Source organism: Nannobrachium achirus (genome assembly GCF_963921795.1).
Source record: "Nannobrachium achirus genome assembly, chromosome: 7".
Lineage (NCBI taxonomy): Eukaryota > Metazoa > Chordata > Actinopteri > Myctophiformes > Myctophidae > Nannobrachium > Nannobrachium achirus.
The window spans coordinates 53,393,764-53,454,711 of record NC_137816.1 but is presented as its reverse complement, the minus strand read 5'-3'; the positions used below and the strand labels follow the sequence as shown (position 1 = coordinate 53,454,711).

The window sequence follows — 60,948 nt, the reverse complement described above, 5'->3', positions numbered from 1 at the left end:
GGTATGGCAAGCTATGGCAGCTGCCAAGCCTGCCATACCTTTGGCTACAGGGGGACATAATAGAATGTACTTTTCATCGTGCCTGTTTGCTAAGGTATGGCAACATGACTGGTGTCTTGCACGTGCGCCCTCGCGCGCGTGCAAGACACCAGTCATGGTGTCCCCCGCCCACCAGGCCCCGCCCACCAGGCCGTGACGCAATGACGTCGTGTGTGTGAGCTGCGAGCTGGCGCTGTGCTGTAGTGTAGTGGGATCATTAGAATAGAATAGAAGTGGTAGTGGATGGTTAGTGGTGGTGAGTGAGTGAGGATGGCTTCACTCACACAGCAGCACCGTTATGGCTTGAAGAACAACCAAAACAACCAAAACAACAACAACAAGACGCTGTTCCACGTCAAACTCACCGACAGCGCCCTGCGCTCCCTGGAAGCCTACCAGAACCTCAAGGTATTTAGAGATCTTTATTCTGCTTAATTATGTTGGCTTAAAAAAAAGAGTAAGAAACAAAACAAATAACTTTTATTATAGCTGTATTATAGCATGTCTTATGTTTTAATACTTAATGTAACTTATAACGCGGCGGTGTTGTTGTTATTATACTTTGCAACAAGTTTTGCCACAGCAGGCACTTCAGCGTCCGTTGAGTCTGATTTATACCGATCTGCAAGCTCAGTGCCTGATGCGTGTATATGTCTGATCTGCAAGCCCACAGACAGCAGTGGCTTGAATGAGCTAGCATTTTTCTGCAAGCGAAGTAAACTGTTGTGTATATTTAGGGTAGGCCGCCTATATACATTTACACCGAGTCACCGACCGTTTATAACGGGGGCATTTATTTAGCAGATGCTCTGTCCAGACTCCAGAGAAACCTACAAGTGTGAGATCAGAATAAGCAGAGGAGCCTAAACATGAACTGTATAGGCAATTAAAACACAAGGTAAATAATCACATCAGTATAGTGCAGATTGGCTCTGTTTGCTGCCTGTTTGGACATAGCCTATCAAGTAAATAAGCTAAAGAAAATAGTGAAAATAGTCTACAATTAAGCTCACATTTATGCGTTTTGAGCTTGTAGATCAGCAGCTATATTTATCTCACTTTGATATAGGGCCTTTGGTGCAATTGTAGAGTGAAAGTCATGGAAAAGAGAAAAGCCTCCAACAAATGTCCACCACTGGGATCATATGAATTAGTTATAAACATTAGAACATGTGAGGGTCTGCTTGGTTGTGATTTAACCCCCATGCAGTTTAAAGTCTATCCCAGCGACCATTGGACCTGCTGCACTATAGACATGTTGTTGGAGTTGGGCAGAAACCTTGTATCTCCATATTTCAACTTTCTGTTTTTCTTTTTTCTCTCCATATAATGAATATCAAAAGGCAATAAAAAGATTGTGGTATAAAAGTGACCCTCCAACTTGTGAGCATTGGCTGTGCATTGTGGAGGAAATATATGTGATACTGCACACAAACTCAGGATACAAGAAGAACTGTTCCTTGAGAAATGGTAGAAATAGACTTTATATAAAACCCAACAAAATGACACCACAAACATCTAACATGGACTAAAATGTGATAATGTTGTAATAATGTTGACCCTGTATATATATTTTTTGTACATGAATGTCCTTAGGCTACTTGGTCATACTACAATGTAGCCTATCTATCTACAGGCGTTGTGTTAATATATTTGTTTTTCGAGATATGATGTTTCCACATGAGAGCAACAGTTTATTCTGCAGCACGAAGTACTGTTGATAAGTTGACTTATTTTAGATCTGACCCCCCCCCCCCCCTCCCCCCAGGATACCTGGGGGGAGGGGGGATCCACAATTTTCTGAAAACATTGACAGACATTGACCAAATGAACCTTGGGGGTCGCTGGTACGATTTCTTCTGAGATTGGGTTCTCTTCTGTGGCCAAATAGCTGGGCAACATATCAATTTGGTGGGTCCGTAACATGCAAATATTTGAGAGTCAGTTACTGAGATAAAAAAAACATACATATAGAATCTTCTGAAATGTGTCTCTCTTCTTGTCTCTGCAGGGATCCTTACCAGGTCAACCCTCTGTTTGTTTCAAAGGAAACCAAGGGGTAAGTTAAGGGAGAGGGAGTCTTTATAATTATTCACACAAGTGTTACAACACTGTTGCTACTGGGCTGTTTTTGGAGCGGTGAAAGCGCTCCCAATAGACAGGTATGTCCGTGGCTGGCTGGCTGGCTATGTGGCTGGCTGGGTATGTCTGTAGCCTGGCAATACCTTGAGTGGCCACACATGTTAAAGGAGGGGCGCTGTTGTGCAGGCACAAACACACACACACACACACACACACACACACAGATTCACCGCTCCACTTCGAACCGAGGTTTGATTTTGGAGCGGTGAAAGCGCTCCCAATAGACAGGTATGTCCGTGGCTGGCTGGCTGGCTATGTGGCTGGCTGGGTATGTCTGTAGCCTGGCAATACCTTGATTGGCCACACATGTTAAAGGAGGGGCGCTGTTGTGCAGGCACAAACACACACACACACACACACACACACACACACACACACACACACACACACACACACAGATTCACCGCTCCACTTCGAACCGAGGTTTGATTTTTGACAGATACATGCATGGCAGTGCACAACGCATATTAATCCTTACTGTCTGTCTGTCTGTCTGTCTGTCTGTCTGTCTGTCTGTCTGTCTGTATGTATCTATCTCTTGTGTCAGTGTAATGATAAAAACGTACATCTGCAGTTAAAACAGTTTAAAAAGCTTAATGCAAATGTTTTTGTTAAGCCAGCTATTTGTGGTGTTGACATATTAATTAATCCTCTCAATTCAATCAATTCAATTCAATGGGCTTTATTGGCATGATAAAACATTTTAACATTGCCAAAGGAAAAGTGAATCAAGACAATCAATCCAAAAAACAAAGAATCCTCTCTCACACTCCCTCTTACAGTCATTGAAGGAGGTACGGTCATAATGCAGGGGTTCCCAAATGTTTCAGCTCCAGACCCAAAAGAGACATTTGTCAAAATACGAAAGTTAGGACGAAAATAGCCTACATTATGAACCAATGAAGCCCTATTTAAAAAAATAGTGAAAATAGCCGAACTACAAGCTCATAGCGCGTCATGATGCAGGACGTTGTGAGCTTGTAGATCAGCTATTCACTATTTAAGACATTTTTTTGAAACATTTAAATCATCTTTATGGGTCCCTGTGTTTGGGAATCATTGCACTGTGCATCTGGTCAACCAGTTATATTTCTGTTGATAACCCAGTGGGGCTGTGTTGTAATGTTGGCTATCTTCCTGGTTAGCGTGTGCGTGCGTGCATGCGTGTGTGTGTGCACGTGCGCGCATGTGTGCAGGTTAGTGGGTCATCCTGCAGAGTGCAGACTGTGGAGAGGCTTTGTTAGATGAGTGAGCAGCGCTGCCTGGGAAAATGAGACTGGAGGGGGCAGGGTGGAGAGAGAGAGAGAGAGAGAGAGAGAGAGAGAGAGAGAGAGAGAGAGAGAGAGAGAGAGAGAGAGAGACTGACAGACACAGTGGCTGGCGTTATCAGTGAACTGTCTATAGCGTCTTTTACCACACGCACGCACACACGCGTGGTGGGGTTTGTGATGTGGAAGCTATATGTAACCTAATCTGTACAGACACAACCCAGATCATCTGTAGGCCTGAACATTAAAATCCAATTGGAACGAGTTCACTTTTCAAGTACGTTCATGTCGGCTGAGATGTGGGTGTAAGCATGTCTGCAGTCTGTCTCATATCTGGACAATTAACGGAGTAGTTGATAGCTTTATGAGTGGACTGGTGTCATTTACTGGTAGGCAGTGTTTCCCAAACACTGGGTTGGGAGTTGGGACCCGTTTTGTGTTGCAGAACCATTTTCATGGGTTGTGAATCTCCCTTTTTTTCCTACTGTATGTTTAAAACAAACATGTATTTCAAACTATTTTCTCAAAACAATTCTAATCAGAAATACAAATTAAAATGTAAAATAAATCATTCAAAAGATTTTCTGAATAAATAAATAGAAATTCCATAAATACAAATATCTTAAGAAATTGTGAAAATAGCTGATCTGCAAGCTTGTGTCGCGTGTATCTATATTTTCACTTTCACTGGTTGCACTTACTCACGCAGTGCAGCCACACGTGCAATTTCCCAGAATTGCACCTTTCTACTAGTTATTAAAATAGCTAAAAATAGCACAACTGCTATATTTTTTTTACTATTTTTGAAGATTTTAGTTATATAAACACACAACAATACAGTTTAGTTAGCCCTCGTTAGCCTCATTTTTATTTTATTTCAGTTAACTAAAATGTTTTTAGTTTTGTTCTTCTTTTTCTTCAAATTTCACAATTGTGTTAGTTTTATTTAACTATCACATAACCCTGTTCCAGCTCACATGGGGAGACGTCACACTGCTGGTGTGACGTCTCCCCATGTGAGCTGGCTTCAGTCCAAGCTGTCACGTTGCAGCAGGAGTCATGCTTTAGGACGTGTGTGTGTTTACTTGTATTAACCATTAAGAGCTGGAACGCATTTTTACTTTAATCAATGTTTTATGCTTTAACTATTGAAAAATAGCAGATCTACAAGCTCACAGTGCGGCACCGAGTTCCGCGAGCTTGTAGAAGGATTCTATAGATGTCTTCTAAATCCTTCTTCTAAATCAGTGGTTTTCAAACCTTTTCACGTCAAGGACCGCCAAAATTACATCTCAAAATATGTTGTTCCAGCCTTCCAGGGACCCTCAGAAGCAGAGATTTGAGTTGCAAAAGTTTGCTTTGAAAATTGTATATATTCAAAGATTGGGAAAAATGTCACGATTTTCCAAAAATAGCAGATCTACAAGCTTGCAGGACGGCACTCTGTGCCACGCTGTGAGCAATTCAGGTTAGGATACGTCATTCATAAGTTAGGTTTAGATGTTACTATAGGGGCCTGTCTAGTCTGTAAATTACAGTGGAAAGGGCCAACAAAAAGACTGCATTTTGTTTTACTAGTTTTGAAGAGCTTTGCCTTTGAAAGCATAAAGTAGGGCTTAAGTTGTAGATGGACTGTACTGTATATTAAACATCCTGTCTTTCTAACAAACCTCGTGGACAAAAGAGGCCTTCGGACCTCAGTTCTTGACCAAATGAATGTCTTGAGCTAATTACAGGATACTGTAATCCTGTGATTACACTATCCTAACTACAGGATACTGTAATCCTCTGATTATAGTATCCTAACTGCAGTCTGCGCTCAGCAGCAGCTTTCACTGTCTGGCCTCTCTGCCTGACTCATATATCATATCATATACTGTCTGCCTCACTCATATATCATATCATACATACAGTACATCACATACTGTATGTCTGACCTGCTGGTTCCATATTACCATCCTGTGTGTGTGTGTGTGTGTGTGTGTGTGTGTGTGTGTGTGTGTGTGTGTGTGTGTGTGTGTGTGTGTGTGTGTGTGTGTGGGGTTGTTGTTGACACTTTGGTGTGTGTGTGTGACTGTGTGTATTTAGCCCATCTCCCTACAGTGCAGTGAACTGTGTCTGTGTCTCTGGCCTACCCCAGTCATTATGACTCCTTTCCACTTCAATAACTGTGTGTGTGTGTGTGTGTGTGTGTGTGTGTGTGTGTGTGTGTGTGTGTGTGTGTGTGTGTGTGTGTGTGTGTGTGTGTGTGTGTGTGTGTGTGTGTGTGTGTGTGTGTGTGTGTGTGGTGGAAGATCACAATTTGGACTATTAACTAAAGGTCCTTCATGTATTCAACATACAGTATATTGCCATAAAAATATACTTAAAGGAGCTATAGTCAACTTTTTCTTGAAAAACGGTTCGAAAATATTTTATAAAATAAATTAAGCTTCTTATGTGTTTATTTTCAAAAATGACCACAAAAAGCGTAAAATAGTGATAAAATAATCATTTTGGCCGTTGTCGGGCTGACTTTGTTTACATCCCTCTTCTATTCTTTTGTATGGATTCCATATAAAAGAATAGAAGAGGCCAAGAGGGATGTAAACAAAGTCAGCCTGACAACGGCCAAAATGAAAAAGTTGACTATAGCTCCTTTAAAATTCTAAACATAAAACATTATGTAGAATGTGCCATTTCTCCGCGGTGCACTGCATTGTGAGCTTGTAGATGCTATTTTTGAATAGCTGAAGTGTAACAGCACTTGAGTGGAGTGAAAGGTAAAATATTTGCCCATGAGATGTGAATGGAAATGGAAATACTCGAGTAAATTAGAAGTATCTCGAAATTTTACTTCAGTATTGAGTATGTACTTTCCACCACTGCTTGTCCCCCTCCGTCCATCACACAAATTGATGAACATGTTTTGGTAGGGTTTGTGTCCATTTTGCGGGGAAACATCGCTCTTTCGACGAGTCATTCTTTCGACTATGAGCGTCGGCAGGTTAATTTGCATGAATTTAAACTGCTGTTTGTTATATGAGTCCATGCACACTGAGCACCATTATACGAGCAACATAATTATTTTTCGAAACCAGGTCAATGTTTCAGTGATTTTCCATCAACCTGTATGAATGAGGCATGAGCCAAAATAAAAGTTCAATGTGAAATATTTGCGTCAATGTTTTGACACACTTTAGCCACATTTAACCTGGCATCCCTGTTTTGGACATTTCATTTCAAAACAGTTCAAAAGCTCTTTGACATCTTGTGTGTGTGACCAGGCAGTGTATGTGGGGGTCCTGCTGTGTCACTGTTTTGTTTACTGTAAACATACAGTGATAATCCAGCCACGTTAATCACAACGGCATTCCATATTGTCAGGACAAAGGGAAACTGTTGAGGGATTACGCTCCTCTGCGCTTCAGTGGGCAGAGCTTATCATTGCTGTCAAGCAAAAACCTTGTATCTTCATTTTGTTGGTGCCACTCTCATGGGGCTCCTTCAGTGGAGCTCGCTGAGGGAGTGAGTTGTTTGATAAAAATGTCCTATAGGTCCAATTAGAATTTGAGGACTGTCGTGTTTTTAGGCCAGTTTTAACAGTCGATGGCGAATTGAGGCTTTTAATGGATGTTGGTAAGGTGTTCCACATTAGAAGTTTTTTTTTTTTTTTTTTTTTTCATGCTTGTGCCAAAAGGGGAACCAGCATTGGTGTAAAGTATCTAAGTTCATTTACTTAAGCATTCATGGGCAGATGTGACGTATGGGGGCTGGTGTAAATACTAGCAAAGAAATTGCCGACTTATTGTGTCTAAAAAGACAAATTTAGCCACTTGTATGCATGCCCCCACCCACTGAAATCAAAATACTAAAATCGCTAAAACCATAGAAAGCAGTAAATGAAAACATTTTAACGTTCATCTTTTCTTTTTCTCTAATTACAATCTAAAATATGAATCCTTTAAGTTTTTCCAATACTTTTACTTTTACTCCACTACATCTCGGATCCAAATATTGTACTTTTACTCCACTACATTTATTTGAAAACTTTAGTAACTAGTTAATTTGTTATTATTACAAAACATACATTAACCACATCAACCCTATATACATTTCGTCCATTTGATCTACAAGCTCACAATTCATGGCGATGCGATGCATTGTGAGCTTGTAGATCTGCTATTTTCAAAAGATTTTTACACATAATTTTGAAACCTTGAAATGGGACACTCTGCATAATGAGTACTTTTACAAGTACATTTTGAATTCCAGGCTTTTACTTGTAACAGAGTATTTCTACATTGCGTTATTGATACTTGTACTGAATATTTGAGTACTTTTTTCCACCACTGGGAACCAGGTCAGAGGAGCTCCCACCTTCAGACCCACTGCAAGTTGCTGTACTCTATCTTCCACCTTGAGCCATCCAACCACCATGGGCAGGTGGTTAGGAAGTGTAGCTCGGTTCCCCAGAAGGAGCGAGTGCATTCTCCGGCAACGGGATCTGCCTCTGCCAGAGAATGCGCTCGCTGTCCCTCCACATTTTGTGTGCAGTGGGTGCACAGTCTGTCTTCTGTTAGGAAGCAAAGGTCTGCCGGCTTTTCTCTATTGCGAGATTGCTCCGTACATAGTCGAGGCTTTCCTTGGTTTTGGATCAGTCACAGTGGTCAGGTATTCCGCTGCTGAGCATTCTCTATTTAGGGCTTCCCTCTCTCTCTTCCTATCTCTGTGAAAGTGCAAATGAGAAGGAATGGAAGGTGATTACAGGCTGGTGTTTGATTACATACGCTGTCTCCCACTCAAGACAGCAGCATTAATCACAGGCTGGCTGGCTGGCTGGCTGGCAGCGCATGTGGAACTGTGCACACAGAGAGCTGACCGCTGAGCGTCCATAAACACTGACTGATTGACTGTGAGATCGCACAGACAAGAGAGACATGCTCACACACACACACACACACACACACACACACACACACACACACACACACGTTAAAAATCTTTCGTTTTTTTCCTCATGCTCAATTTACCACCTTCTTTAAACACCTATCGCTCTCTCTTATTGTCTCTGCCAGTCCGAAGACTATGTTTTCACCCCTGTGCGTCCGTGTGTCTGTGAGCAGCTAATATCCGGCACCGTTGGACCGGACCGATCGGTGTGAAACTTTGTAGTCAGACTCGCTTGAGGACAGAGCAGAACCTCTGCCTCAAATGTTTCACATTGGCACATTACTCCCAATCTTTTGTTTTATCACACATTATCTCTACAGTCATGTGATCAAGACGTATCTGTCTGATTTAGTATTCCGTTTAGTATTCCCTCCTGATTGTCTAAGGTTGGCTTCCAAAGTTTGCGGGAGTGATGTATAATATGTCCCGATTTATCAGCTCCCATTCCTGTTGCTGATGACTGCCTTCCAAAGTTTGCGAGCCCGGGAAATATAGGAAACCTGGCCTGGCGGAGACCTGGGCTCTCTGCACACTTTTCTAGTTACCAGCCCCTCCACACACAAATGCCCCACCCCCCACCAACCCCTCCCCCCTCTCTCTGCATGTCACTTGGTCACAGACAGACAGACAGACACATTGTGTGTTCCATTGTGGTGGCTGGTGGTTGGGAACGCTCCGTTGTGGATCAGCTTTTAATGTCATGTTGAGGCCTGGTGGCTCTGGGAACCAGCACAGCTCTGGCTGCTTTAAGAGTCTGCCATGATGATACGATGACAACTACTGCTTACTGCTTGTGTGTGTGTGTGTGTGTGTGTGTGTGTGTGTGTGTGTGTGTGTGTGTGTGTGTGTGTGTGTGTGTGTGTGTGTGTGTGTGTGTGTGTGTGTGTGTGTGTGTGTGTGTGTGTGTGTGCGGCATGTGCATGTGCGTGCGCCAGAGGGTAGCCAGCGATGGGCAGAGGAAGAGGTTGCCTGCCCAGTTTGAGCCCTTGCCCGCTGCTGAGAAAGAAATACAAAAAATATAAAAAGGACCCCCTGACGTCTCTGCTTAACGATAGATGGACTGGCAGCAAATCACATTTCCCCCCAAAATCCCTGCTGCCTAAGTGATTAATGGGCCATTGCATAAGAATAGATGACTGGGCAGCAATTCACGCCCTCAACAACACAAAGCAGTTTCCTCCCCAATCCCCCATGTCCTTATTTCTTATTATTAAATCACTCTGCCAATGACAAATGCGTTGAAATTGTGATGCTCTTGGACTGTTTGTCCGGTACTACAGTTTTTGCCCTTTGGGGATTAGCCTGTTATTGTTCTTTGTACTAGCTGAGACTCTGACGTGTGTTGCAGTCAGGCTGTCGGGAAAGCATGCGTGTCTGCGTTTTATCTTTCCCATCCGCATTACTCCGACGTTGCGTTCGTCCAACTCTCCCCATTACTAACCCTATCTCTAACCCTAACCCGGTCCCTAACCCTACCCGCACGCGTAGCTGTACTCGGACTGACGCAGGCATTGACACTAAGGCTTGCCCATCTGCCCCCGGCAGGTAAATAAAACGTCTGGGCAGGTGAAGTTGGCTTTCAGGTTGCCCGACCGGACAAGTGATCATTTGAGAGGGGACGCAACTGTCTATAAACACAAAACGAGATATCTGTCTAAACACTTGAACGTGTCTGGTCTGTGGAATGTAACAAGTGTGAAACCATAGACATAATAATCATAGGTTTTTCGTATTTGGATTTGGAGGTATTGAGGAATTACTTTTTTTGTTATCGCACAACCCCAGAAAGTAAAGAAATAAGTGTTAAATTGAGCGGAAATTAAACTCTTACCTATCATTTTATAATGGACAATTTACTTTTCGGGGCAAGTGAGCATAACCTCCGGGCAAGTAGAACATGACCTGTACTTGCCCGACAGGCAAGTGCCTCAGAGACCTTAGTGTCAACCCCTGTGACGTGTGCCCCCCGTCGGGAAATACAATTCAGGATGAATCAAAATGAACAACATTTGACTTGAGCTTGAATTTGGTCGGTAATCAACATTATCTTCAGCCGTCTTTTGTGCACCTGCACTTTAATTCGGTGGTGTGTACATACATGTATGTGAAGGAAATGTGCACACGTTGCGTTTTCCCAAGGCTGCCATAGGCCGTTGTTGCGCCCCGGGGGTGGGGGCTGCATGCCCTGCCAAAATGTTAATCCTAGCTCTGCCCCTGGCGTGCATGTCTGAGATGTTTAAGACCCCACACACTGGCCCAACGTCAGCATCTGTGGCCGTGGCGCTCGCCAGCCAAGACGTTCACTGTGTAATGTGAGCATGTGGCTTTATTTGGTTGTTAAAATCCAACTGATGCAACATTCTACATTTCACTTTTGTTTTCACCGTCGCAAGCCTGAGGGAAATGGGCATGCCGACATGTTCACGCGTGTGTTGTTTTAAAAAAAAACGTCAAGCTCTGTTTTTAGCACCATACCTACCAGCCGATTGTGCGGTGTGTAGATAAAGCTGCATTCAGCAAACTTTTCACACCTTAGTTTCACCTGACTGATGTGATATCCAGACTTCAGTGAACATTAACAGTCAAGACAAAACAACATTTGTCTGACAGCTAGACTTTGGAAAGTCCTCTCCCCAGTAGGCAGTAGTACTGAGATGGGATTCATGGCTCTTTGAAGTGAGCTGGATCTCTGGGATCCGTTCCTTTCAAAGAGCCGTTCAAAAGACTGGCTCATTTTAGTTACTAGTTACTTTGTAGATTTTGATTAAAATTACAAATCACTTCAACCTTATACATTTCGGCCATATATACATTTCGGCCATTTGAAAATAGCAGATCTACAAGCTCACATGTGAGCTTGTAGATCTGCTATTTTCAAATGACTTTTCTACATCTTATTCATTGGAAAACTTGTGAAATGGGACATTCTGCATAATGAGTACTTTCTACTATTGGTACTTTAAGTACACTTTGATACCAATACTTTTACTCAAGTACATTTTAATTCCGAACTTCTACTTGTGGTAGAATATTTCCACGTTGCAGTATTGATACTTTTAATTAAGTAAAGAATTTGAGTACTTTTTTTTACACCACTGTTCATTAGAAAGGAACGGCTCCCTGGCCTACTGCGAACCGGATCCCATCGTTCATTTCCAAGAGCCGTTCAAAAGACTTGATTCGTTCGCGAACGACCCATCTCCAGTACTGATGGCATGCACACGCATTAATCCAATTCCCATGCAGAGTGACTCGGGGGGGTTCAGAGTGACTAAGCCCCCCTGTTGTTCGCAGGGCAGCGGTGGGGACGACCACAGCCATGACAGACAGAGCAGGATGTCATGGCACTGCTCCTTTCCACGTTCTGGGAGGAGACAGGAGGGAGGGGGCTACGGGCTAGAACAAAAGACAGCCTGTTTGCAGAAGGCCATTTAGTCAGTCTGCTGAGGATGTGGAAACAATATGATGCACGACTTGTTACACCAGTGTTTGACAAACAATGGCTCGCGGACCCATTTGTGGGCAGTGAGTAAAAATATATATAATCTGGAGAACGTTTGTTAATGTTTGAAAATGTTTTGCCTGTACATACCCAAATTAGGAACGGAAATAACAGTTGAAAGTAAAAAGATTGCCGATATATCGGCCTAACTATAGCGTTGATGTTGGGCCTAATTTTCTTTTTCTCTACTTCATCCTACAAGAGTGGCACGCAAACGTAGTAAAAATAGCAGATATACAAGCTCACAACACATTGCAATGTGACGCTTGTGAGCTTATAGATATTTTTACAGTTTTCTTTTTATCATAATAAACAATAACCCTTTTGGTCATATGGGGTTTCCACCCAACAGTGTCAGTGACAATAAGGTTTAGCCTCTGACCATAACACCACCCACAATCACGGCACTCTCTCCATTTTGGTTCGATAAAGGTCAGGAAAGTGACCCCTGTGTTCCCTGTAACGTCTCATAAACATGCAGAGGTATTTATGACATTTTTGAGGGCTCGTTTATGAGTAGTCACCAGTTCCATGCTGTACAACAAGGAAGGGCTTTTTTAAACAAACCAAAAAACTAACAACAACAAAATAATTATTATCAATCAATCATTTTGATAAGATTCCAGAGATGCGGTGGAGGCTCAGGACAGGACAGGAGGTGGAGCGGCCGCGGAAAGGGAGGGTTCCCGGTTCGATCCCAGGCTCCCCCTGCGTTAACGTTGAAGCAATCTGGAAACCCATTCGGTTAAAGGAAAAATAACTTTATTTTCTTTGTTTTTGACCTCTGGGGTACAACATCCTATTTTATGTTATCATTAACTCAGATTTGGATCCTTTTCAGTCACTCCTTCCGGGTTATTTTTCAATTTGATTCATAGCCTCTCTTCTTTGGATTGTAATTGGCTGCTTGCGAGTGCCAGTTTTTGGCATCGTTACACAGGATATGGCACAAGACATGGCCTTAATGAGGAAATTAGATCTTAAGGTGTGTGTGTGTGTGTGTGTGTGTGTGTGTGTGTGTGTGTGTGTGTGTGTGTGTGTGTGTGTGTGTGTGTGTGTGTGTGTGTGTGTGTGTGTGTGTGTGTGTGTGTGTGTGTGTGTGTGAATTTGTTTCTTCCTGTCTCCCACAATACAGTATTAATATCTACTCTCAAACTCAACTGTCACATGCAGTCACACTACATTAGTCACATTTACACCTACTGTACACATTGAAGTACTTGTGGTCTCTTTGGTCATCAGGGGGACACGGTGGAGGTGACATTATTGATGACGTTACTGATCACTCGTTTCAGACATCGTTATTTTGTTCTAGCTTTTAATTTATTTTGCGGCTTAATGGTTGGTCATTGGTGTGTGAATGGGGGAATGTGATGCACATTGTAAGGCACTTTGGATAAAGTGTATCACCATCTATGTCCCCTAAATCTTTGTATCTGTCCATCCGTGGCTGTCCGCGGTTCATATCGCAATAAATGTTGCCAACTACCTTTAATCTAAATAATAAAGGACACCCGGTGATCAGCCATGCCTTGATGCCCAAAAATCACAATCAATGTGAAGTGAGCGGTGCCTTTTATAGATAGAGTCAATGCTCATAAGTGTAATATTGGGCATGACTGACGTAATCAATATTATGTCAGAGATCCACAGGGAAGCTGTGCCGTTATCAGACACTGTCTTGTTTTGTTTTATTTTATATTGAGGCACTCAAACCCTAATTGGAATCACATGTTGAGAGGCCTCCAAACACTATGTACATGACACGCACGCACGCACGCACGCGCACACACACCCACACACACACACACACACACACACACACACACACACACACACACACACACACACACACACACACACACACACAGAACGGCTTATTCAAACATAAAGTTTAGCAAATATCCTTACATAAGTTGGCGGGGTTGAAAGTTGAAATGTGTTGGTAGTTATTCACCATGTATCTAACCTGATTAAACTAACAAGATTATAAAAAATGTATGTGTTGTAGACTAGAGTGCCTGAGGGAGCCAACGTTTGCACGATGGTGGGTGCGTGTGGTGTAGAGTTCACAGTAAAATATAGCATTAATTTAACAAATGGAACCAAATCCGGTAATGCTGAGGATTGTGTTGAGTTTGGTCTCGCTGCAGTGGTGTACAGGAATTAAGTACATTTACTCTAGTGCTGTGCACAAAACGTACTTATGTACTGTACATGTTTTGCGTTTGAGGATGACCTTTTTTCCTCCCTTCCACTTCACTATAGTGTCAAGAGAAATAACATACTTTTGAATCCACTACATTCCTAGGAAGGACCTCCTGGATCCAAACCTAAAAAGATACATTATGATTTAACCACTTAAGATCTATCTATTGTATTTAAAAATAGTGAAAATAGCCTGGATGAAATGGATTTCTGCTCCCTGATGTAATTGTAACTTCACAACTTTATTGTCCAACAGAGGTCGGAGAATCAATAGTCTTGCGTAGCCAAACAACTATTCCACAATCTCTGAATGCTATATAGAGTCTGGAACTACAGCTCCTGAACGGCGAGTAATGGAAGCTGGCATTTCCCTTCATGAAAATATATTTTAAATCATTATTTCTCCTAAGCAGCAAGCTAAATATGCTTAGATGATTTTATTTTATTTTAGGATAAATGTGCGTGATGTTAAAAACGCAACGGAAGTGGGGAGGAGGCTTCACTTCTGCTTTATCCGGATACTCATCATCAGACCTCCGTCGCCCTAGACTGTATGACGGGAGCAACTGCAAATCGTCAACAGTCTGGCCACGCAAGACAAGAGAATCAATTAGTAGTAACCGATTCATCTTAGAATCGCTACATTTTCCATGCACACCTCTACTTTCTATCATATTGTGATGTGATGTTGGGAGGCCATAGCTTAAAAACCCCAGGACAAAAATCCACTTGTCCTAGACAATTTGCCCTCCTGGCCCCCAAACTGTGGAATAAACTCCCTGTTGCACTTAGAACTACAGACTCACTCTCTAGCTTCCGCCGTGGACTGAAGACTCACCTCTTCAGACTCCACCTAACCCTCCCCTTCCCTCAGTGACCACCAATGACCATACATAGCATTTTTAGGTTTTAGAATCTTTTTTTACTAATTAGGTGCGTGGTCTACCTAATGTTATTGTTTTTCTAGATTGAGATTCCTATGCCTTGTTATATTGTTGTTGATGTACTGACATATTATCTTGCTTATTAAATTGATGTATTACCTGCTTATTGTAAGTCGCTTTGGATTAAAAGATTCTGCTAAATGCCTAAAATTGTAATTGTAATTATAAAATTGTGTTGAGAGGCCGTCTGATAAACAGAAGGTCACCGCTTCACCTCCCAACCCCAGTCTATGTTGTCCAAGTGTCCCACTTAACCCCTAACTGCTCCCCCGAGGACTCATCATAACCAGCTATAGGTGAAAACCCAATTCCCCTTAATAATAAGGACTAACAAGGCAATGGAACCAAAATCAATGAGTGTTCTCCGAGAGTGTACAAAATGGAACCATATTATGGACCTATAATTTCCTACAATCTCTGAGTTAAATGAAAACACAGAGGACTTGTGAGAGAAGCCCATGCTTCCCCCTATGACATCTGCTGGTGACGAGGACGGAGCCACCAGGACCATGCTAACCCCCAGTGACATTGATTACAATGTGAATGGAGAGCCAGAGAGAGAGAGAGAGATTGACGGGTGGAGGGCGCCGACGGCTCCCGTCTGGGAGCGGATGTGTAGTCAGAGTGTGGGCGTATAAGAGGGGTCGAGGTCTCAGTCTGCAGCCACCTCCAACTCTGTCTCTTTTAGCTCTACTCCTGACCTCTCTGAGGGGGAGGAGGGGTCACTGAGCATTATTGAGGTCGTAGGGTCATTCCCAAGTGTAGGGGAAGACGCTCTGGTCAAACAGCAACTCTACAAGCTCACCTGCAAGATATAAGTGAGCTTGTAGATCGACTATTTTTGGCTAAGAAAACAAGTCTTACAAGTCTCACAGCTACAGTTGCATCTCAGCCAGGTCCGTTTCACTAAGACTAGATGGCTCAAGTGGTTAAATAAATGTGTTTCAAACTATTTTTTATATATCTTTTAATCGTCCATCTCTTTTTCCAAATTTCCACTCCAAAAATCATCAAAGACCAGAAGTGAACCACAGATTCCCTGAATATTTCACTTGAAAGGCGGGCAATAAATATTTAATTATTCATGGTCAGTTGGATTCTTTCTTTGGAAGTGCCAAGTCCTTTGTTGAGAGCGCTGGCCCGTCTTGCGTTCAGGGTTGCAGTGTTGTTGTTACTCTCAGGAGAATCACACTCAGGGGCCCTCATTGCTGCCCGGGGCCCGATGGCTGGGAATGAGACATGCTCAGCGGCCTTAGTGCTGCTAGGGGCCCTGATGGCTGGGAATGAGACATGCTCAGCGGCCTTAGTGCTGCTAGAGGCCCCGATGGCTGGGAATGAGAGAGAGAGTGAGAGACAGCCCAGTGGGGGGTCTGGACTGGAGGGGTCTGCCCGCCCGTGGGGGTGGTAGGAAGAGATGTCACTGGCTAAATGCCAGGAAGTCTCCCTTCTGGCTTCACTGCATGACCATGCAGGACACACAGCGAAATCATCAGTGTTTGTTTTAAAAAACACTTAATAAAGGTGGTGAAATTATATTTGTTTTGTTAAAATAAGTGTTAAAGTGGCACTATGTAACATTCTTTGATGAGTTCTGCCCAATCTGTATGGTAGAGTATGTATGTTAATACAAAAATATCTAAATTTACAAAGTAACTTGTAACTATGGTTTTCCAATAATTGTAGTGGAGTAATATGTACAGCATTTGCCTCTGAGACAGAATGGTATGTGGGGTATTGAAAAAATGTGCATACTCGAGTAAAGTAAAAAACAAACAAATAACAATCTTAAGTAAATGTACTTAGTTACTTTCTCACCCCGTGGCACCATCCTGTGAACATGAGGCCCATCAATCATGCATTGTGCTTGGTGAAGAGGAAGGAAGTGAAATATGGTGAAATATCTCCTGAATGCTTTCATGCCCGACTGAATCCTGTCCTTTGTTGTTTTTAAATCGATGCTGGAGGATGATGCCAGCGCTATCAAATATTTACGTTGGCGTCTGTCAGCAGAGAAGAGCGTTCCCCTTGCACAGCTCCTTAAATGTCTGACATTAACCATTTCATTGATGCCGCTGATTTAAACACAGCATTCGACATTATTGTCACTGTACATGTGTAAAGAAGTGTGTAAATAATTGTTTTGTGCAAGTTGGATTGTTTCTGTTTTCAGTAAGAGAAAAAGAAAAGAAGATTTTAAGTTGCTCGATTCTCTATTACTATATTTGATATTCATTTTATCAGACACGCCCCCTTCCTATACAAACCCATTGCAACTTCAAACACCATTTTAATCATGATAGATTCGTTGAAAACACCCGTCCTTGGTTCTGGTGACACATACTGCCCTCCTAAAGTACCATGCATAGTAGTACTTAAGGACCGCAGGAATACACAAGAAACGGAAGGGAGAGTGATTTAATCCGGATAAAAAACGATAAGAACGTACGTACACATGAACTACCCGTGGCGAACTTGTGTCAACCGTGGGGGCAGTAGAGGGAGAAATGTTTCGTCTTTTTTTCTTGTATCCATTTCGTAGGAGGAAGTAAAAAAACAAACAAAAAAATCACAAGTACACGCTGAACAGTGAACAGGCCAGGACGCAGACCCGCATGTCAGCCTAATCAGCGCTCTCTACCAGCTGAGCTCTCTCGAATGCGTCTCTCTCCACTCCCGTGCACGCGATTTTTGCGGTTTTGGGTCGGTTTGGGTGGCTACCGTGGCTCATTAACTGTCGGCGGCGCCCCCCCTTGAGATTGCGCTCTAGGCGGTCGCAACTTCATGTGTCCACGATCCATTCTCCAATCCTTTTTATATTATACCCAGACAGCACAGTGACTAGCGCCGAAGGTTAGTGTCGTTCAATCCGAGTGTATCCTCCAAGGGTGTCTATAAACCTCTCTGTCAACAATGTAGGTGCTATGTATGTAGCATGTAGCATTTGCTCATTGGGAAGATGCATTTGGGTGCCATCTAGTGGATATAGTATGTACATATAGGCTTTATTGAACCCTGTTACACAGAGACCGTACGGTAGTATGAATGTCAACGCAATTACCGTACGTACTGTCTCGCCCCCAAACGTACACAAAATCAACCATACGTAACTATAAATGGCCCTTAATATGTGAGCTGGCCGTGTTTTTTCAATGACTTTTTTTCATGTATTTGATCAAATTAAAATCAAATAATCTAAATACTGAATAAAGCAACTTAAACACTGTCCTGGGTGGTCCCAAAAGCCTGATTAGGCTAGGCGATGAAATGACCAAAAGTTTTTTTGAAAATGAAATATTCCTTTAAAGTCATTACTATAGTTCAGTGGTTTCCAAACTTCTTTCCATGGAGCCCCCCTTCTAATATCTGAGACTCCTCCCCCCCCCACACACACACACACCATACACACGCACGCGCACGCATGCACACACACACACACACACACACACACACACACACACACACACACACACACACACTTGTGTTTTTTGGTAAAGTTAATACGCCCTATGTGCCCCTTTGTTAATAATAGATACCCATTACTCCCCACAAGGGAAATTCAGTATTTTCAGCCCAACCCAGCTGATTCGCTGCCCACAAGGAGCGCGTGAGCAATTAGGGGTTAAGAGGCTTGCACAGGGACACACATCGACATTGCTACCCTGGCCTGGAATCGAACCTGGGACAACCAGGGGCTGTGGTTCCCCAGGCGGGCTCCCTAACCATTCAGCTATGCCACCCCAGAACATACAGGCAGCAGTTATGGTGATTTTACTGGCATGAGTTGTGTAAGTAAAAATTTAAAGAAATTGGACTAAGTCCGGACCTTTGGACCTTTGTGATCTTTGGCGTCCCCCAAGTGGGGCCTGGACCCCAGGTTGGAAAACACTGAGGCCGAGTTGTGGGGATTCCCTGCGTCAGCAGCTCAGGGGCCCTATGGGGCCCTCAACACTAAAATGCACTAATGCATCTCCAGCTGAGAGGTGGCCTCATTCTTCCAGTTAGTGTAAACTGTGAGGGCCATTTTTTTCATGTTTGCGTTTGAACAAGGCCTTTGTAGTTTTATGACAGTGTTACGTTGGCTCTTAAATTGTTTACAGATCAGCTCCCATACACGGTTGCCGTGAGATGGTGTGTGTCATTAGATCAGTTGTGTTAATTTAGATCAGGTGCAATTCTTTCATTTAGACAGGACACGAACGGGAGTGTTTCGCTGTTACGTGTCATCTGTTCAACACCCAACTCTAACCCTTACCCTAAACGTAACCTCTGTGGGGTGAGTGGCTAACCCTCCCGACGCTCCTTTGTCGAAATGACGGTCGTTCGAAAGAGCAAGATTTCCCAGACACGAACATGGCCCCTTCCCTTCCTGGATTGGCGGGGTTGAAAAGCAGTTGACCCTGGCTCTGTCTCTTATGAGACATCCTGTTACTTTTATTCAATAAACAATTTATTCAAACATCAGTTTATAGGGAGTGGAGAGAGAATTAAAAAAAAGAAAAAGAAGTTTTAATAAAACCCTTGGTGCCAGCTGTTCTCCCAGTCCCAGTTTCATGAGTGTTTGCACAACGAGGAGCATGAGATTGCTTTGACAGATTTCGTAGGTGTTTTAAGATGGGTGGCACCAAACAGAAAGGGAAACGTTTTTTTTTACAGTGTTTCATTTCTTTTGTCACAGCGTTTGTTGAAATGTCAACGCTGTGTTGTTTTGCAGCTAAATGATCCTAGAACAAAAATACATTAATCACATAGTCAACCAAAGTTTTATTAGTGTGGTTGCCCTGCAGTACTTTTATTCCATCTCTTCCATCGTCTCCTAAGTAAAACCTTTTTTGCCGTGCTACTCCTCCTCCCACAGTTTTGGTGGCACACGCTTGGGCCATATGTAAAACCAACCTACTGAACCGGCACATGCATGCATGCTATTTTGCTAAGAGAAAAGTTATATAGTTTCATTTATATACATTTATTTGTGAATTAATATTCTACATTGACTTTAATTTCAAATTAAACTTTTCCCAAATATGGAGATGACTGACAACATCATAGATCATCATAGACCACATGAGACTGACACAGTTTGTCCATACATGGCTTTCCAAGATATTGACTTAAAGTTATACCATGTAACTTTCTTTATAAAACAAATCTTAAAATTGTCCTAACTGTTAAATCGCTAAAGTTTTAGAACACCCACTCCGTTATTTTCAGCTTCTAAAGCCTTCTCTTTATATGTTTTCTATGAGCCGTGAGGGGGAGAATTTCGCGGCAAAATTACGTCATCTGCATCATCTGTATACGTTGTGTATACGTTGGCCAATCACATCGCGGATCATGCACACATGATACACTACCGGCCAATCACAGCCAGTGTTGCCAGACGTACGATAATTATCGTATTTGTACGATAATTTGACCCTCTGTACGATGTACGATCAATAATTCCAAAAATGCCCAAATGTACGATAATTTCGGCATATCACCAAAAAGAGCGTGAATTCACTATTTTCCCTGGCTGCTGATCTGGGATCTGGTTTGGCTTCTCAAAATAAGCCAGGAAATCAGTCAATCTGACCCTATATCTGTACTTAGAGGCATTAAAATCACCGGTTGCATCTTTCCAGACCAGTTTCAGGCTTTTATTTGTGTAAGCTCCAGGAAGTTGCCTGCCTCCACGCAGCATATCTGATGCGTTTTTGTCACGCATGAGTCTCAAACAAGGTCGTTTCTTACACTAAAGACGCATTTTTGGGTGAAATGACGTTTTTACGCGAGTGATTTCTCTTTTTTGTCTGTGTACGATAGTTTCATGTCAAATATGATAATTCTGAGCCTCCGGTACGATAATTCAACATTTCCCATCTGGTAACACTGATCACAGCCTATCTGCCGTCCCTTCAGGAAGTATCCTGCCTCAGCTACAGTGTTTACGATGGTGTACGACGAAGACAAAATTAATTTGCGAAATTCACGTCACGGCAACCACACTTGCAATTTCCAATTGCATATTTCTAGTATTATATTATAATTCTTCTTTTCACGTTATTCCAACCAGTTCCTTTCCCCTCCATCAGGCGCCCCGGCTGGCCAGGGGGAGGCAGTATAGAGATCAGTATTACTGCATGTTTTTTGTGAGGGTACATACCCTAGGAGATACAGGGAGAACATGCAAAACTGAGGACTTTCCTGCGCAGAAAATCAAGCCACCTGTGCAGCCACAACGAAGGCAGTCTTACAACATCTCTGTCATTCAGTACTACACTATCAGGGCAGCATGGATAGTGTTTAGTGTGTTGGCTCCTGCAGGGAAGGCCTGCATGCACAGACATGCTGTGGTTTGATAAGAGAATACAGTCGACTAGGCGTGTCTGTGACTCTGTGCTGCTCTGTTGCCACTGCAGACTGCACGCCTGAGAACAAACACCTGAATCTGAATTATACCACTCTGGAAGACTGAGAAGGTCCTGATGAATAACCATTGGCTCAACACATGTTGCATATCGTTGCTGTCACTTTGGTGAAGGTGCTATATTAATGCACTGTCTACCATTTAATACGTTGCTGTCACTTTGGTGAAGGTGCTATATTAATGCACTGTCTACCATTTAATAGGCCCCCTAGTTTCCCCCTGTACACCAAGTAGGCCTATCCTCGCCAAATAAACTCCCTATGTGTTGCAAGTGGCTGTCTCTATAGTACTGTAGGTCATCACTGTGTTATCTTTTTTCTGTGTGTTAATAAGCATGTGCAGCAGTTCTGTGTGTGTGTGTGTGTGTGTGTGTGTGTGTGTGCGTGTGTGCGTGTGTGCGTGTGCGTGCATGCGCACATGCGCGTGTGTTTGTTGTGTGTGCGCGTGTGGCCCTGGAGGTTGTGCCATGCTCCAGTGTGTCTGCCAGGGGATGTGAGGCACGCCTCACTGGAGCAGCCTCTTCAAAACACTGTTTACCCAGGATGATTTATTTAAAGATGTACTCCTCTCCTCTGTGTGCAGGCGTGTGTGTGTGCGTGCGTGCTCGGCACATATGATCCCGTGGGAGAGTTCAAAACGCACCAGCCTATGGTGCATTATACGAATTTAGAGAAACGGTCTCTTTCTCAAGACCTAACATTAACATAGAAGCTGCATTTCTCAATGCGTGGCTGCCACACTGGGCTGTGATCCATTGATTTGTGCAGATTACAACAGCTATGATGCAGCTGGCAGCAGAGAGCGGCATCTCACATTCTGCTGACTGGGTCATTTTTCTCCCTCTGTGATGAGATGACCAGTTAAAGACTTGAAAGCAAACACTGGCTGCTGTTCAAACTCTACACAATAGGATCAGTTTTTTCTCCCTGCTGGTTCTCAACTTCTGACGTTGAGAACAACTTTTTCAGGCTGCATGTGCTCATAGGACAGAAGCCACTGTTTGGGATATGTTTTAACCATTTTCAGACAAAGAATGATCCCACATTTTCTAAAATGGTGAAAATATAGCAATGCCACCGTATGCCACCGTATCAGATGGTTTTGTGTTTGTCTTCCTCTCATAGTACATAAAGATCCCAGTGTCTGCAGAAGGGGCTGATTCAAGCTCTACGGTACGTGTCTTCTCCTTCTACCTGTCCACGGACAGCAAGGACCAGCCTCAGGCCAGCTTCGACTGTGTCCACCAGTATGTCTCCAGGTAAGAACATGAACACTGTCCACCGCGACCTGGCGTTTGACAACGGGTCTGAGGCCCTAAGCTAGAAGCAGAATAGATATTCCAAGTCCCAAATTTAGAGTGAAGATTTTTAACTAAAATCTTTGCTTCTGGGGGTCCCTGGAACAAAATATTTTGAGGTGGGGGTCCGCGGCCAAATACATATCATTTTGGGGGTCCTTGACATGACAAAGTTTGAGAACCACTGATATAGGCCGATTCTTCTAAATCCTAACAGTTTTCTAAACCAAAATAATAATAATAAAGAAATAAATATATGTTGCTATATCAGTGTTTCTCAAACTTTGTCATGTCAAGGACCCCCAAAATGATATGTATTTGGCCATGGAACCCCATCTCAAAATATGTTGTTCCAAGGACCAAGGAGGCTAACATTGGCTTCCAAATTTTGCAGGATTGGTCCGTTTTTAACAACATATTCACACACATTCCCACTAGGTCAAGGAACAAATTTTCACATTAGCCTGTTATAGCGCCACCAGCAGGTAGACCTTTGCAAAACACATTTTTTAAGACACAAAGAAGACATGGCACCCTTTTCACATTGGCCTATTATTGCGACACCCGGAGGCCACAATAACCTACCTGACCTGGCGGAGACCTGTGCTCGGAAGAGCACTGCTTCTTGTTGACATTTGTGCTCTTTTAAGTACAAGGAGCGATTCTTCTTCTTCTTGTTGTTTTGTCAGCCTGTAGTCAGGGATCATGTTAATCCCAGTTGGGTTTCCACACATTAAATCCTGCATTGAACCCGTCTAGCGTGAGAGCTATATCTGTACAGTGACATAACATAAACACTGGGCCACAAAGCCACATGATTGACACTGTGTTGGCCTTGGTTTATGGCAGCTATATATTGTGATGGTTTTACACTGTCCTCAGCTGGCCCCAGTACAGTTAGTTGCCGTCTGATTGCGCTTTAATCCGAGGCTGCAAATATCAAATATTTTCATATGTTTATACTACTTTTATAATATTTTCTACTTTTTCGATTAATCAAATAATCGAAAAATAAAAATAATTTTATGTATCAACAAATTGATTAACTAACATTATTTAATTTAATTTAAAGAAATTAGTAGCACATTATTATTGAAGCATTATAAGTGCATTATACTGCTTTATAAATGTGATAATAATAATACATTATAGACTTTGCCTTTAAGTGTTTCCTGGTAGTTATAATGTGCTGTTCCATTTGCTGAGTTTGCATTTTGACCAGCACTTATACATTATATCATTATAAGTTATAATACTTCATAAAGCATTCATGAAATTGTCATGCATAGGCCTAATTATAAACATTTATAATGTGTTATAATGCCTTATAAGTGCATTATAACACATTATAAATGTGGTTATAACGCATTATAGACCAGACCTTTGATATAAAGTCTTACACATTTTGGGGGGATAATGAATGAATGAATTATTACATTGACTGCTTTGATTAACTGCTCATGGATGCAAGTTCCTGTCATAATAACTACACCAGAGACATCATTGTTTACATGGAGTCCTGCCATGCTGCTTTGTGGCTCAAGTGGTTAATATAAAAAAGGAGAAAAAAAAGTTTCTATCACACAAAGATTTGGAGAACCCCCTGTAGTAACTCTGAGGACCCCCTAGGGGTCCCCGACCTCCTGTTGAAGACCCTTGTTTTAGTTTGATGTTGCTTCACCTCAATTTTTATTCCACAGCGATGGTCGGGACGGCCTGGAAGGCCAGGGCAGCATCCAGGACAAGATCACAGTGTGCGCCACTGACGACTCGTACCAGCTGACCCGGGAGAGGCTGAGCCAGGTGGAGAAGGACAGCTGGAGCCGCTCTGCCATCGAGATCAAACCCGGGGCCACGCATCCAAGTAAGACCACTCTAACACCAAATATCTCTAAAGATTGTAATGTTTTTATTTTATTTTCATGAATGAAAAGAAAAATCGAATAAAATGTTTTCGTGAATAGAATGGAAAAAGAAAATACATTTCATGAATGCATAAATGTTAACCGTCATGATGTGACGTGTTGTGAGCTTGTAGATCGGCTATTTTCACTAGTAGAGAGTGAGACAGGAACTTTCTGAAAACGCTTTGTTTATGTTTGTTTATTGACTTATTGACTCTGTGCAGTCAATGACGAGAATATTTTGGATTATCTATTTCTAACCAATGAAGCAGGGACCCCCCAATAACCCTAACCCTAACTATTGAAGATATTTCATCAGTATTTGTAGATGTTTTTATGTTATGTGTGGACCCCAACAACTGTCATGGTTTTTAGGCATGAGCTAATGGAGATCCAATCCAACTCAATAAACAAAATGAGGTAACATAACCCAAACCTCTACCAAAGTGTCATTTTTCTCAGCACTGTTTTCTCAACATGGGATCCAAATGGACCCTGAACGCTGAATTAAATAAGCTCTGAGGATTTTACATTGTAGTTTGGGGTCCAAGAGATTACGATATTGTATCAAATTGGGGGTCCGTGGTGTAATGCATATCAAAGTGGGGGTTCTTGAAATAAAATAAAAAGGTTGAGAAACATTGAACAACACAACCTGAACCTCAACATTGTGCATTAAAGTACATCAGTAGTGCAGTGGGAGACAAGCACTGACAAGCCTTCACATTATTATGCAATATTGTTACTTGTCATAATTCTAGCTGTGGCTTAGGGCAGTTTGGGCCGGTTCTAGACCGGCTGTGTTGTGTAACATCAGCTCCTGAAGTGATGAGGAGTTTGCAACAGATGTCACACTAGAGACACGTTTGAAGCTACTGTCCGCAACTTATTTTAATGAATGAAACCTTATTTTAACCAATGTGTATGTAGAGTATGTTAAAGCTGTACTGTGGAAGCTGCTCAACTAGTGGTCAGTAGCGGTATTGCTTTTTTCGGCCGGAGTTTCGGTGGTCCGCGGACCCCCGCGGCCATCGCGAGCACCTCCGCCTCGCCGATACGATTCCGTAGAGCCGTCTCCCATCATTTTTAGACCAGGATTGAGGGAGTAGCAGGCAAGATTCCTTCACCAATGTAAACACAGTTGCTGAGGGAAGCTACTTCCTTTAGAGACAGCAAGACTCGCTGTGATTGGCCGGTGGTGTATGATCGGCGCTGTGATTGGCCGGTAGTGTATCATGTGGGAGATGACATCATTTTGCCGGGAAATTCTCCCCCCCTCACAACTCATAGAAAACATATAAAGAGAAGGCTTCAGAAGCTGAAAATAACAGAGTGGGGGTTCTAAAACTTTAGCGATTTAACAGTTAGGACAATTTTAAGATTTGTTTTATAAAAAAAGTTACATGGTATAACTTTAATACAAATTAGAGTATGTCTTCCTACACTGCTTAAATTGCATTATACAATATAACCTGCAAGTAGCAATACCACAATGTACAATATGTTACAGTATTAAAAGTCCTGTATTCAAAATTGTGCTTATCTGTACCTAAAAATAGTTTAGAGGTGGTCTCCCTACTATACTGCTTGACGTTTTTAGACACTACTGGGTAGAACTACGACACCTACTGGTTGAGGAGTAGTACTGCCTGAATCGTGAGCCCAACATCAGGCCTGACCAAGCTGGGCTTCCCTCTTGATGAGTGGTGTTTGGTGTCTCACTGGTTACGCGCTATCATCAGGCATGTCAAAACATGGAGCACATTATTCTGTAAACCTTTAAGACACCGGTAGTGTAAAGTACATTTACTCAAGTACTAGTACCAATTTTTACTTTACTTGAGTGTGTCATCGTAATACTTTATACTTTTACTCCACTGCATCTTACTTAGTTACTTTATAGATTTAGATTATTATTACAAAACTTAGGTTAACCACATCGGCTATTCAACCGTTTTACTATTCAAGTACTTTGGTACTTTTAGTATGTTTTGATGCCAATACTATTACTATTTATTTTAGTATTGCTACATTTTACCTAAGTAAAGTATCAGAGTACTTGTTCCACCACTGCTTAGAACCCCGGGGTTATTCAGTGTATGTTTTACGAGGTGTTAATGACAGCTCATGACAACTAATGATAACATGTAGCATTATTATCTGCTGTCAATGGATTCTCCTCCCTCACTTGCAGTACTGTTAGAAGTACTCTTATTTATTTTCAGTAAAAGTGTCAAGAAGTGGCAGAAGTATAAAGTATCGAAAAATGGACACACTCGGGTAAAGTGAAAGTACCTCAAATTGTACAGTACTTGAGTAAAGGTACTGTACTTAGTTACTTTCCACCACTGCCATAGGTTTATTTCATTTTGGCAGTTTGTCAACGTGTCTCACCTGCCCTGCTCTGACCTCCAAAGCAGAGCTTAATGTAATGGGATTACATGGAGACCTCTTGATTACTCCCTGCTCCCACACACCCGAAACGTTTTTCAGGACCCCTTTGCTTTGCTGAGAGAGAGAGATGAAGCAGGGAGTGTTAAAAGTGTTACAGATTAAATCTTTTTTCATAGATGTCATTGATAGCTTCATAGACTTGTCTATAGTCTACACCAGGGGTCTTCAACAGGGGGTCCGGGACCCCCCTTTCTCCTTTTTTACATTAACCACTTGAACCCTAGCGTCTATATTTGGAGAACTTTAGCAGATCTACAAGCTCACAACGCTTTGTGCTGTGAGGCGTTGTGAGCTTGTAGATTGGCTCTTTTTTGGCAAAGAGCTTTGGTGTAGAGGGGAAAAAGAGCAGACTAAGTACAGAGTGAAAGGTCAAGTGTTTTCAAGTATTGATGGTTCAAGTGGTTAAATATCTGAAAACACAAATTGACATGATTCTAAAATACACTGATGATTGTGCTGTCAAAAGATGAAACTATATGGAATCTATGAAAAGGTTGTGGGGGGTCCCTGCTTCATGTCTCTCTCTCAACTAAGGGGTCCTTGGCCTGAAAACGTTGAAGACCCCTGGTCTACACCAAATGCCTTTGCCGAAAATTGTAGATCTACAAGCTCACAACCTGTCACAGCTCTTTTCGGCCCATTGCACTGGCTAAAACAATGCTTCTCTTGATGATATTATGATTCTGTTACTGTGAATGTTGGCCAGAAAATCAGTCATCTGTCAAAAAGTTGGATAAAGGAATTATTATTATTATTATTATTTTTTTTTTCTAGGTAAATGTGTGAAGTTTCAGAAGAGACCTGGGGCCCTTCTGTCCATGTCAGACAGCCAAGTACAGAAGCACTCGCCCACCACGCGGAGGACCGCCCCCCTGGGCTCCCTGGCCAATCAGAGGCCACTGAAGGAACGCATCGACGCCTCCCTGGGCCCGCCGGCCAATCAGAGGTCTCTGAGGGAACGCATCATCCACCTGCTGGCTGTCAAACCGTACAGGAAAGCAGAACTGGTGTTGTGGTTGGAGAGAGAGAGAGCCACGCCCAAAGATAAGGCTGACCTGGGATCAGTGCTGGACGAGGTACGTATACTCTGAAATACATATTTATCGTTGCTGGGTGGTAACCTTGTATATCCAAAACTTCAGGTAATGAAAAAAAGTAGTCCAAAGTAGTTATTATTTACTCACAAGTTAATACTGTCCTGGGCACTTGTTTCCATTGTGGTCCTATGTGACTATCGTAAATACAAATCCCAGTGATATTTTGCTTAACCCTGTCTTCTACCCTGAGCCATACCAAACTTGCAAAGTGTGTTGGAGTTAGGTGGGTCATGGGCTTAAGGCAGAGAAGTAGTCGTATCAGTTTGTTTTGTAAGATCTGAAGCTTAGTTTTTAGTGACATTGAGATGTTGGAGAACCAAGAGATGCAAGCATAATCAAAATGGCATTGATTGAGGGCTCCAGCTAGAGTCTTGAGAGCACTTTTGTTGACAATGACAAAAGACGAAATCCTGGCCAAAAATTGTTTTCTTTGATCGACTTTCTTGATAACTTTTTACGAGTCTCTGACCATCTTGGAGACTTTCCCAAATAGCCACTGCAGTTCCGTGTTTAAAGCCTGTACTTCTTCGTTTTTATCCAGTCTGTGCCTGGATGCTTTTGTATTTCACTGTTTCCATGGAGTGTAATGAAAGCTTTCACCATAACTTCTGGCACATACTGATATAATACACCGTAGCTCAATGGCACAGACAGGATTAATCGTCCTCTTTATTTAACAATACAGAATATTTCGGAACACAGAGGGCAATTATTTGTATGACAGTTAATGGTTGAGTTAAAAGTCATGATGGTGCCAGCCCTAGCCCCTAGTATTAAGGTTGTTCTGAAGGTGGTTGGTTGTGCCGTGTGGCTTTCAGGTGTCCAGGGTGAACGTAAAGGACGGCGGCTACGTGCTGAAGGAGGAGTTGTACAACCAGCTGCAGAGAGACAGGCCTGGATACGCAGAGGAGGAGACACAGCTGACCAGCGGCAAGACAGATGGGAAGGAAGACAGACAGCTGATGGGCAGGATGCTGACCAGGTGAGTGTCTACCCGAAGCCCCTTTTTAATAACAAGGGTGCTTGTTGAAAATGAGATGGTGAAACCAGCATTCAAGTATTTTGTGTTACTGTTGTTAATATGTGCTATAGCTCTATATTCTGATCATAATCTGCTATAGTATGTTCAGTAACATGGTCTCTTTAGTGGACAGAAAATGCATTTTCAGGTTGGGATACTAATTTCATCCAATCAGGAAAGAGAACCCATACAGGATACAGGATGAACAAGTGAAATAGGAAGTGATTAAACAACAAAAGCCCCCACCACCTACAGTATGCATAAAGATCTATACGCTCACAACACGTTGTGTATGCGACGCATTGTGATCTTGTACATCTGCTATTCTCTGCGTTGTATCGCAGAGCATAAATGAGGCATAACCGTGTCCAGGTGTTCCTCGACACAGCGCCTGCCTCGACCTGCCAGCTGTGGAGCGTTTAGCATTCTTAACAGTTTGGCCCGTTCTGCTGTAAAGCCCCATACTTTAACACTTATAAAAGCTACACTGTTATTTCTGCAACAGTTAAACTTGTAAACAGCTATTTGCCCAGTCTCCTAATTGTCATTTTCTTCCATTCTGTTGGGCAGGAAGCTGCAGGTTCACGGCAGTGGTGGCGGCGGGCAGTCAAGGGGCGTCCACGGCAACCTGTCCCTCCCCAAGGTGTCAGGGGAATCACCACTGTCTCATCAGAGCACAGTCAGGAACCCTACCGTGGTAAAAACTAAAAACACTCAATAATTCAACTTTTTGTGTGAATTAATTCCCTACTGCGCTGCAATGCAATGCGTTGTTAGCTTGTAGATTGGCTACTTACACTTTTGTTATTTGAAAGATTTGAAGAAAAGTGTAAGTATGTCTGTTGGTTTTATAAATATAGAACCAAAGTATTAGCAAGACTAACGAATAACTACATTGTATCCATTGGAACACAATTTATCTTTTGCATTTTCCGAAAAGTAACTGTTTTGGACATACACTCGTCAGCGACGTTTTATTTTCGATCTGGTTGAACATGAACATGACATGACTGCTAAAGGTAAACAGTTGTGAACATTTTGTAATGAAGTTCCTCTTTTTGGATGATTTCATCTCCCAGAAACGGCCAGTGCCTTCAGACGCGCAGCAGGACAGCCTGGCCGCTAAGAGACAGCGACCAGCCAACCAGAGGCTGCGACCACAGCCGCCGCCCACCAACCAAACGTTGATGATCTCCAAAGGCGGGCGGGACCCCGCAATGGCCACGCCCACTCCCCTCAACCCCAGTTTCCTCACAAACACTGCGTGTCAGAGGACCATTAACCACACTGGCTGCCAAAATGGCGGCTCCCCACCACCTATGCACAAACTGTCCAGTTCCCCGGACACAGCGCTCTGCGTGTCAGACGGTGCTGTGCGAGGAGGCCCCACCGCGGGCGCACAGAAGAGGGCGCCGCCGGGCGACTCAGAACACAGGAAGAGGAGATCCAAAAAGCACAAAGACAAGGAGAGAGAGAGGTTAAAAAACAACCCTGGATGCTTAGAGAGCAGTCCTGAACTTAAGCACAACTCTGACAAACTGGACGGTAAGAGTTTATATTGTTTGTTTGTTTGTTTATTTCAGTGGTTCTCAAACTTTTTTTTGGAGCTGTGTGGAACACAAGCTCCCCTATACGTGGCCGTGTGTGTAGGTATGTGGGTATGTGGGTGGGTGGGTCTGTGGGTCTGTATGTAGCCTGTATGTAGTAACCCTGGGTGACCAGAGAGGTGCTGTTGAGTCTAGCCTGCCCTGAGCATCAACTGCAATACACACACACACACACACACACACACACACACACACACACACACACACACACACACACACACACACACACACACACACACACACACACAGCTCCACTTCGAACAGAGGTTCGATTTTTATTTGTTTGATAAACAGACCTCTAACGATTCATTTGGAACCCCACTTTGAGAACCACTGATTGATTGATTGTCTGTTTGATTGATTGAATTAGCAATTAGCTGATGTGATAAAGGGTTAAGCGTTTTTTGATGCATGCTGAGGACCCCCTGGAATCTCCTCTAGGACCCCTGGGGGTCTTTGAAAACCATATACTACCTTCTAGAGTTATGTTAAACATTCAACTTTTATCATAATGGAGACACAATAGTGTGGGAGCCGGGGAGCTGCAGAAATCTCGTCCATATTTGCATTTCCTGTTTAAAGCTCGAAATCTTTCCTGTCTTTGTGTGTGACGGTAACTCCGCCCATGTGGGAGGAGTTACGTCCGGCCTGGTAAAGAGACGAGAGATTAGAGTTTATTGCATCCGGACCGGGCCTGTTTTCCTTTGAATGTCCCTTTCTCGTGTCATGATGTGGCAGCAGCCTGCACTTTGAGAACACAGCAGGACCATTTCAACCTGCTCTCTAATGTTCATGATAAGAAGCACAATTTCTGTCTCAGATGAGGGCTGTGGACAGTTCAGGAACCTGCCTACCAGTGACATCATCATTAGGCAGTTTTGGTCATTTCGAAGATTTTAAAACTTTTTTTTTATTGATGCAAAAACAATGGTTTCCATTTCAGCATGCTAAAGGGCTTTGCACACAGGCACAAATTTTAACGTTCTGTTTTTTCCGTTTGCTGCATGATTAACTCTCCTACTGCCAGATTATTTATTTATTTATTGGGTCTGGTGCCATCAAAAAGCGGCTTACCTTTGCGACGTTATAGTAGATAGACAGACATTTCTTTTTTTATTTTTTTTTATTTTTTTTGATTGTGCAATAGTGCACTTTGGTCTGCCAGGCAGCAGAGGGCGGCCTCATGCGAGAATGAATGTGAATCGTCCTGCTATGTGTTGTCGTACATTCAGAGCAGTCACTGGCTACAGAGCCTCCGGGCCAGAGGAAATCAACAAGGAAGTGAAATGGTCTCCGTTGATCTTAACGCATAATGGATTTTTTACACCATCACCGCGGAAAATGTGTTTACAGTACACGGCCGCGCGACCCCTCATCAGCTTACAGTCATCAGACGAACGAACCGAACGAGCGCCGTATTGGCATCGAGGTTCTGTAAAAAATGGGGCGAACGTTAACGTTCAAAGCGTGGGGAGAGTTAAAACGCGTTGGATTTGGTGTGCAATGCTGTGCGGAATTCTCACCGCGGATCGGAAAAGGAGTCATAAAAGGAGTCAATGAGTTTTTACCGCATGCGAAAAGACACAAATCGAACTGGGTTCGATCGGGGGAAAAAAAACAACAAAAAAAAACGCACTGCCGCAGCCACTCGCCGCACTGCAGATTCGGAGCAGGTGTGCATGAGGTCATAGAGAATCATTGGTTTCTTTCACTGTTTTTTTTTTCCCCCCGTGCGAAAAGTCGCGCCTGTGCGCAAAGCCCTTAAAGCCGGCATCATAGTCGCCTGGGCGGTGGAAGGCTTTACACCGCGGTGTAGTCTTTTCGAGTCTTTTTGAGCCATGAAACTACAACGTTACATCATTCCTCACGGTGTAGAGCTTTCCACCGCGAGTTCCAACACATCTCTCTGTTTTTACTATCAGACAGACAGGCTCTACACCCCGTTCACTGATTGGTCGACCTGAACCAGTCTAGACGGTAAAGGACTTCACCGTGGGCCGTGACTATGATGTCCTGCACTTATTTTCTGACTTTGCGGTGGATAGCTCTCCACCGTACACTCTGATACGGGCTTAACAAGAGACAGGCTGTAGTTTCTATTAGCTTGGAATCCCCATTGATGATGTCACTGGCAGGCAGTTTTCTGCTGAATATGTCTCACCGATGAGAGACAAAATAAGTAGAAGTACTCAAAATTGTACTCAAGTGCGTTTACATATAGTTACTTACCACCACTGAAAACACCTTATGTTATGCTGTGAAATGACTCATGGCACTCCTGAGTCTCATTGCACACAGAAATAACACATTGCCACAATAACACATTACCACAGCTTGTTCTGAGCCGTTGACCAATCACAGTTGTGTGTGTGGTCTAACTGAGTGAGTGTTTATTTGACCAGCCGTCTGTAGGGATGGTCCGATCAGGTTTTTTGGAACCGATCACCGAGCACCGATCACAAAAGTTTGATCACCCGATACCGATCAATCACAGATCCGATCAAGTTATTATTTATATATTATTTATATTTTCTAAATGTTAATGTTTTAACTTTAATTAATTAATTCACTCATGAATTCATTTATATATTTGCCATATAGTTATTTACCAGCATTACTATGTATTTATTATCATAGCAGTAACTAATTATTCCTTCAGCACTGTGGAAATCAATAACCCAAAAGGCCTCAAGTGGGCATACTGAACGGCTGGTTGATCGGATGCACCGATCGGATCGGATCGGTGAATTTACCTTTTGATCTAAACCACCGATTATCGCCGATCACGCTTTGATCGGCCCGATCCGATCCATTGCCGATTGATCGGTAACATCTCTAGTCTGTACACTTAACACCCATAAGTCCTGTCTGCCTTATTTTTGTTTTCCTTGCTGTCTGCTGCAAGCCTTGTATGTCCAAAACCAGGCACACGTGCACACATAGACATCAAAGGGGGCTTGAGCCCCTGCCCTTTTATCCGTCTGTAAAAAGTGCCCTCTCCAGACCATGAATGCAGTTTTATGCTATGGTGAAAAAAATGCAAATGCCTTCTTCCATACCATACCCGAAGGCAGCATTCAAGAGAATGTCCTCGTCTAAACTCTCCTGAACTTGAATGCAGCATCTTATATTGAGAGAATTGCTCTCTGTGTAGTCTCGCGTAGCCAGACAACTATTCCACAATCTCTGAATGCTATATAGAGTCTGGAACGGCAGCTCCCGAACGGCGAGTATCGGAAGTAGCCGCTGCTGCAATGAACTGTAGTCCCATTGGAAACATAACAGAAACACCATAGCTCAGATAAAGTCATTCGAGCGGCCTATTCTTGTTATGAGTGTATAGTTTAAGAAAACGTTTGAAAACAACATAAAAGTAACACCAACAACACCAGAGAAAGACGAAATAATGCCCCAAAAAATAAAGAAAGGAGACATAACGCTTCCAGTAGGACATGTTATTGCTACAGCACCAAGGGAGGGGTTGCGTGACATCCGCTTTATCTCGCACTCATCATTTCTATTCCGGTTTGCCAGACTGTATGCCGGGAGCATTTGGCCAAATCACGGAGGCAACAGTCTGGCCACGCGAGACTACTCTCTGTGTAGAAATCCATGTTTATGCCACATCTCCAATATTGAATCGATTATGTTAATTCAGTGTGGTATCAAGCACCGGAAATAGCCGACCTCTGCTATTTTCGATATTTTCACCAAAAGGCCGGCCCTTTTAGAAATTTCAGCCCCTGCCTCTCTAACATTCTCTGCACGTCCCTGTGCAAAACCATTGCTTTACACTGGAAGTGTGGGCAAAAAGAACCTGCCCAGTGCAACCACAGTGTCACACAGTGACACCTGGTGGCTGCCCACTACAAGCACAGTCTCATGTCATTTACTCTTGGGACACTTATGGTGTTTGTTTTTGTGCCTGGTTGTTTCAATAACAAGCCTGGTGTTGGTGATGTGAAAATGAAGCTATATTTAGCTAACCGAGCATTTATCCTTTTTTTAGTAGTGTGGAAAATAAAGCTATCTTTAGCTAACTGACAAACTGTCATTGGTCATCACAGTACTGTTGGGTTTGTTTACCAGTGGTTCCCAAACGTTTTAGCTCGAGATCCAAAGGAGATTAGACGATTGCCCGGGACCCAAACTAGTGAAAAAAGCAGATCTACAAGCGCACAATGTGTCGCCTTTGCGTTATTTTCACTACTTCTTAATTACAATTTGTTTTCAATTAATGGAATTTCTTAGATTTGTTTGTTTTAAAAAGTATACAATTATTTTAAAAATATATATATATTTTTTTGTCATTCAAATATTTTTAAAAGAAAAACTTTTGAAATGTATATTTTCTTAAATGTTGGAAAAGAAAATTGTATTTGTATTAAAAAAAACAATAATATTTTTTTATTCAAGCCGTGACCCATTAAAATGTGTCCGTGACCCACTTGGGTCCTGACCCACTGTTTGAGAAACAGTGGTTTTACATCATCATCTGTGTTTGTTTTTCAGATCCCAACATCACAAACTGTGTGAGCTCACCACAATGCAAGCCAGATTACCTGCTGTGAGTATAAACAGGATTGATTTGATTTGATTGATTGATTGATTGATTGATTAATTTTTTTTCATGTTTAACTGCACATTTAAATATACTGGTTATTGTATGTTGATGGCAAATCTCATCTCTAGGCAATAGGCATAGCAAAGAAACTCTATGCTGGCACCATACTGCCATCCTCAGGATGAAAGGAGAAACAGCCATAAGTGTAGTAATAGAATCAGAATCAACTTTATCGTCACATCCATAGACATAGAAAGATAGACGTCTCCATCGGTTCTGGGGCATATGCATCGCGTAAGTGAGGGAACCTGCATCGCTACCGCGTGATTGGCCTGTGACTGGCTGTGATCCCTTAGTTTTTCCCGGACTTCCGGCCTCAAGTTGTTACACTGTTGTTTTATATCTATGCACATCACCCATGTTCCATGTCGACCCCTATAGGACATATCCGACTATCACCAGCGTGGAGCAGCGTCAGCGCTACCAGGACGACTTCTGTGCAGAATATGATGAGTACAAAGACCTGCACTCCAGGATCGCCACCGTCACACACCTGTTTGTTCAGCTGGGACACAAAATCAAAACGCTGTCCCCGGGAACGCAAGAATATAAGGTACACACACTAGCAGGCGTCTTCAACGTTTTCAGTTTAAGGACCCCTTAGTCGAGAGAGAGATGAAGCAGGGACCCCCACAACCCATAGATACCATATAGTTTCATAGTTTGACAATCATCAGTGTATTTTGGGTTCATGTACATTTGTGTTACCAGATATTTAACCACTTGAACTGTCAATACTTAATAAACTTGACCTTTCCCTCTGTGCTTAGTCTGCTCTTTTTCCGCTCTACACGAAACCTCTTTGCCGCGAGGCATTGTGAGCTTGTAGATCTGCTATTTTTGGCTAAAGTTCTGGACGCTAGGGTTCAAGTGGTTAATATAGAAAATAAGAAAAACATCTTCTATCACACAAAGATTTGGAGGACCCCCTGTAGTAACTCTGAGGATCCCCTGTTGAAGACCCCTGCACTATAGAAATAATACTTTGTACACTCATATACTGTCCCCCTGGACACAAGAACATAATGATATGGGCTCTATTTTCATCCATGCCTTACCCCTTATCCCTAAACTCTTTTGCCATTTTTTACTGTTTAGAAAAACATTTTTAAATATTTCAAATAGCTGATCTACAAGCTCACAATGTGTCAATATAGATTGGCTATTTGAAGTACTCATATACTGTAGTGTCCCCTGAACACAAAGAAATAATATCGCTGTTGTCGGGTGGAAACCGTTTGTTTTGTATTTATCACAGAGTGCCACGCTGTGAGCTTGTATATCTGCTAGTATTCTTCAATAGTTTAAGCACAAAATAATGCGTAATAATGCGTTCCCAGTCTAAATTGGTTAAACCCCTTATTCCCGCAGTGAATCCTTGTACCCAGGGCCCAGAATTTGGTGCAACACCCCTGTCAGTGACTGTGGGCGTGTTTCTCCAACCCGCTGCATAGCAAAGTGACATTGTTTACCGACGCTACTCTCCCAAAAGTTGAGCTGCTTTCAGCTTGAGGCGCTCAGAGCGCCCAGCGAAAAACAAAAACAAAAAAAAACTAACTAAACTAAAAACGCTGGACATCGAGGAAAGAAAAGAAAAGAAAGGCACTTTTAAAGTGAATAATAACCATTGTTTATTGTTTTGCACCATCTAGATACTAGAAGACCAAATACGGGAGAAGTACACAAAGTATAGAAAGGTATGTGATGTTCTCATTGAATTTGAATAAACACACAAATACACATTGAGATCAAATAAGATTAACCTTTATGGATGCCCGCAGCTACGCAGCTACACACGCACGCACGCACGCACGCACGCACGCACACACACACACACACACACACACACACACACACACACACACACACACACAGAGCTAGGGAACGTGTTAAGTTGAAAACCTCTGGTTTCTCTCATCCGTACAGACGTTCCCAGACGCGCGGGCTGAGAAGAGGCGCTGCGAGTACCTCCACGAAAAACTGTCTCACATCAAACTCCTCATCACAGATTATGATATTCTGCACAACGCCTCCTAGTGGAGGAGTAGCACGATGACCTGTCCTACTGTACATCCACGAAAAAACTGTCCCACATAAAACTTACCAGCACAGATTACCGATGTCCTACCCTTACAGGTCTGTACCTCTGTGTGTACAATTGGAGCTAAATGGAGCCTTACGAGTCCATTTGGTGTGATATTTTTCTGGTACGCAAAGCTTCTTTCTATCGGACCACTGAGTGTCAAGTACAGACATTGGGCCTGATTCATCAAGCACTTTACCACCAAATTACGCCCATATTTTGATCTTACCGCCATTTAGGACAATTCCCAAGTTAGGGTCAGATTCAGCAATGTTTTTTGTCTGGGATTTTGAAGGTAAGACAGAAATATAAGCCAGATTTAGACACTTTATTTACACTATATTTACGACCAGATTGATGAATCGGGCCCAGTGTCCCTAATGAGGGAGAAAAAAGTTCAATGGTTATGGCCACACTTTGACGTTCCATTCTGCCTTGGAGCCCGACCTTGGATCAGGTCCTGTCTATGCCCGGCCATTCATTGTTGCTGTCAGGTGCAAATCTTGTATGTCCAAAAGTGTTACTTTTCAGGAAATAGAAAAAAGAACCTGTGTCGAATCTACTTAATCACAAGGCCTTTTCATTATATATATAAATATATAAAAAGTAAAAACATACAAGCTCACTTGCGCTTGTAGAAGTACTGTAGTGTAGGGCGTTAATTTATTACATACAAATGTAAAATAGAGATACAAGGTTTCGGCCAGACAGCAACAAAGTATGAAAAAGGTATAAAATATGACTTGTCCAGTTCGTTATCAACGCCAGGCCAAAGTTAAGGGGGGAGAGATGTTTTCACCCCTGTGTCTTGTCTTTCTGTCCGTGGATAGTCTTGCACTGCTGGCGGACATTTGGAGCTGCTCAGTCAATTGGAATTGACCAATCTGCTCCATTTCTTTTCTTCTTTTTTACCACATTATGTTTTCTATTGTTTTTAAATATTTAACTTTACTTTCATAATGGAAGACAAATATAATGTTATATTGACAAATAAATATAACATATTATATAATGATGGTGAGGAGGACCGATGATATCACGTTAGGTTGAAAATGGGTGTTCCGTCTAAGGTTTTGTTACAAAGATAGAAAGTATTTATTGACCATTCCCTACACTTTTGAATGACAACTAAAGGGACCAACCTGGGGGCTAGCCTTGGTGACTGATGCACAGTCCCATTTGAAGGGAAATAATTATCAAACCTTACTGTCTGTGTATTCCTCCATGAAATGCGAAAGTGTACACCCAATGATGTCAAACGTGTTATTTCATGTCATCCAGTGTACATTCCTTACAGACATTTACGTAGGTGAGACGACACATTTGACATCATCAGGCGCAGAACTACACAGAAGACAGGGTATTTTTCCCCCACTCCTAAACAGAACAATGGGATTTAGGATCAAAATCTGAAAAAACTTCCCTTTATGACGTTACTAAAAGACGTTTCAAAAGCCCTACATTACACTACATTTGAACTTTTTAATGCTTTGAACTACTGATATACAGTATTTATTATGAGACCTTTTTTATATGATGTGTTCCTCTGTCCTGGGCCTGAAGTGTGATGTCTTAATAAAGTGTTTGTAAGCAGGAAGAGATGACGGGTTCCCAATAGGGGATCACCGAAGTCTGACGTCACTTTCATTACCCCCCAGGGTTGAGTTGTTTTCCCTATTCTAAATCTTATAGACTTTTTTTTTTTTGTTTTTTTTTTGTTCCAAGAATTTGAAAAATGAGTCCAGTGATTTTACTCATGGATATTAACTGCCGGTGAAAAGGTACTAATTTATCCATAGAGTAAGAAAATAATGGGCCTCCTACAACTCGACTACAATTCTCAGGTTCACATTCTGGCTAGGGAGGGCAGTTTTGCATTAATCCAGACTGTTAAAAGAAAAGGCAATGACTAGTTTTAGGCTGCAGACTTTACCTGGTTGCTGATTTTCTACTGAATGTTCATCAAGTCAACGACAGAAGCCATAAGGGCACGGTCACACCACACCACACTTTTATTCTACCTATGATGGTGGATTCTGCCATTGCATTTCAACGAGAATGGAGCAGTTTTTTTCTTTTTTCATAAATCCACACAAATGGCAGCAAACCGCTCCATTCCCATTGAAATGCATTGGCAGAATCCACCAGGTAGGATTAAAGGGCGGTGTGACCTGCATACCCCTAAGGGAAATAACACTTTTATTGCAGTGCATTTTCAAGCTAAGTACCAATGTCATGTGACAGTGTCCACATACAATAGCCATAGCCTGTTATTTTCACTATTTGAGTTTAGAAACTGGGGGGGGGGGATAGGGATTGTGGAGATCAGCAGTGTAATAGTGTTTAATTATAGGCAAGTGCCACACAACAGTTGATTAAAGATCTTCATTAACTTAATACAGTTGATTGCATAACTATGACTGATGAAAGAACCACTGGTCTTTGAGTCCACTTAAAAGGACAGATATACCATCAAAAATCACTAAAGGAAGATTACATGTATTTCATCGGTCTTCTAAGTCTTCAAAGTCTTCTAATCGTCGTATATTATTAACAATTAGAATAATAAATGGTTCACTGTTTCGTTTTTTGGGGTCCTCAGATGAGGATCCACCAGGGGTCCAAATGGACCCTTACGGGGTCTGTAACTGCAGTACCTGGTCTCCCGCATCAGCATGAAAGTATAACCACCAAGCCATCAGGCTTTGATTGATTGATTGAAGACTTTATTAGAAGTTTGCATAGGAAAAGGTACAGTTTCATGACGGTACAGTTCACTGGTACAAGGTCAACTAAAAGGAGATCCTAGAAAAGCACTTGGCTTATTTAACTAATTTGGTTCCATTTGTACACTCTCAGCGTTAAATGAACACTTGAGGATTTGACAGTGTAGATTGGTATCCCAGAGATTTCTAGAATGCAATAAAATGATCTGCACACCGTCTACATTAGCACAATAAGGACAACTTTATTTAGGCAACGTTTCGGTCAATAGACTTCTTCAGGCATCTGCTCCCTGCATACGCACCCGTCTGAGTTGATCCCTGGGATACAAAAAATATTATCGAACTTGAAATTCAAAAGGTTGGGAATCACTGCACTTAATGTTTTTTGTTTTGTTTAGTTTTTTTTTTTAATGAAATATAATCTCCATTTCATGCACAGGTAGCAGGAGAAGAATATGCAATCTTTTGCATCGTTTATGAACTGCATTTGACAATTTGTCGCTGTCGCGTGGAAATATCCTTATTTTTTCCATTGGTTCAGTATTTATAAAATCCACACACTTAACCACTTTCACCTTAAAGAAAATAACATATCTTCAAGCTTGTAGATGGGCTATTTTCACTACTTTTATGTGACACTGGAATGACAAAGTAGGGCATTCATTTAATAACAAATATGTACCACCGCTACAGCAACGATATGCATTCTGTTGCATTGATTATCAACTGCATTTTACAAATGTTATATTTTCTGTTCTGGTGTTCAAATAAAAACGGAAAACAATAAAACCTTCCTCAAAGTGATCTGGGTTTTGAGTTTTCATTGTTTAATGCAAAACAACCTTTTGGGGTTTCTACTGTTCATATATACTTGAAATTGAACCTTTTTTCTGTCAATGATTGTGGAAAAATAGTACAACACCAAGAACTGTAATGAGCTATTTCTTCCTAAAGTCATAACATTTCCACAATAACCATTCCACATAAAATGTGAAACATTCTTTCGCTAAACATTCTTCGTACAATTTAGTGGTTGAGCCACATACCACATCTAATGCAGCTTGTCAGCAAGTTGTGGGTTCAATTCCCAAGCCTGATGACCTTTGCTGTGTGTCACTCGGGGTGTCTCTCCTGTCTGTAGTACATTTACTCAATTAATGTACTTATGTACAATTTTGATGTACTTTTACTTTAATTGATTATTACTCTTCTGTTCCACTACATCTCAGAGGAATATAATACATATACATTATACCATCCGAGATATGTGCCCAGGTCTCCCGCATCTGCATGAAAGTATAACCACCAAGCCATCAGGCTTTGATTGATTGATTCAAGACTTTATTAGAAGTTTGCATAGGAAAAGCTACAGTTTCATGACGGTACAGTTCACTGGTACAAGGTCAACTAAAAGGAGATCCTAGAAAAGCACTTGGCTTATTTACACAGGAAACCATTGAAGTATCTCATATTATATAGGCCAATCTCGAGACAGAGTCAATGATAGAGAGACAGACCGAGTGGGCGTCGCCCTTTCTTTGATGATGGGTTCCCAGATTGCATTGAGTCACTCTGCTACGCACACACACACACATTCGCGCGCACGCACACACGCACACGCGCGCGCGCGCACACACACACACACACACACACACACACACACACACACACACACACACACACACACACACACACACACACACACACACACACATTCATGAATGACGTAAAGATGACGACGCCATTGCTGCAGATCTCGCGAGATCACCCTCCCAATTGACGCACTAACAGACACACACATATATGGACACACAAACGACGCGCGCACGCACTCACACACACACAGACAGCAGCAGTGAGAGAGAGAGAGAGAGAGAGAGAGAGAGAGCGCACGACAAACCAGGGAGAGAGCGGCCCTCTGCTGGGATTTGAACCGACAACCTTACCAAACAACCATCAACTGCTCAAAATGACGAGTGAGTAGCATGTTATGTCGCTTTTATTTTATCCATTTATCGTGTCGTTTTTTATTGGATCTGATTAGAGACATTCACCAGGACCGCCTCGGCAGCAGTAGTTAACATGGCGTCCGTTCTGTTTGCTGCCTGGAATAGAGACTCGGAAAAGCCACGAAAATAGCAGACCTACAAGCTCACAGTGCGTCACGGGCACTACGTGGCGTGAGCTTGTAGATATGCCATTTTACCGTCGTACGACGGCGCATAAATACAAGCAATATATGTTTTATTTTTTTTAACGGAACGCACCGTTTAAAAGCGAGTTGTTTTGATTTATTTGTATATTATAGCCGAATCGGAAATAGTCAAATACATCTTTACATAGATTTAAAAAAATATATACTATTTATTGACTTTGTTTCATCTCACAAGGCGATATGATGACGGCGTTTAAACACATTTTGTAACAGAATGTGAGCATACATTCTCTTTACATTCTAAACACCAATTATGCCGTCGATATACGATCATATCGGCTGTTAACGTATTACTATACAGGGGCAGACGATGTTGTTCAGTTTGATTCGTGTTTATTTGGTGTAGAACCGTCTACACTACAGTGTTATTGTTTGAGCTGCTCAATAGCGCCCCTCTGCCACGTCGGCTGTTGTTGTCAGTAGTGTTCATATACCGGTACGTTTATAATCACAAGACTCTGTACAGTGGCGGAAAAAGTACTCGCATGTTTTACTTACGTAAAATTATCAATACTGCAATCAATGTATACTATAAATACTGTTACTTACAAGTAAAAAAACTAAAAACTAAAAGTAGAATATTTGGATCCGAGATGCTGTGGAGTAGAAGTAAAAGTAGGACATTTGCAATACTCAAGTAAAGTACAAACACCTCAAAATTATAGACCTACCTAAGTACAGTACTTAGTTTACGCCACTATATGATAATGAGATGCTAATAATGAGGTGACTGGGATGTTGTAACACCCTATCATTATTACTTGATTTATCACTGACAGATTATTTTAAACTCGGCTTATTTATTTTGCTTTGTAACTGAACAACTTGCTTTTATTGTTTTGTTTAAAGTTCTATTTAAAATAAAATGGTGGAAATGGGTTGATAGCGAGATGTGTTTTTAACTTTTAGATCTGCTATTTTGTCTATATTTGACATTCTTAGATGTTAATGTTTTTTTTTTGTCTTTTTTCTTTTTTTTCTAGTACTGTATTGTAGTTTATGGTAGATAGCATGTTTAGACACATGCTAGGTTAATAGTTTACCTGGTATCCTAGTTTATTTTATGCTCTACATTGTTCTCTCTGCACTTTACTTATGTGTTTATTTGACTATAGTCACTAGAGTTCATGTTCACTCTGCTTATTTCAATCTTGCCCTTGCTTTGGATAAGAGCGTCTGTCAAATGCCCTGTACATTGTAGTTGTAAAGGATTTGACTTGCCCTTTTCATTGAATACCTTCTTTATTTTAGTTTTTGTGTTGTTGGGTGTTTGGGTCATTTATTGTTTTTGTTTGTGTTGTGTAGGAGGAAACCAGCGTGAACTTGCACGCGCCAAGAATGCCAAGAAACAAGGTGATGCGAGTAAAAAGAAGAAGGATGAGGATGGCATGTCTGCTGCTGCTCGTAAGCTGAGGTACAGTTGGAACATTTTTATTTCCAACAGCTATACTGTAACACAGGGGTCTTCAACAGGGGGTCCTCAGAGTTACTACAGGGAGTCCTCCAAATATTCCAATCTTCCTTTTTTATATTAACAACATGAACCCTAGTGTCCATGTTCTGAGAACTGTAGCCAAAAATAGCCGATCTACAAGTAGATCGGCTATTTTCGGCAAAGAGGTTTGGTGTAGAGAGGAAAACGAGCAGACTAAGTACAGAGTGAAAGGTCAAGTTTATTAGGTAATGACGGCTCAAGTGGCTAAATATCTGAAAACACAAATTGACATGAATCCAAAAAAACACTGATTGTGCAGTCAAACGATGAAACTATATGAAATCTATGAAAAAGTTGTGGGGGTCCCTGCTTCATCTCTCTCTCTCAACTAAGGGGTCCTTGGCCTGAAAACATTGAAGACCCCTGCTCTAACAGGCTCTGTGCATAACTGTAGTCCCGGGTTTCCAGAAAGTTTGCACACTCGGTTCCAGTTCATTTCCCAACCGCTTCATTTGAACTGGAAACCAGGTCCATTTGGTTCTATTTGTACACTCTCAGACTTAAATTAACACAGCATTTTGTGGTTCCTTGAATTAAAAAGGTTGCGAATGAATTACTTAAGCCAGGGGTCTTCAACGGTTTTCAGGCCAAGGACACTTTAGCTGAGTGAGATGAGGCAGAGACCACAAATACATATGAATTATGTTGCATTTTAAACAACAGTATACTATTGTTTATTCCGTAGTTCAAACTGCCCTATCTCACATCTTTTCCTGTATACATTTTTTTAAGGGATGCCGAGGTGATGCGACAGAAGCAGAAAAAGGCGACCGAACCCAAGGGCCCCGAAACGACGACGGAGACAAAATAAAATGGAATGAACCGTGATGAGCCGAAGACTGCATCACGGCCCCGCATACAACCCTTCGTTCCACATTCTTCTCAATAAACGTGGGAACTCACCTCCCATTTTTGTCTAGGCTCAAGAAATCTAGGATTCCCTACGGAAAATGACATTATTATGATATTCTGTTATTTTACCTGGTGTCAGGGTGAGTTAAAAATGGTCCTGCAAGTCTCGCTCATGGCTTTTTTCGACTACAAGAACTAATGAACCCTTCAGTGTTGTGAAAGGTATTGTCACTGGTATTGTCACTCATAGGGTTTCAAATAAGGTTCTTAGAACCTGTTTGGGCCCTGCTCAGGAGGTGGTACTAAGCCTGGAGTTGTGGAAACTCAGAACTTTTACTTTTTAAAAAAATAGTGAAAATTGCCCATTTACATCTCGCACAATGCGGTGTGGTGAGCTTGTAGATTGACGATTTTCACTTCATTTATGAATTTCTCTTTTTTATGGCAGGGGTATTTTTGGTTATGAAAACGGGTTCTAGAAATGTCAGGTTCTGGAAAGTTCTGGATTAACCCTTAGTAGTCTAAAAAAGCCAATTCCGAGGAGATTTCAGTGTAGCAGCAGGTCGAAGGGAGAACAATTTTCAGCACAAACCACCTGGTCTAACTACGTATTTTTGTATCAAAGTGTCCCCGCTGGTTCCAAATAAAGTGTATGTTTTTAGTTCATGCTTACTTGATTTATTTTGTATATTGGCCTAAAAATCGAATTTCTAGTCACTTATCTCCTTACCTCGGCCACAGATGATGACAAACGGTTGGCTTTGTTTTTATGTGTTTCATGTTAAGTTGTTTAGATTACATCATGTCATGAAATTTGAATCGGGGGATGGCTGGGGAAATGATAATGTAATAAAAACTGCATTTTCTCAAGCTAGTCCGGACTTTTATGTATAATTTAGTATCTAGTTCATGTAACAAAGGTTGCAGATGGATTAATTCTTTGCCTAACAATATTAACCACACAAGCCTCATATCTGGTAGAAACCTTGTACTGTATGTCCATTGACCAAAACCATTATTTTAAAAACGTTTTAAAATGGTGGAAATAAAAGATGTAAGTAATTGACAAAAAATAAAAAAAACATGGAGATACAAGATGTCTGTCCAACAGCAACAATATTCTTATGATGAATAGCGAAAACAACCAATCTATAAGCTTGTAGATTATCTCTTATTTTATTTTGGAAACTTTGCTTTTTGTGGATACATTTGGAGATTTTCACCTATAATGATATTATGCCCAAAACAGGGACATGGGTTAACCCATTTAGGCCTAGAATTATTGAATGCTTTAACCAGTGAAAAATAGCAGATATACAAGCTCACAGCGTGGCACCGAGTGCCGCGCTGCGAGCTTGTAGATCTGCTACTTTTGAAAAAGTCGTGAAAATGTGTGCAAATCTTTGAATACATGTATTTCAAAGCGAATGTTTGTAACTAAAATTTTGCTTCTGGGGGGTCCCTGGAACTAAATATTTTGAGATGGGGGTCCGTGGCCAAATACATATCATTTTGGGGGTCCTTCACATGAAAAAGTCTGAAAACCACTTACATAGTAGTCTCTCAAGAACAGACTAAAGTGATAACTGAGCTCCATTTAAGTGAAAAGGACCTTTTCTTTGACGATGGCGAACCAGATTGCTGCTATAGAAACATGTTTTTTTTTTTTTTAAACCTTAGAAGGATTCAAAAGACACTTATAGAATCGGGTCAAAATTCTAATTTTCAAGATTTTTCAAAAATAGCAGATCTACAAGCTTGCAGCGCGGCACTCAGTGCCGCGCTGCGAGCTTGTATATCTGCTATTTTTCAATAGTTAAAGCATAAAATATTGCGTAATGTGTTCAGGCCTAAATGGGTGTGGTTAATTAAGACTAAATATTTCACTCCTGACTGGATCAAATTGGTATTCTGACCTGAAAATGCATTTTCTTTGGTTCTCAAAGTGGGGTCTTCTGGGGATCCCCAGGGGTCATTGAGGGAGTTCCAGGGGGTCCCCAGCTAAGTGATAGATATAGCCAGGAACCAAATGGACCCTTACGGGTCTGTAACTCAGAGTACAAATACGGCTAATACAGTACGTGTCAATTTGGGGGTCCTTGACATGAAGTTTGAGAACCACTGTCTGTTGTGTCTATACAGTCTATGCAGGCACACAGTCTTTCAACACAAAAAATACAGGAAGTTGTGTGCAATAAAGAAGGGGTATTAGGATGTACAACTGACAAAGACTTGAGCAATTAAGTGTGAGTAATTATAAATAAATGGAATGAGGGTTAGGGTTAGGGTTAGGGTTACACCACACTTTAATCCGCAAATGGCAGCAAACCACTCCATTCCCATTGAAATGCGTTGTCTGAATCATAGGTAGAATAAAAAGCTGTGGTGTGACCATGCCCTGGCCTAAATGATACATTCTAGTGGGATTACAGATGCTACCACAAAATGTGCAAGCAGTCAGTCAAGTAACTAAGTAATTCACTCAAGTAATTCTGAAGTATTCTTTTACTAGAGTAATTCTAATTTTCAGTACTTTTACTTCTACTCCACTACATCTTTCGTCCATTTGAAAATAGTCGATCTACAAGCTCACAAAGCGGAGATCTATTAAAAAAAGTGAAATGGGACATTATGCAAAATGAGTAGGTTATTTCTACTTTTGGTACTTCATAGTTAAGTCGCTTGTGTAATTTAGTTCAATTCTTCAGGGGATTATGAAAACTATATTTTTTGGAAACTTCAGAGTATAACAAATCAGAAAATCCATTATTCCATTTGCAAAATCCGTAGGGGAATTTTTGACAGCTGCTGAACGTGTGTGTCTCATTCACTTACTATACATTATACTATAAAGGAAAAAATGCCCATAAAAAATCTGCTTCAAGTAGCATGTGAGGGGTCAAACTATGTTTTTTTTAATGATTCTGAATCCATTGCAAGCATTTGTTTTGCATGAAAAACATTCCAAGAAAATGTGAGTGCTTTTACTACCACTGCATGCAGCACGATCATAATAACAGGTTGGATAAATGGTGGAATGACTATTGCAAAGTTATTGAACACATTTCCAAAGCAGTAAAGTGCTTTGTACTGTACTAGTGATACTAGTGATCCTGTAGACACTTGGTGTAGGAGCGGCAGTGGCTCAGGGCAAGAGTGGCTGCTTGGCAACCAGAAGGTTCCTAGCCTGGCGTAGCCAGACTACTGTACTAATGCAGCCAAGCATGGATAATCCCAAGGCTCCAAGTCCATCTCCAGAGACCTTGATGTTCCTTCACTGTGCACATTCAAGACGATTAAGACCCATGACCTTAGACAGAGACGCAGATTCCTGACACTTAATGCAAAGTTCTACTCCAAAAGACCTTGGTAATCACTCAATTTCATGATGCCACGCACAGATTCAAGGCACCCAGTAGCAGAGGTTGCAAAACAACCCCAAAACATTAGTGAACCTCCTCCATGTTTGAGGAGAGTGTTCTTTTCTTTGAAGGCTTATTATTTTTCCTGTATATATAGTGTTGTTGTTTTTTTGCCAAAAAGCTCTAATTTGGTCTCATCTGTCCACAGGACATTCTCCCAGGATTTTGGCTTGTTCAGTGGCTTGTTCAGTGTGTTTTGGCCGGTCTTTCTTGTGACTCTCTTTCAGTAGTGGGGTCCTCCTGGGTGTCCTACCATAGAGCCCCCAGCCCTTGCATTGAGTTGGCTACAGATGGTGCAAGTTGTAAAAAGTTGCACCTTTAGTTTGAAGGTCAGCTTGAATCTGTTTTTCAGTTGTCCGAGGTCCTTCCTCCACTATTTGAACAATCCTTCACTGCAATCTTTGATCAATTATTCTATTGCGGCCTCTTCCAGGGAGGATACGGTACCATGGGTTTTAATCGTCTTGATTGTGGACAGTGAAGGAACATCAAGGTCCTGTAGATGGACTTGGAGCCTTGAGATTGTCCATGCTTGGCTACAATCTTCTCTATGACCTCCTGACAATTCTATCCTTTTTTTATTTTGTCCATGCTCAGTGGGTCATGCAGTGACACAAAACAGCAGAATGGTCAACTTTGACTCACTGCAGGTGAGTCCCATGTGAATAGCCTGCTTCAAGTACAGTATTTCAAAACTAAAAAAACTAAAAGGATGTCAATAATATTGTCCAGCCCATAATTTCTGTGTAGAATGAGCTAGGATTCAGTATTTATCACAGTATTCTGTTGTGTTCCTCTGCAAACCAAATGTGTGGTTTGTGTGTGTGTGTGTGTGTGTGTGTGTGTGTGTGTGTGTGTGTGTGCGCGCGCGTGTGTGTGTGTGTGTGTTTTAATTTTGTATGGTTTTGGTTGTTTGTGTTTTGGTATTGTTTGTTTGTTAAATGTAACAAAAAGTAAGTTATGTCTGAGCAGAAGTGATTTACATCACGTAGAAATAAACTGCATAAAAAAAGAAGAAAAAAAAAAACATTCTGTACTTTATAGAAGAGCGGTAACATTTTCAATGAAATTGTCCTTTCCTGGTGTCCTTTTGACTGTAACGGTGTAAAGCAGCAAATACTGAATACTTTTTGCCCGTTTGCCGTGTGTGTGTGTGTGTGTGTGTGTGTGTGTGTGTGTGTGTGTGTGTGTGTGTGTCACAGATGAGAAGGCGCAGCAGTGACAAAGTAGACATCTTTGCTCAAACACACTATTACACCAAACATCAATACTTTTGCATCCTTTGTCTTAAGAGTTTGCATTTATTTATTTTAACCTGGGCCTTATTTAGATGGTTTTACCACAAATTAAGTCAGCAAGTGTGTGTGTGCGCGCGTGCGGCGTGTGTGAAAAGGACAAAACAAAAAAACTATATTTATTAATTTTATGTCTGAAAATATCATCAATATCATTCAAATCACCATTAATTCACAGATTCCTTTAAAAGCAACACTTCAAAATGTAACAATATATAGGCCTATGCAGCAAACATTCCTTTCTGATATTTACTGCAGATTAATAATAAAATGTGCAATATCCATTGAATATGAAATCAAGGAAATAAAATAGAACAATGAATAAACAGTTATTGCTATTTTATTTTCTGCCCTCTCTCACGTGCAATGTGCACTGTCCCGTACAAGCAGTTGTGCTGTCCGGTGGCTCAACAGTTTGACCAGGTCAAGGTCAACCCAGGAAGGTCAACCTGAAGTTTTCCTGAACCCCAGTGAAGTTCTGCCATGGATCTTTTTTTTTGTTTTTTTTGTTTCTTTGTTTACCTTTCCATTTTAAGCAGAACCACCCCTGTAGTGGGAAGGGAAGTAAGCCATAAAAAATAAAAAATAAATAAACTAAGTACCAACTCAACTAAGTACCAACTCCTCTTGAGAAGGGTTCAATCTAGGTTCTAAGAACCTTATTTAAAACTGAGCCATATGGAAACAAACCCAGAACCCTGTGAGATACGTTTCACAACACTGAAGAGTTTGCTTAGTCCTTGTAGTCAGAAAAAAGCCCTGAATGAGACATACAGAAGTCTAGACAAGAATGGCAGGTCAGTTACCACAATTATCGAGAAGAATGTGGAAGGAAGGGTTGTACGCGGGAGCATAATGCAGTCATCGCTGTTCCTTCCACATTATTTGTCACGGTTCGTTTAGTTGGCCACTCAGGCTCCATGAGGAGACTGACATCATCAACATGGGTATGCCACCTGGCCTGGTGGAGACATGAACACCACTGATCGACCCTCATTTACTGTATATGAGTAAACACATAGACCACTGATTCCTAGTGCCGGGCCTGGGGACCACCATGGGTCCAAATGGACCCTTATGGGGGTCTGTACATTCTTCAGAAATGTACACTTGCAATTGCCTGGTTCCAGACCATAGACCCCGCCCAGTCTCAGAGTGGACTGTTTCTCTGGTCTGGAGCTGAGTACATGAATCGGCAGTTTAGCAGCTAAAAATTGCGGCTGCTCCAATTAGCAGGTGGGGTGGGGGTAGGTCTAACGAATATCCAATCCGTGCAGCAGTTGAAACGATTCAAACGAAGTTCACACACACCAGGCAGGCTGAGGCAGGCACACACAGGCGCACGCTGATTTCACCAAGCTGTTAATGTTGATTACATGTTTCTGTTCGCAGTTCTGTGTGGAAGCAGTCACTGGCACAGGCAGAGACACACACGCTCGCAAAAAAGTCCCTCCCCCGTAAATCGCTCAGAATAGGGCACAGTTTCAGACTAAAGCATGAGCCGAGTATGAAATCAGGCTACACTTGCAATGTAGATTGGGGTCCGAGACATAAGAAGAAATTGTATCAAATGGGGGTCCGTGGTCTAATGCATATCCAAGAGGGTGTCCTGGAAAATAAAAAAGGTTGAGAATCACAGAACCAAACTACACTGGAACTCCAGCCGACACTCCTAATTCCTCAGTGCTTGTTTACCTCAACGTGTTCAAATGCTGCCATTTGTACACACCCGTAAGGATGTTACAGACCTGATCCGCAAGGGTCCATTTGGACTCCCGGTGGTCCCTGGACCTGATGAAGAGAAACAGCAACATCGCCTGATGGTTGGATTGAGGAAATCTCGCTCTTTCGACAAGTCACTCTTTCGACTATGAGCCTCGGCAGGTTAGCTACTCACCTGCGTCACGGTTACTGAGATTAGGGTCAGGTTTAGGCATAGAGGTTAACATTCACCCACATCGGCAGGTTAGCTTTTCACCAGGATAACATTCACCCGTGTCGAAAGAATGAACCGTCGAGCAGATGCTATGTCGCAATATGCGGGCTCTTGAGTTGATCACTGATGCTGTGCTGCTTATGTAGGAAGCCGGGCAGGAAGGGACACCAAAGCCCCCCGTCCCTTGGACAGGGGGCTGGTCTTCAGGCAGAGGCTCTGAGCCACTCTGCCATAGTTAGGGCTGTTGTGCTGAAGTTGAAAATGTAGCCCCCACAGTTAGTACCAGCCATGAACCAGCGACAACTGCCCTGCTAATCGGGCTCAGCCCTATTAGCATGATGGTTGTGCGTTGGTCTGGCGAGTGGGAGTCCCGGGTTCAATCCCTGCTTCCGCGCATCACTACAATCTGGCGTTGTCGGCAGGACGAGGAGCGTGATATCCTCGCGTGAGGGACAGGTCCACGTCGTGTGCGGCAGTCCGCAACGTGAAGTGTGAAGCACGAGGGCACGCTCCAAAGACCGGGGGGGTGATTGTAGCCCCCACAGTTAGTACCAGCCATGAACCAGCGACAACAGCCCTGCTAATCGGGCTCAGCCCTATTAGCACGACTGGTTGTGCGTTGGTCTGGCGAGTGGGAGTCCCGGGTTCAATCCCTGCTTCCACGCATCACTACACAAAGTTTAGTGCTAATCCGTGTTGTAAGCCTTTCCGTATTGCTCCACCGAGGGTAGCTGAACGGGGAAGAGAACGGTCTGTGGGAGCATGGTGGAGCCGCTGGGGGAGACGTAAGCATACTGCACATGGGCAGGGTGGGTGTAGGTAGCCGGCTGGATGCCGTAATGCTGCCCGTAGAGATTCCCAACACAGTATGACCCAAAACTATTCACCAGTGCTGCTTGGTTTTTGAGGTCACCTGGCTGGTGCTTCTTGTAACGTTTCTTCCTCCTAAGATAGCTTCCATCATGGAACATGTCCGCCGACTGCGGATCCGTAGACCAGTAGTTGCCCTTGCCGGTACCTGGTTCCCAGGGCATCTTAATGAAACAGTCGTTGAGAGACAAATTATGACTGATGGTTTTCTGCCAAGCGGGAAACCTTTCTTTGTAGTAGGGGAAGTTGTCACAGATGTATTTGCAGATCCCAGCTAGGGTGAGCTTTTTCTGTGGGTTCTGTTCGATGGCCATGGTGATGAGGGCCACATAGGAATAAGGAGGCTTCACCGGTCCGTTGTCTTGGTGGTTCTGGAGGGAACCCTCAGACAGTTCCACTTCGCTCAGGTCCTGACCGTCTGCCTTCGCAGTCATCTCTGGCTGTCCTACGCATCCGTCGGCAGTTAACGGGTAATTGAAATAACTGTACAATTCCATCGCTTTGACGATTAGTTCAGCTCATCACCTGGTCTACTATTATGGTGCTAATATGCTGTCTGTCTGCAAGCAAGGAGTGGGTGTTGGGGGTGCTATATAATATCCTTTGTGATTATGCTGTGACACCACCAGACATGCCCATATACAGAAAAATATGGGCACAGATGTCATCAGTATATGACCATACATGGTTATATTGGTCGGTTTTGGTGGTTCTGGAAAACAACCATGACGTCACAAATTATCGGTATTTATAGAGCCCCCGACGTCGCAGCCAGCACACGGACAACAGACGCACTAGAGAGCTGAGTATCATAGATATCTGTGAAACACAAATTAAACCTATCTTATTGTATATGTCCACTATTCAGAACCTACAGGTACTTGACCCATTTGCAGAAGATGATGGTGGTCACCTTCCAACTGGTAGAGAGGACTACATCCACATCAGAATCCAACAGCGCAATGGTAGGAAGATGATCACTACTGTCCAGGGCATCGCCGCACAATATGACAAGAAGAAGCTCGTCAAGTCCTTCAAGAAGAACTTTGCCTGCAACGGGACGGTGATTGAACATGCAGAGTACGGTGAAGTCATCCAGCTGCAGGGAGATCAGCGCAACAACATAAAACAGTTCCTCAAAGACCAGTCCATCGCCAGAGAGGAGCAACTCCGAATCCACGGGGGCTAGAAGCTGACCTTATATCCAAATTGACCTTATACTGTAGGTCTGTAATTCTGAGAGCGAGAGAACCCTAAGGGTCCATTTGGTTCCATCCATACACTTAAGAATTATATGGGGATCCTTTAAATGTAAAAGTTTGAGAACCACTGTTCTAGATGTTCTGCCAGTTCTTCAAAGACCTCCAATCCATCACCAGAGAGGAACAGCTCTGAATCCACGGCTTCTAGAGGCTTCTAGCGGCCACCCACTCACTCATTCCTCGTCTAGTCAATGAAATCACTGCTTCTCAACGCTGTGTCCCGGGACTACAAGCAGTGGTCCAAATGCACACTCAATGGAGTCTAACTCCATGCTGAGGCAAAGGAGCAAAGGAGGAGGATTTTACAGTGAGTGTTGTGTATATTGGGGCTCTAGTATAGTTTATCTGGTCATTCTCAACCTAATTATTTCAAGGCCCCCCAGTTTGATGTATTTGGCCACGGACCCCCATTTGATTTTTCCCTTTCCCCCTTTTTTTTTTTTACTGCAGGACCACTTACTGCAGGACCACTAATCTACAATGTAAAATCCTTCATTCAGTTACAGACCCATAAAGGTCCACTTCGTTCCATCACAGACCTGTGAGGGTCCATTTAGTCTGTTGTTGGTCCCCAGGCCCAACGTTAGGAACCAGTGTTATTCTATCGGAATCTGATACGGAAGACACTGAGGTCCCTTCACCTACCCCAGTTATAACTGAAGCCAAGTCAAGTTCACCTCTCCCAGCCGCTGAAAGGCCTGGAGAGATTGAGGCTGCCGGTAACATCCTCTGAAAGGAATGGGAGGAAGGGGAGAGGGAAGAGGGGTTAGAGGAGTTCTGTAGGCACATAGAGTTACAGACCTGCAAAGGTCCATTTGGAGTCCCCGCAAGAAACCCCGAGAGTCCCTGAACGCCATCTTTTCTCAGACCTGACCACGGATCTGCCAATAGAACAGAGGTAGACTTGGTACAGTCTAAAGACGAGGTCTCATGCAAGTCAAGCCTTGACGATGACTTCTAAACAAGGCAAAGAGGTCACTTGAAAAATTAAAGCAGAGAGAGTCAAGACTTTTGTTGTAATCATAGAAGGAAGGAGAGAGCAATGGGGACACAGGAGGGGGACGAGACAAGGAGGGAGGAAGGAAAAGAGGAAGGTGTGTGTGTGGAATGCTGCTTCAAACACAAGGATTGAGGACCACCAGGGCGGTATGCCTTTGGCAGCCAGCCCTCTATGGACATAATGGACAAGGACACAGGAGGTGTCCACCACCACAAGAAGGGAAGAAGCCTTCTTGTTGAAGTGGAGGAACATGAAGGTAGTTCAGAGTGTCCTCATCTAAGGACAGCATGTTCTACCAACCAAGTAGAATAAAACAGATGGTCGACCTCATGACCAAACCCTTCATACGGGGCCATATACCACTCTTTTTTATTAACGTTTCTTTTTTTCTACTTTTTTTTTAATTGTTGAAGCAGATACAAGCTCACAATGTTTCCCTCCAGAAAAAGATCACACCCAGTATGAAATGAGCTTGGCCAACGTGACCCTGCATGGGCGTACAACAAACTTTGAACAAACGGAAAAAAGCCAATTGTTGGAGCTTAGCTCCTTCCAAGAACACCGCTCAAAAAGATACAAAGAAAGAAAAAACAGCAGACCAAGTCGACTTATTTATAGTGGTCAAGATGGGTCGGCCGCAAGCCTGCAAATGCTTTCAAGATTTTCAGGTATCCAGAATAGGCTTAGAACCACTGGGCTAAACCCTAACCCAGGTCAACAGTAACGATTGATTGACAGAGTAGCCTACTTTATTGACTTTATGAGCGGTGCTCCTGGAAGGAGCTAAGCTCCAACTGACTCCGACTTTCCATTCAGCTCAACCCCAAGCAGTAATATAAATGGTAAGACGGAATTCATTTCCCAGAGGAATTGGGAAACTTTTTTTTCTCCAAAAGTATAAAAAAAGTATAAAAATGTCTAAAGTTGAAGTTTGAATTACATTTCTAGCTCAAAGAATGTGGAAGTAGTAGGATGCTGAAAAAAAGTGGCGGTATAAAGAAGAATAAATATAAATTGGGGACAACTAGTGTAAATAGCAGGACTAGGACACTTGGTGTGATTTTGAAAGGTAGAGGCAGTACAATGAAATACAAATGGATGATACACAAAAAAACACAGGGTTGTTTCAATTGTGGTCCATTAAACATTCAATACTCAAAACAACTGGCCAAAACAACACTGGGATATTCTATTGTGATACAGAATATCAAAATATACAGTTTAGATTCATTTAGGTTTAGTTTATTTTGGTACCATTTCAGACAATGGATACAATGCATACAGTGGTTATTAATCACATTCCAAAAGGTCCAAAAAGGTAGGCCTATAGGTTGAAGCCGTAGCTTATATTTCCTACCCCATTTAAATTAAAATATCAAATATTTTTCTTATTTGAATTTACAAAACTGAAAAAGAAAAAATAACTTTTTGTAATTCCATTTGCTTTTGTTAGTCCAAGAAATGAAAAAGAACAAAACAGTCCAGTTCAGCACTATATCATGTGGCGATATGGAAATATTGCCACGATTCAACACCAAACTATACCACTTAGATAATCATAAATAGCCTACACTTACAACAAATACATACAACGCACATGTAGCCTATATGCAGTATATTCATGTGCATATATTTAACTGTATTACTATTATTTATTTTTCCCCTGTAATTTTTTATGACTTGTTTTTTTTATTTTCCCGCTTTTGTTACTGACAATTCCCTATAAAGTAGGCTACTGTGCTCTATCTGTCTGTCTTTCAATGTTATATGAGATACATAAAGTGGTTCCTGTGTAAATAAGCCGAAAAGCTTACTAGGATCGGCTTTTAATTGACCTTGTACCAGTGATTTTTACTGTCATGAATGGGGACTGTACCTATGTTCCCCAGGTTCTATGTTCCCCATTTCCCCCCCCCAAAAAAAGGTTCTATGTTTTCCCCACTTATCCAAAAAAGGTCCTACCGGTATGTTCACCAAGTTCTATGTTCCCCACTTACCCCCACAAAAAAGGTTCTATGTTCCCCGCTCAACTTACAATAGGTTCTATGTTCCCCACTTATCCAAAAATGCAGGAAACATTCCTTTATAATTATTAATAATAACAACTCAAAACACCCAATAATGGGGAGAGATTACGAATACTAGTGGGACAGGGGGCACTGGGGACATCTGGACACCATACCTTTGTTATGTCTGGGCATCTGGACGAGTGGGCACCTGGACATCTGGGAAATAGGGACATGTGGGCATTTGGACGAGTGGGCACTTAGGGGTGGAGACATCTGGGCACCTGGGCAAGATGTCCCACCATTTCCTGCATTTGAGTGGGGCACATACTTTTTTTTTTGTGGGGAACATACAGTAGATCCTGTTTTTGGTTGAGAGGGGAATATAGAACCTTTTTGTGGGGAGGGTGGGTGGGGAACATAGAACCTGGGGAACATAGAACCTTTTTGGGGGGTAAGTGGGGAACATAGAACCTGGGGAACATAGGATGGACCCCAAGAGACAGACGGTACAGAGCGCCAAATGTGGAGACAACTGATGTCATATGATGTCACAGATGACTGATGCAACAGACTGGCCTCCAAGTACTCTGAAATGACTGACATACTGATGTCATAGTATCGACATATATAGATTGGTGACGCCACGTCACGAGTGACCAGTATCAAAGTGGCCACCTGACTTCAAAGCATTCTAGATTGACAACATAATGTGCTCCAAAACGGGGGGGAACAAAACAAAGCGAACCCAAATGGACCCGCGAGAAATGTACCCAGACCCGAAAGGACCCCCCTATTATTGGGAATATGAGATCTGATACCCGAACGGATCCGTGGCAATTAGAACCTACCCTACCCTGACCCGAGGGACAAGTCAATATTTTAAACCCGAACCGGCTCGGTTCTCGGGTAATCAATTCAATATGCGCGAGAACAGACGATAATGCATTTCTCATTAAAAACAATATATATTTTAAAGTTGAAGGGTAAACACAATATATTTTATAAAGCTTGGGTCCGCTCGGATTCTTATAATTATTATTCTTATAATAAATATAATCTATAATTTATACGGCTCCTCATCAGTCTGATGAAACGTCACGTCCACGGTGAAACATAAATGTTAAATATTTTCTTTTAGATCCAGTGTGCAGACTTTGTATAGAGTATAACGACACATGGACTGGTCTTTCAATTATATGAACATGATTTTATTTTATATACAGATATGATATATGAAGTTTATATAGTGCCTATCTGGGTTCCTAATTCAGAACATTTAACCTTTACGTATTTAACATCAATTTCTTTTGTATTTGCCCTTCCTATCCTATTTTATGTCATACTTATTTCATTGTTAATGCACGCTGCTGAGGAAGCTTGGAGTACAAGAATTCCCCTGCCTACAGTATAATGAGGCAACTCATGTACTTTATGTGTGATAATAAACACCCCTGAACTTCTAGAAGCCTCACAATCAAACTAGGAAAGGAAGGAACAAAACAGAAAATGTATCCAAAAGGAAAAAATACAATAAATCAATAAGAATAAAAATGTATATAGATTTCATAAATAATCAGTGCAAGATAATTGTTTGTTCCCTATGTCATCCAATCTCATTAATATTAAAGTCATACTGTGTAACTTCCATTTTAATAGTCTTTTTGGCGTAGCCAGAATTTGATTCAAAACACAGCCAAGGGTGTACCGGTCCAGAACAATTGCTGCAGCGTCCAAGCACCAAGGTAATTTTTTAAAGCAATGTTTTCAGAAACTGCACATTCACAAGGGCCACGATTAAAAATTGTGTTTAACCATTACCATTGTGATAAATGTACTATTGAAATATATATATATATATATATATATATAAAAAAAAGAAAATCATTCAATGATATGTTGTTTGTTACTAGGCAACCAGTCTTTCTGTGGAGGTAGTTGGGACCAGACCAGTTGAAAGAGAGTCACGACACTCTTTGATCATGAATGAATGCATTCATGATGCATTCACGTTGTTCATACATCGTGAGGGTTCAATGTTTGGACCTAGTAGTGTTTTGAACTATTGGTTTCCTGATTGCAAGCATTACTTCTGCATTCCTCTTGTTCTTGTTGTTGCACCTAAACACATTCCAAATCAACTATAAGTTGGTTTGGGGAATAAATGATTCAATATTGTATATATAATGTTCTTTGCTTACAACGACAGTCTATGGAAGTGTTGTAAATGTCAATAGCACCGGTTGGGACTAACAGAGTGATCGTGTTGAGCCAGTTAGCAGAAAAGTGGGTCATTCTCTGAGGATCTTGTTGAGGTCTGTGTAGAAGTTCACTAAGGTGTTTCCCATGGCTGCATCCACAGCACTTTGAGGAATCTTCCCTCGCAGTTCAGTCTGAACGTAACCCGTCAGCAAACTGCCCTCTTCACACGCAGGCACACAGAACCAGCCGCAGGGATGGTTGAAACCACGAACGGCGCCTGGGCACTCACCAACCGCCGGGTCTTCCACACTCACACCTGTGGAGTGAAACAAACAATTTAGACGAGTTGAGTGAATCACTTCTTTCAACTCAACTTGTATTCTCAAATCATAGGTTCAAATGTAAAAGTCTGTGTGAAATGAGTTGTTCTACATCCACTGCAGTTTCAAGAAAGGTGGAAAGAAATCAAGGAAGAAAGAAACAGAAAATATCAGATATAAAAACTGCATGATATACTATACACATACCGGTAAGAAGGTGCATGGTTAAAACATTGTGGTGATATTTTATTGGAGCTGATGGAATAGTTACTAAATGAATGAATGAATGAATGAATGAATGAATGAAGGCCATATCGTTCAAATCATTGAGTTGACACCTGCAGTGTCCAAAGTCCATGTTAGTAAAGGGAATGAAGTTAACCACATCAATATAATAGGTCATAATCTGTCATAATAGGTGAACATTCTGCGAAAATAACACAACACAACAACACCTTGCCTTTTGAGCTTGTATTTTTCCCAATGAAATTTGGCATAGAGGAGAAAAAGGCAGTGGACGTAGAATAGAGCTAAGTACGGTATATACTGTAGGGTTTACATGGTTTAATCTATTTGTTCTAATCTATTTGTTCCATCTCACCACATGACAGCAGACCAGTCTTGTAGGCCGTGGTGAAGGACAGATCTACAAACTCCCTGGGAGAGATCAGACCCAACAGCTGACCTGCTGTTGTATAACGCACCACACACCTACTCTGTAGACAAGAAACAAACAGACACATACAGTATACAGCAGGGGTCTTCAACAGGGGGTCCGGGACCCATAGGGGGTTCTCAGAGTTACTACAGGGGGGCCGCCGAATCTTTGTGTGATTGGATAATTCTTTTAGATTAACAACTTGAACCCTCGCATCCCTATTCTGAGGAGAACTTTAGCCGAAAATAGCAGATCTATAAGCTCTCAACGCCTCGCAGCAGAGCTTGTACCGTAGATCGGTATTTTCGGCAAATAAGTTTGGTGTAGAGTAAAATCAAACCTCGGTTCGAAGTGAAGCGGTGCATTTTCATTCTATGTGTTCTAGAGCTATGAAATCTGTGTTCTAGATCTATACATTTTATGTTCTAGATCTATACTTTCTATGTGCTTCAGTTCTATGTTTTTATGAATTCCGAATGAATGAATGATTTTATCTGGAGGGCCAAATTGTTATGTGAAGCTTGACCAATGCTCAATCCTGGACGCACGATACACACAAAGCCACTCCTTGGAAGCGGCTTTCACCGCTTCAAAAAAAGAGCAGACCAGGTACCGAGTGATAGGTCAAGTTTACAGAGTATAGACGATTTTAAGTGGTTAAATGGCTGATAAAACACATTAACACAAATCCAACATAGACTGAAAATTTGCAAAACAATTTTATACAACATGTAGAGGGGGTCCCTGCTTCATCTCCCTCTCTGCTAAGGGGTCCTTGGCCTGAAAACGTTGAAGACCCCTGATATACAGTATTCATTCATATACTCATTGTTGATAGACTGTTGATCCGTGTTGGGTCTAACATGCATTACAAAATAAAGGAGTCACAGTAATTACATTACATTTGTCGGCAATGCATTCATGTAAGAAAGACATTACTGTTCTTAAATTAAATCATCAGATTACAGTTAATACTAAAGAAATTAAGTCATCGCTTGTGCTAAATATGTTTTTACCTTCCATGCACGCTCAAAGTGCAGGCTTTATTGTTTATTATTCCACATGGTGTGATTTATTTACTCCTTGTACAGTGCCGTGTAACTATATTTTGAATGGCGCTTTATAAATACATTTGCACAACAATTGCTTATTATTTTGAAG

The 60,948-nt window shown here is 42.0% G+C and overlaps 3 protein-coding genes across 3 annotated transcripts in view; 2 read left to right on the top strand and 1 right to left on the bottom strand.

Moving 5' to 3' along the window:
* Positions 1-281: 281 nt before the first annotated feature.
* LOC308288543 (RNA polymerase II elongation factor ELL-like) lies at positions 282-38,936 on the top strand. Its single transcript, XM_080730005.1, has 12 exons — positions 282-447; positions 2,051-2,098; positions 22,566-22,699; positions 24,439-24,602; positions 27,871-28,172; positions 29,012-29,175; positions 29,785-29,911; positions 30,294-30,759; positions 35,334-35,388; positions 35,827-35,998; positions 37,098-37,142; positions 37,372-38,936. The coding sequence occupies exons 1-12, from the start codon at positions 310-312 to the stop codon at positions 37,480-37,482; spliced, it is 1,926 nt and encodes a 641-aa protein (XP_080586131.1). The 5' UTR covers positions 282-309; the 3' UTR covers positions 37,483-38,936.
* A 14,256-nt stretch (positions 38,937-53,192) lies between these two features.
* LOC308288835 (eukaryotic translation initiation factor 1b-like) lies at positions 53,193-53,528 on the top strand (the record flags this gene model as incomplete). Its single annotated transcript, XM_080730312.1, has 1 exon — positions 53,193-53,528. One exon carries the CDS (start codon positions 53,193-53,195, stop codon positions 53,526-53,528), a length of 336 nt encoding a protein of 111 aa, XP_080586438.1.
* A 4,539-nt stretch (positions 53,529-58,067) lies between these two features.
* Positions 58,068-60,948, bottom strand: part of stard4 (StAR related lipid transfer domain containing 4) — a 6,360-nt gene continuing 3,479 nt past the window's right edge. Inside the window, exons 5-6 of the mRNA XM_080730622.1 lie at positions 59,731-59,845; positions 58,068-59,125 (exon numbers count right to left, since the gene is read on the bottom strand). Coding sequence (XP_080586748.1) covers positions 58,899-59,125; positions 59,731-59,845 — 342 coding nt within the window. The 3' untranslated portion in view covers positions 58,068-58,898. The remainder of the gene's footprint in view (positions 59,126-59,730; positions 59,846-60,948) is intronic.

What these genes read in the sequence shown, in the direction of transcription:
- LOC308288543 (XM_080730005.1), top strand. Translation starts at nt 310, where the DNA reads ATGGCTTCACTCACACAGCAGCACCGTTATGGCTTGAAGAACAACCAA. An exon ending in GTTTCAAAGGAAACCAAGGG is followed by an intron (nt 2,099 to 22,565) that starts GTAAGTTAAGGG and finishes TTCCTCTCATAG; the next exon opens with TACATAAAGATCCCAGTGTC. An exon ending in CGGGAACGCAAGAATATAAG is followed by an intron (nt 35,999 to 37,097) that starts GTACACACACTA and finishes TGCACCATCTAG; the next exon opens with ATACTAGAAGACCAAATACG.